At 38.0% G+C, this 72,089-nt stretch overlaps 1 protein-coding gene across 2 annotated transcripts; it reads right to left on the bottom strand.

Annotated features, from left to right (window-relative positions):
- Positions 1–32,723: 32,723 nt before the first annotated feature.
- NMUR2 (neuromedin U receptor 2) lies at positions 32,724–47,084 on the bottom strand. 2 transcript variants are annotated; one of them, XM_032259817.1, is made up of 4 exons: positions 46,012–47,084; positions 39,607–39,691; positions 36,999–37,124; positions 32,724–33,683 (listed from the first exon to the last, which is right to left on the bottom strand). In XM_032259817.1, exons 1-4 carry the CDS (start codon positions 46,735–46,737, stop codon positions 33,409–33,411), a joined length of 1,212 nt encoding a protein of 403 aa, XP_032115708.1. In that variant the 5' UTR covers positions 46,738–47,084; the 3' UTR covers positions 32,724–33,408. The 2 variants fall into 2 exon arrangements, with proteins under 2 accessions (XP_032115708.1, XP_032115709.1); XM_032259818.1 differs by having other exon boundaries at positions 33,464–33,615.
- Between the last annotated feature and the right edge of the window lie 25,005 nt (positions 47,085–72,089).

The following is a 72,089-nucleotide window of genomic DNA, read 5'->3' as shown; positions in this document are numbered from 1 at the left end:
GCAGGTTTTCCTATGGTTAACAATCTCAAGCCTACTATATTAACTCTTATGCACGTTATATAAATGAAATCATACAGTTCAGACTGGCAGCTTCCATTTAGCAATTTGCATTTAAGATTCATCTATGTCTTTAAGTGGTTCAATAGCTTATTCATTTTTATCATTGGATAGTATTTCATTGTTTGGGCATACTAGTTGGTTTATCCATGCAGCTAATAAATGTCTCGATTACTTCCAGTCTTTGAAGACTATTAATGAGGTTGCTCTAGACATTTGTGTTGCAGGCTTTTGTGTAGACATAAATTGTCAAATCAGTTGGTACCTAGAAGGGTGGTTGTTTGACACTGTGATCCGACTATATTTAGCTTTGTAAGAAACTGCCAAACTGTCTTCCAAAGTGCAGTCCCACCAGCAATGAATGAGAGTATCTGTTGCTTGTCATCCTTGCTAGCAATTTATTGTCAAGATTTTTTATTTTTTTCTTTTAAAAAGATTTCAGCTATTCTAATAGGTATGTAGTAATATCTTATTGTTGTTTTAATTTTATTTCCTTAATGATATATAATGTTAACATCTTTTCTTGCCATCTTATACCACTTGGTAAAGTGTCTATTCACATCCTTTGTGCATTTTTTAATTAGTCTTTTTCTTATTGTTGAGTTTGGAAAGTTCCTCATATATTAGATACCAGTCTCTTATCAGATATATGTTTGTGAATATATTCTCCTAGTCTATTCCTTGTCTGTGTGTTACTATAAGAGTGTATTTCATGAAGCAGAAGTTTTTAGTTTAAGTAAAGGCCAACTTACCAATGTTTATCTTTCAGGGATTTTGTGTTTTGTGTTGTAATTAAAAACTCATTACCAAATTCAAGTTTTCCTATATTTTCTCCTTTGCTTCCCTCTGGAAGTTTTATGGTTTTACTTTTATATTTTTATGATCCATTTTGAGTTAATTGTTGTGTAAGATATACGATTTGTGGGTAGGTTTTTTTTTTTTTTTTTTTTTTTGTGTTTTTTTTTTTTGCATATGGATGTGCGATGGTTCCAACACTATTTATTGAATATACTATCCTTTCTCCATTGAATTGACTTTGTGCCTTTGTCAAAAATTAGCTCACAAGGGCTGGGTGTGGTGGCTCTCGCCTCATCCTTGCACTTTGTGAGGCTGAGGCAGGCAGATAGTTGGATGTCAGGAGTTTGAGACCAGCCTGGCCAACATGGTGAAACCCTATCTCTACTACAAATACAAAAAATAGCTGGGAGTGGTGGCACATGCCTGTAATCCAGCTATGTGGGAGGCTGACACAGGAGAATTGTTGAAACCAGGGAGGCAGAGGTTGCAGTGAGACAAGATTGTGCCACTGTACTCCAGCCTGGGTGATAGGGCAAGACTATCTCAAAAAAAAAAAAAGAAAAAACAAAATTAGTTCACAATGTCTGTTTCTGGGATCTTTCATTCTGTTATATTGATATATGTTTCTTTTCTTTCACCAGTATCACACTATCTTGATTACTGTAGCTTTATAGTAAGTCTTAAAATTGGGTAATGTAAGTCTTCAAACTTTTTTCTTCTTCCATTTTATTTCAGTTATTTAAAGTCAGTTGGCTTTTCATGTAAACTTTAGAGTTTATTGATACCCGCAAAATGGCTTACATAAATATGTTTCTTTTAGGGCTTCTCAGAGCCATTAGTGTTCAAATGTGAATTATGAATATTTAAGAAAGATAAATACTTTGTAGCACTTTCCAAACTTACATGAATTTGAAATTCTATTTTTTTCTGGGCCTATATTGCATAACTCCAGAGGTGATACCCTTAATTTGACAAAATAAAACAATGAAGCTCATGGAGAAAAAGTTATCTTGCTAGGTTAATAATTTGATTAAGATCAAGGACTTAGCTAAATACTTACTTATTTTGTGGCTATGAATATATTTCAGTCACATCTGTCTGTGGCACATATCTTCACATATATCTCAGATAATCTTATAGTTACAATTTCAGAGAAGCATAACATAGACATTATCTGGCTTGAAAGATTTCAGTGATTCATGATAGATGAATAGAATAGCTTTTCATCTAACTTGTGCTTTCAGAAATAGACAGTGATTAAAAGTGATTATATATTGAATATAATTTTCTTCATATTTTGATGATGCAGCATTATACAATTTAATATTAAGGATGATAGTAACATGATTCTTATTATCTCTTACCTCCAGTGTCCATTGGCACTCATCCAATAAACATAATGGAGTTGGGGCATACTCATTGAAAACTATAAAGCAGTGAATTGAACATATTGAAGTAGGTATGAAGCCCATCAATCTCACTGGGCTTCATTGCCTTTAAAATGCATTCCCCTGACTCTTCTCACTCTCCTAAGGGTAATGACTCTGTCCTGTTACTCTATTTACCTAAATAGAGCTGTGCTAATGAGTGATTCTAAAAGGCTTTCTTTAAGAGGGTTATTATAATTGGCCCCTCAATTAAATGCTTTTTTTCTTCTGAACATCCGTCAACTTATTCAAGGACTTCTGAAAGGCCATTGAAGTCATCCTTGACATTCTCAGACTAAATGGTTATATGAAATGACAAGGTGTGCTCCTTTCTAGTACCTCATCCCTCTGCTTGGTTTATGTCTTTATTGAAGAAGTGGGCAAATTGAAAACATCACCAATGGATGGTTCTGTTGGTGGACTGGTAAAACATCCAGGTTATCAGTTCCTAACCATTTTGTGATCATGTGTTCTGTGGTGGGTTGAATAGTGTCTCCTAAAAAGCAATATCGAAATTTGGCTGAGTGCAGTGGCTCACACCTGTAATCCCAGCACTTTGGGAGGCTGAGACTGGTGTATCCCTTGAGGCCAGGAGCTTGAGACTAACCTGGCTAACGTGGTGAAACCCTGTCTCTACTAAAAATATAAAAGTTAGCTGGGCATGGTGGTGCATGCCTGCAGACCCAGCTACTCAGGAGGCTGAGGCATGAGAATTGTTTGAACCCAGGAGGTGGAGGTTGCAGTGAGCCAAGACTGGGCCATTGAACTCCAGCCTGGGCAACAGAGCAAGACTCTGTCTCAAAGAAGAAAAACAAAACAAAACAAAACAAAAAAAAGGAATATCCAAATTTTAACACTTAGCAACTTTGAACATGCCCTTACTTGGGGTCTTGGCAGATGCAATTAAGTTAATGATCTCAAGATGAGATCATGTTGAATCATCTGGGTGGTCCCTAAATCCAATGGCAAGTGTCCTTATAAGAGAAAAAGAGGAGAAGATACAGGAAAAAGAGAAGGCCATGTGAAAATGGAGGCAGAGGGTAGAGTTCTGTTAGTGAAAGTCAAATGCTTGGAGCAACAGGAGCTGGAAGATGTTAAGTAAGAAAGGATTCTCCCCTAGAGGCTTTGGAGGGAGCAAGGCCTAGCCAATACCTTGATCTTGAGCTTTTCAAGTCATCTTACTTTAGGACAGTAAGAGAATAAATTTTTGTTGTTTTAAGCCACCAAATTTGTGGTAATTTGTTATGACAGTCACCGAATACCAAAATACCTTTCCTTGCAAGTTTCTCAACTTAGGTTTTAAAAACTTTGGGACATTTATTTGGTAATTTCAGCTTTGTCTATCTAGAAAGATCATATAATGATTCTGAGAACTCTGTGAGGGAAACACCATGTCTGCTTTAGCTCATTATTATGTCCACATGCCTGGATAGCTGCTGGTGTAATCCTAATGTTCAGTAAGTACTTTTTAAATGAACAATGTCATTGCATGGTTAAATTCAGAATGTCAGAATGTAAGGGCCCTTGAGAGATTTTCTAACCATCAAAATAGGCTGATGAGTCCCAGAGAGGAAAAATGATCTTTCTGTGTTTCTAATTTATTCATTCATCTTACCCTATACATCATTGGGTGTTTTTTTAACTTAATTATTTTGTCAGTAAAAAGCAACTATGGATGATAAAATCCATGTCTGTAAGTGGTTGATGACAGATTTTACTTGGATCTGTGAAATATATGTGAAAAATTTTTAAATTTTTCTATTATATTTATAATTTATATATAATTTTACATATTGCCATCATTTAAAAATTTTATCCATAGTACTTTGGAAAGAGACTTAATCTCTCTGCTGATTAGAAGTCTCTCAGAGGCTGAAAAACAAATACTAATATTATAATAAAATCTTGTGCTTTTTTTTAAGCATGCTATTGAAATACAAAAACAGCGTTAGGTTTAATTCGTTATTTTCTCTATCTTCATGATACAATTATCCCATGCTGTTGCAATGGCCTAGTAACTGTCTCCCTTTTCCTAGTTTACTTTCTACAATCTGTCTACACATGGACAATTTAATCTTCATAAATCCCAGCATTGATTATGTATTTTCCCCATCTAAAGGCTTTACACTGTCTTCAAATGTCTACCAAAAGATGCCCAAACTGTTGACTTGGCCCTAGACAATGTTATCAGCTTTTATTCCCACCTTCAGCTTATTAAAAGTGCATAGAGACTGCCCCAACCTTAGACCAGTGCTTCTTCAGGTTTAAATCACCTACAGGTCACTTAGGTGATCTTGCTACAATGTGCATTCTGATTTAGTGAGTCTGGGATGGGAACCCAGTTTCCTGCCTTTATGACAAGTTCTCAGGTGACACTGATAAAGCTGCTCCAAGAACCACACTTAAAGTAGCAAGGCCCTGACAATATTTTGCCCTTCTGTATGCACTTGTCACCTTTTATTGTGATACGGTTAGTATCTGTCATTCCCTCACTGGAGAGGAAGTCTTAGAGGACCATATCAGATCTGTTTTACTGTTAAATCCCTGGGTAGTTATCAAGATAAATCCCTGGGTACTTATCAAGATAAATTCTTAATGTTCTGGCTTTGGACATCACCTAATTGGTCTTTCTTCCTCATGCTATAGGCAATAAATTGAATCCAAAGAGATCAAGTGACATTTAGGATGATACCATGAGCTAGTGGCAGAGCTGGAACTAGGAACTGGTCTTTGAAATAAGTATCTATTGTGGCACAAAACTTCAAGGAAAGGTCTTAGGACAAGCGGCACATTCAAGTTGTCCCTGTCTGTTAGCGGGGTATTGGTTCCAGGAACGTGCATGTTCATATCTCTTATATACATTGCTGTAAAATTTGCATATAAGCTATGCACATCCTCCCGTGTACTTTAAATTATCTCTAGAATACTTCTAATACCTAATACAATGTAAATTTTATGTAAATAGTTGTTATACTGTAGTGTTTTATTTGTATTTTTTATTGCCTTATTGTTATTTTTAATTTTTAAAAAAGTTTGAATATTTTCAATCCATGATTGGTACAGAACCTGTGGATTAGTTATTTTTAATTTTTAAAAAAGTTTGAACATTTTCAATCCATGATTGGTACAGAATCTGTGGATTAGGAGGGCCAGGATGGTGTTTAGAACTGGCCCTCTAGGTATTAGATATTTAACATAGAACTCTCATTGCAAGTCCTTTGGCAAACTGCAAATGTCAGAGAAGACAAGAAATACCACTGGGACATTTTCCAGAACCCAAGGAGGCGTCACAATTAGACTAACAGCTTACAAGATAAGTAGAGTACAGCCAATTGAGAAGGATTGACCTAATTCTTCCTTTTTAATTACCTTAATTTTATGCATCAGGTAATTAATTGAATGACTTAGTGATTACAGCTGCTTTCTTTATCACCAGCCAGGAATGAAAACAAATTGCCATCAGAAACATAGGTGGCTGGAGGAGGAGGAGATATTAGGGAATGGGCCGAAGATAGGAGTCTGTACAAACTCCATGCTCCATAGTGATATAAAAATCACCGTGGTCTTTTGCTTCTGAAGAATGTACATGTCTTCCTGGTAAGAGGAAAGGGAAGGGAATACTCACAGATGCTAGGACTAGAGTTTAACTTTGATATTTTGGGCCGAAGATTATTGCAGGGGGCAGCGGGGCAGTCATGCCCATCATAGGATGTTTTGCAGCATGTTTGCCTCTGTTCACTAGATACTAGCTCTCCCTTCCCCCCAAGTTATGACAACTAAAAATGTTTCCAGACATTGCCAGATATCCCCTGGGGTCTCTCCTGAGGGAGAAGATCATCCCCAGATGAGAACAACTGGGCTAGAATGTTGATGAGGTTAACCGTTGGTTGCAAGGCTGCTGTATGCAGCTACACAAGCTGTGCATCGACAATTTCATGGAACACGATGCTCACAGACTTCAACATTGTTGTGACAACTGTTGTGACAACTTATTTCAGATTTTTTTAAATATCTGCACCCCAAGTGTTTGGCCTTTAATGTTGGGCATTTGTAGGCTAACGGCATGTACTTCTCCATTTAAATACAACGTAAAAGATTTGCAAAAGCTGTGTGCCCATCAGAATATCTGATAATTTCAACTTCTTAGAAGATGAGCCATTGGGATCACATTGATCTCTGCCAGTGTTCTTGCCTTCCTCCCCACTATTGCCTAGACCTTGTTGCAAGTTGAGCATCTGAAATTCATAAAATAAATCTAAAATGCTCCAAAATTCCAAAATGTGAAAAAAATCTGAAATCCGAAACACTTCTGGCCCCAACCATTTCAATAAAGGAATACTTAACCTGTATCATCAGTAAGTGTGTCACCTCAAATCTTTATTTCAAGTGTCTTACTCCCTGATCACCAACTTCTGTACTCTGTCTCGATTCATCTAGTCCTCTCTCTACAACAATATTTTCACCCAAACTGGGTCTCCAATGCATTGACTTTACCATTTTGCCACTAGCTATTCTTTTACCTGCATTTGCCTTTTTACCCAGTTTAGATGCTCTTGTCCATCATAGTAATCATCTCCTTGTAAACATCATCAATGACCTTGCCTTTCTAGCCCTCTGATATGCTAGTATGGCTAAACCCAATTCAGACTGAATTTAGTTATTTACCTTGTCTGAACCTGAATTTAAACAGATGATCATGTGTACCCAAATGAAAAACACATATACAATATGGTGACTGATTCATTGCAGTTTAATTTCAATATGACAGACTTCAAATGGGCTTCACATTGCCTAGAATTTTCATCCTTGTAAATTTGGTTTCTCCTTGTCAGGACAATTCTTTCATACTTCACTCCCTCGGATGTCTTATCCCTGCCCCCTTATCTGATAACCTTGCCTGAATAAATAGAAGCAGAGGGGGCTTTCTCATAAATACATTTTCAAATTCAGAACATAACTTTCTTTGGATCCATATTTTTGATTTCCATCTCTTCATTGTTTCTACCAAGGGTCAGTCTCCTGTGCTCTCTGTGCTTCCTCAAGTATTCACTCTGTGGTTTCCCCTGTCTCCTACAGCACAGTTTCTTCCTTTTAACCAAATTACTCCAAGTGCATGTGAATACACTCTGGGTTCTCACATTTTACATTGCCCTCCCATGGTCCACCTTCTACTTCTTCATCATCATATTTCTCTCTTCTTCTTCACAGTAAATCACTTTGAAGGAGTGGTCTGTATTCATTGCATTAGGTTCCCTGTCTTCCACTGTTTCTTTAATCTACTCCAATCTAGCTTTTACCATCGTTACTTCTCTAAAACTATCCCTGTGCATGATAAACCTATTGCCAAAATGGACAGACACTTCTTTGAACTCTCTTTTTCACCATTTACTATTGGCCTCTTCATGAAGCTGTTCTTTTAGTTTCTCTAGTCCCACTCTTTTTTAATAGTCCTCGTGCCTCTTTAATCCTCCTTTTTTATCTTTTCATTTGCTGTTTTTTTCTTCTCAATCCTACCTTTAGTTATTAGATTTCTCCACCTGTTGGTTCTGGATGACCTTCTCTGTCTACACATTCTCTCACAGTCATCTCATTCACTCCATGGCTTTAAATGCTAAATGGACAAAGATGGTTCTGAAATTTGTAGCTACAATACTATACTCCTATCTCTAATTGGATATATTATAGGTATGTCAAATTCACATTTTTAAAACAGTGTTTTAAAATTTCTTTTTTCTTCTTCCAGGTTCCTCTTCAGCACTTATCCAAGTTAGCAATCGACACCCTCACCCACTCAGCTACTCAAGCTAAGAACCCAGAAGTCAACCTTGATTTGTTGCTTACTTTCATTCTCTGCATATAATTCATCAGCATGAGTTTTCATTCTGTTTCTAAAATATATCTTCTTTCCCTTGACAAAAGGGAATAATACTCGACATTTATTAAAGTTGGCAAGACAGATTTTATTCAGACTACTTCAATAGGGGAGAGGGACACAGTGTACACTGAGCTGAACTCCAACTAAGACAAAGGTGACAGGTTTTTAAAGGGAAAACAGCAAGAAAACGCAAAGGAGCTCTGGGGAAGTAAAAAGTGGGTAAGAAGAAAAAAAGATTAGGAGATCTGTGGAACAACAGAAAATTACAAAGGGCAGTAAGTGAATTACTGAAAATGGTTTGGGATTGTGGGTTGGAACAACATATATTTTATGGTTTGGTGGCATTGTGTGTCACCTTAAGGGACACAGTGTAGTGCAGGTGGCATCCAGGCTAAAGTTTGGCCCAGTCTCTTAGCACAATGTTGGGCAGATCCTTTGTGCTGTGTGGAAGTTCATACCCTCTTCACTGTTACCACCTTGCCTGTCATCTATCATATGGTCTTGTGAAAGAGTTTCTTCAGTGGTCTCCTTGCATCTATTTTTGCCCAGTGCAAACAAAATTATGTGTTTATTAGAGAAATGCAAGTCAAAACCACAATAATGTACCACTTCACATCCACTAGAATGGCTATAATAAAAAATAAAAATAAAGACATAACAAATGTTGGTGAGAATGTAGAGCAATTTGAAACTGCACATTGCTGATGGGAGTTGAAATGATATAACTACTTGGAAAACAGTTTGGCAGTTTCTTAAACACAGAGTTACCATATGACCCAGCAGTTTCATTCTTCGATAACTACCCAAGAGAAAGAAAACATACTTTCGCACGCATACACACAGACGTACCCAAATGTTATTGTCTGTTCATTATGGATTATAGAGGGGCTCTCTTTATTGCAGTCCCTCAGGGACTGTTAGTTGTTATTCTGCAGGGAAGACATCCTCTGGCAGATCTTGTATCAGCAGTTGATACACATTACTTCTACTCATAATTTAGAGGCTAGAACTAATCTAATTCAAGAACAAGGAAGTGCAATCCGACATGTGCCTGCAAGGTAGGAAACTGGAAATGGTCAGCGAGCAGGTCAATGACTATTCGCTTCCTCACTCCAGGGCCTGTGCCCTTGCTGTTCTCTCGGCATGGTATGATGTTCCTTTACCTCTGTGCAGAGCTGGCTCCTTTTCATTCTTTGGCTCTAGAATTTCCCTTAGAGAACTTCTGTGGTAACTCAGTTCCAAGCAATGCCTTAATTTTGTCCCCAATTCTTTTGAGCTCTTTATCCCATCCTCCAATGTGTTGCTATAACTCTGCTTATGTCATAATCAAAAATTGTTCTGTATATTTCTTTATTTTCTTATTGACTATTCCCCCTAGATTGTAAACTTTTTGAGGTTGTAATTTGTATTCTTCTCTTATTTATTCCTGAATCTCCAACATTTACAATAGAGCCTAGTGTGCTCATAATAGAAGATCAATAAATATTCATTAAATAAATGAATGAATGTGCTTTCTTACCTTTCTAGCATTTTTCATGCTGTTCCTTCTTCCTTTCTCAAACAAAATATTATGCATTATCCAATGTTCTAAGCTTAATATCATCCCCGTCATAAACTCTTTCCCTAGTTGTGGGGGTAATTTAGAAGTGAACTATGCTCTCATAAAATTTCACTTATTCCTTTTTGGATACCAGGTACTCTGCCTTGTATCTTTGTAGTTGCATGCATGACTCCCCACCATTTCCTATTCCGTATCTTGGATTTGATTTTTAAAGTCTTAATACAGAGTAGTATACCTTATGAATGTTTTATGTCCCATTACCATGCCTATTCAACAAATATCTACCAACCAACTGTGTTCTAGGAAGTATTCTAAATGCTGGGGATACAGAAGTGAACAGCCCTGATAGGGCTTATTTTCTACTGGGTCACACAGAACAGCAAATAAATAAATATATACATAGAAGTGATAAGCACTTTGAATAAAATTAAAGTAGGATAACAGACAGTGAAGAAGGAGTGGTTAATTTTAAAATGTTGGCCAGAGGAAGATTTTCTGAGAAGTGATATTTGAATAGAGCACTGCATGAAATGAAGATGCAAGCCATCCATGCACCTGAGGGAAATACATGGCTAGTGCTCGACTTACAACCATGATTGGTTCCGACAGACTGGTCGTAACACGATTTGGTCGTAAGTTGAGTAGGCTATATGTACAGTACTGTGAAATGATGTTATAAAAATCCTTAAGTCATATTTTATCATAATTTTCTTTCATTATTGTTATATGTCATAATTTTCTTTGTTCATTTTATGCCATTTATATCAGCTCTACACCATTTTGTTTCTTATTTTTACATTCGTCAGGTTTAAGTAAAACACCGTGTTACCACTACAACTGGTTTAATATTTGCAAAACATACAAAATTACAAAATACAGGTGTAAAAAATACCATAGGAAACATTTTCCCAATTGCAAAACATATCAAAATACATAAACATGTACGAAACATTTTATTGGCCGCTGGTGCTTGGCTGCGGATCGTTGATGTTGTCATCTGAGGCAGCAGTTGGGGTTACTGGAGTTGGTTTTTTCATGAACATGGTGAGCTTTGTTTGAATTGTATGTTTCTTTTTTTCTTCATAAATTTCACCATACGGACGAAACACATCGTGCGCCATCCGTTCAGTCCTTGCAAATCGTTCAATGTTCGGGTCCATTGCTTCGAAATGTAGGTATTGATAGACTTACCACCCATGCAACTTACAACCAGTCGACTTTAAGACCACAATCGCTAGCCACGACTGCTCCACATCTGGCATCGCAAACGTTGCCCAGATGGGCGTACGACAGTGTGGACCAGCTTCTGGCAGCACTACCATCTCTGCGTGCACCATTTCAACTGTACATATAGCCTACTCAACTTATGACCAAATCGTGTTACGACCGGTCCGCGGTCCCGACTGTGGTCGTAAGTCAAACACTAGCTGTATAAGAAGTTTATTGGGAGGGGTTTGATGAAAAATATCCAAGACACAAAACACAAATTGCTGTACCGAGTCCGGGATAACAGTTGAAATGGTGCACGCAGAAATGGTAGTGCTGCCGGAAGCTGGTCCGCACTGTCGTACGCCCAGCTGGGCAATGTTTGCGCTGCCAGACACGGAGCAGTCATGGCTGACGATTGTGGTCGTAAAGTCGAATGGTCGTAAATTGCATAGGTCGTAAGTCGATCAATACCTGTATAGGTAGGCACAGCAGCAAGTGCAAAGGCCATGAGAAATGAGCTAGAAGAAGCCTAGTGTAACTCATATGCAGTGAGAGGGTGGTGGGTAAGAAGGCAGAGAGTTGGTGGCACCACATTTTACATTGTAGGCCACTGAGTTTTGTTTCAAATATGTTGGCAGGCCATTAGTAAATTTTGAACAGATTAAGGTGGTTTAAAGCATCAACTCAACCATCACTGTCTCTTGTGTGGAGAACAGTTGGGAGTGGGGGAAGCAAGAGTGGAATCAAAAAAATGCAGTGAAGAAGCTATTTGATAGATCAAGTGAGAGAGGAAGGTAGCTTGGATGACAGTGGTAGTGCAGAAATGTTTGAGAAGTGGTCAGAAGGTGAGAGTGGGATTCAAGGTGCCAAGAAAGAAAGTGTTTCAATAAATAGAAGAATTAAATCAATGCTGCCGAGGAGTTGAACAAGAAGAGGATGGATACCCGGAGGTCATTGGTGAGCTTGATGAATGTGGCTTCCCTGGAGAAATGGAAAGAAAAGCCTCAGTGAATTGATTCCAAGAAAAGGTGGAATATGAGGATGTGGAAACAGAATATAGATTGATGGAATTTTGCTATTAAAAAAGAAGCATATAAATGAGAGGAGATTGTAAGGAAGGATTATAATGTGAAACAATAATTACTGAAAGGATTAACATATTTTTTCAAAAACAACACACAGTAGAAAAGATAGACAGAAATTGACTTATTTTATCTTCTCTCTCAATTCCATTAACTTCTCTTTATCCCCAGAGAGGAGAGAGACCTTCCGTATGGATGAGGGACAAAACGGACTCCAGGGAGACCAGCCAGGCCACTTTGCTTAGAGTAAAGGCTCTAGAGGGAAGCACAGGGGAAAATCGGTAGAAACGCATTGGGGCAAAGGCTGTCGTATTCATTTTAGGATCTTTCTCTCTCTCTCTCTCGCCTATCCTTTCTTGGCCAGGACACTCTTTCCTCCCATTTTGGGTTTCTGCCCAGTGCTTCTGAATTTTACTTTCCCGAAAGCCAGTTGTCCTGGCAAGAATGCTGTGTGGCAGATGAAAGGGTCGGGGGTGGTGGGAGGGCAGGGGTAATCAAAATAATGAAAGTGAAAACTAAAACGAAGTCTGATCCGTTTATGTTAAAAAGATGAATTGATTCTGTTTTTTACCTCCAATATTTTTCCTCATCAAATAAATAAGACCTTAAAAAATGGAATCAGATTGTGGACCTAGAAGAAAAAATAATAGAAAAACAGAAAGCAAACAAAAAAATGACTTGACTGTTTTTAGTCTATACCAGAGGTCAGCAAACTACAACATGGGCCAATATGGTCTACCATCTGTTTTTATAAACAAAGCATTATTGGAACATAGCCATGCTGATTTATTTTCATGTTGTTGATGCCTTTTGTGCTACAATGTTCAGCATTGAGTAGTTGTGACAGAAAGTATATGGTTGTAAAAGCCTAAAATATTTACTATTTGGTCCTTTAGAGAAAATGTTTGCGGACTTTCTCATTAACGCTAACATTTCCCAAAATGTGCCCTCAGTAACATTACCTCAGTGGGGTACCAGGAGCACACAGGATTGGAAAACTTCAAATTAAATGAGAGTAAGCAAATTCATTCACGGTAAGACTCATGAGGCTCACATGTGCCACTATTAATTATGGGTCTCTGAAAGGAAGATAAAGTGTTCTTTGTAGGTTTAAGGGTAAGATCTTAGCAGAATTAGGAGGGAAATTTTGGTCTGAATTATAAAAATGCCTAGATCCTGGCCTGAGAAGACACCTCTTCTTTTTACAGAATTCTGGCTAAGTAAAATCTATAAGGAAAAATGGAATGAGAACAAATATACCATTTTATTAATAATTCTTCAAGTAGCCAATAACAAATGTAGGGCTCCCCTGTAAATTATCATGTTGAAACACACAATATGTACCTTAAGGCACACAAAGGGCTTCCTGTCTTCCCCTGGTTTAAATCTTCAAATATCACTATCTTGTGCCAGGCTTAAGGATAAAGGAAGTTGAGTGGATGGATGGAGAGCAATATGGCAGATCTTAGGTCTTCCCTGGCCTTGGTCTAACTTATGTGTCTGGAGGAGGGAGAAAGAAGAGACAACAATCAGCCACACCTGCACAGAAACAGCAGTGTAAATGGAAGTGTGGGACAGCACTGCAGCCTTGTTTATGCTTTTAAGACACAGTGATTACATCCAATCATAATAACAGTCCAGTCACTATCCCAAAACTCTGAATAATCTGATATGTAATTCTTCCTTCTTTACTGCTGATGAGGACAATTAAAAAGTATGAGCAAAAGTGCCCAGGCATGTTAACAAGATGCAGTAGTATATTCTTTCCCTATAGTTTGCTGACATTCCCTAACTTATCTGACTTCAATATCCTTTGTTTTTCACAGAACTCATAGTGAGACCAATCTTCTGGAAACAGCTCTTGCAGCATATTTGCCTAAGGAGCCTGCATTAAAAAACAACAACAACAACAACAAAAAACAAAAAAACAAAAAAAACTCCCAAATGGTTCAAAAACAAGTAGTCCACTGGTTGTAATTTAAGGAACAATGGTCTCAGTGTTAGCTGGAGAAGGAAAGGGAGTCCTTAAGCTGATGTGTAGTTCTGTCCTATTCAGCAGAGACGGCTGGAATAAATTCTAGGCTGGTAACTATGCTTGAGGTTTACCCTGAAGTCATGCTACCTATCGTCTTCGGAAACCTCTGACACAGATAAGGAGTTGGTCTACACTTATAGTTTGAAATGTTGGCAAACTGGACTTTGAGACATAACTCATAAACCAGATCTAGGAAGCTTGGAAAGTCTAAAAGAATGTAGGGGCCCTTTGTGTGTCAGAATTGGTTGAGTCATTTACATAAAGAAACAATAGTCGGAAGACTTTTTAGGGTTACACTAAAAAATGTTAAAATCCAGTTTTCTGTGTTATTTAAATATGCTGTCTGGAAATTTATAGCATCTCCATTTTTGTAAGTCAAGAATAACAATAAGAATGGTATAGATGACATGAAAGATCTTGTGTGGTTTGTAGATAGTTTTCAAGAGAAACAAAGACTTATGAGAACAACTCAAATTAAGCTGTCTGAAAAGAGAATGAACTGCCTTGGTAGCCAGCAAACTTACACAACAAAAAATGTACAAGCATAAGATAGATTGTAGAAGGAATTCAAATATCTCACCAGTTCTAAGGTTCTATATTTTAAAATTTTTAAATTCTTACCAGCTCTGAGATTCTGAGTCTGTTGTATAATCATTTCATACCTATTTTTTTTTTTTTGGATGACAATGCCAATTTTACATTTTATTTCAGTAAATATAACTTACATGTCCACTTGGGGGTAGTAAAGTATTTTTTCAGTATCTCTAGGGAGTCTTCAGCATTTCCTCTGCATATCCATTAGATGCAAGTAAAAATAGTACCAACTAGATGTTGTACTATTTCTTTCAGTTTGTAAATGACTGTTTCTTCCAGTGCACACGTAAACACAGTAGAAATTATGGGGAACCAGATTTCATTTTATTTTTCAATTTTTTTCTTTTTCTGTAATGCCCAGAGATTTAAAAACACACAAATTAAAGTGGTTTTATCAGCAGCAAATATGCCCAGAGTAGGTCTAGGCTGAATGACATTATAGTTAATTCTACAATGATCTCATTACATTTAATTTAATTTAATTCCAAATAAAATGGTCCCAAGGTGGCTTGAAAGTTTCTGTGTTGTAAAGACTTGCCAATACTTGAGCTCATCTCTTCCTCTTAAATAATTTTAAGATTATTACATTTTTACTGTAACAATAGCAACTTAACACCAACACTCAGGGGCTTAGGATAACACTTTTTAAAAATTATTATTTCACAGTTTCTGTGGGTCAGAAATCCAAGTATAGCTTAGCTGGGTGCCCCTGGCTCTGCGTCTTTCACCAGACTACAGTGAAGGTGTGCACTGGGCTGCATATACCGCATGGCTTAACCAGGGAGGGGTCTGCCTGCGAACTCTCTGGCAGCTGGTTTCTCCAGAGAGAACTACCTAAGAGAGGGAGAGAAAGAGCGGGGGAGCACACCCAGGAGAGATACCAGTGTTTTTGTAACCTACTCTTGAAAGTGACATCCTGGTCGGGCAATGGTGACTCATGCCTGTAATCCTAGTAGTTTGGGAGGCCGAAGTGGGCGGAACACTTGAGGTCAAAAGCTCAAGACCAGCCTGGCCAACATGATGAAACTCTGTCTCTACTAAAAATATAAAAATTAGCTGTGTGCGATGGTGCACACCTGTAATCCCAGCTACTTGGGAGGCTGAGGCAGGAGAATCACGTCAACCCAGGAGGTAGACATTGCAGTGAGCTGAGATGGTGCCATAGCACTGCAGCCTGGGTGATAGAGTGAGACTGTCTCAAAAATAAAATAAAATAAAAAGAACATCCTGTCCTTTCTGCTACATTCTATTTGTTAGTAAAAAGTCAGTGAGTCCAACCCATGTTCAAGGAGAGAGATTACAGAAGGACATGAATAACAAAAAGTGGGGATTATCACAGGGGTCAATGTTGTAGGCTGCCTAACACAGATATATAGATTTCGCAACAAAATAGTTTAAAATTATTTCTCATTTGAAAAATTACTAAGGCAATATTCCTTGGTTAATCAGATTTCTATTTCATGGGCAAGGAAACAAGAATATGTCTTGCACTGGTAGTCAGCAGACATGGGTATCAGTTCTTCCTCTGTGTTGAGCGGCTGCAACGCCTCAGGCTCATTATACAAGTACTGAATCTTGATTTGTCTTTCAACAAAGAAAGGCAGTTTGAGTATACTCTTTAAGATCCCTTCCAGTTTGGAAATTCTTTTTTAACGAAAAATAAAATTCTCTTGTAAGAACTTCCATCTGTCTTTCCTCTAGACCAGAGTTTCTCAACCTTGGTACTATTGAAATTTTGGGTCAGATAATTTTGGGGGCCATCCTGGACATTGTAGGATGTTGCAGTGAACCCCAGGCCTCTACCTACCTGACATCAAAAGACAATCAAAAATGTCTTCAGACACTGGGGACCAAATCTAACATGCAAGTATAATTTCCTTTTCTATAATATCTTGATTTTTTTTCCATCAAGGAAAAAATCTATAAATCAATACACAGGTGTTAATAACTTACACATGTATTTTAAATTAAAAGATAAGTGGTCTTTAGAAGGTCATGGCCTAGAGGTGAGAGAGTGTTTCTAGTGACTATGTCAGGAATTAGGCGTGGGGAAGGCACACTATTCATACTAATCATACCTAGCAGACTTACAGAAAATGAAACAACTAGAGAGCCACAGAAGCAATTATGTGAAAGTATGTATGACTTACTGTGATGGCTATTTTTTTTAATTTTATTTTAAGTTCTGGGATATATGTGGAGGACATGAAGTTTTGTTACATAGGTAAATGTGTGCCATGGTGATTTGCTGCACCTATCAACTAATCACCTAGGTATTAAGCCCCACATGCATTATCTATTTGTCCTGATGCTCTCCCTTTCCCTGTTCCCTCAACAGGTCTCAGTGTGTGTTGTTCCCCTCCCAGTGTCCATGTGATCTCATTATTCAGCTCCCACTTATGAGTGAGAACATGCAGCGTTTGGTTTTCTGTCCCTGTATTAGTTTGCTGAGGATGATGGCTTCCACTTCCAGCTTCATCTATGTCCCTACAAGGGACATGATCTTATTTCCTTTTCTGGCTGCATAGTATTCCATGGTGTATATGTACCACATTTTCTTTATCCAATCTATTGTTGATGGGCATTTGGGTTGATTCCATGTCTTTGATATTGTTAATAGTGCTGCAATAAACATATGTGTGCATGTGTCTTTATAATAGAATGAGTTATATTCCTTTGGGAATATACCCAGGATTATGATTGCTGGGTCAAATGGTATTTCTGGTTCTAGATCTTTCAGGAGTTGCCACACTGCCTTCCATCACAGTTGAACTAACTTATGTTCCACCAACACTGTAAAAGTGTTCCTATTTCTCCACAGCCTTTCCAGCATCTGTTGTTTCTTGAGTTTCTAATAATCGCCATTCTGACTGGCATGAGACAGTATCTCATTCTGGTTTTGATTTGCAATGATCAGTGATGTTGAGCTTTTTTCATATGTTTGTTGCCCACATAAATGTCTTCTTTTGAGAAGTGTCTGTTCATGTCCTTTGCCTACTTTTAGATGGAATTGTTTTTCTTCTTGTAAATTTGTTTAAGTTCCTTGTAAATTCTGGATATTAGACCTTTGTCAGATGGGTAGATTACAAAAAATTTCCCCCATTCTGTAGGTTGCCTGTTCACTCTGTGAAGAATGTCAATAGTAGTTTAATGGGAATAGCATTGAAGCTATAAATTACTTTGGGCATTATAGCCATTTTCATGATATTGACTCTTCCTATCCACAAGGATAGAATGTTTTTCAATTTATTTGTGTCCTCTCTTATTTCCTTAAGCAATGGTTTGTAGTTCTCCTTGAAGAAGTCCTTGACATCCCTTCTTAGCTGTATTCCTAGGTATTTTATTCTCTTTGTAGCAATTATGAATGGGAGTTTATTCATAATGTGGCTCTCTGCTTCTCCATTGTTGGCGTATAGGAATGCTTGTGATTTTTGCACATTGATTTTGTATCCTAAGACTTTGCTTAAGTTGCTTCTCAGATTCAGGAGATTTGAAGCTGAGACGATGAGATATTCTAAATATACAATCATGTCATCTGCATCTCCCTCCCTCCCTCCCTACCTCCTTCCCTCCCTTACTCCTCCGTGCCTCCCTCCTCTCTCTTTCTTTCTTTCTTTCTTTCTTTTTCTTTCTTTCTCTCTCTTTTTCTCCCTCTCTCCCTCCCTCTCTCTCTCTTTCTTTTATTCTTCTTCCTTTATTTTTATCTTTCCTTTTTATCTATCTATCCATCATCTATCTATCATCTATCTATCTATCTATCTATCTATCTATCTATCTATCATCTATCACCATCATCCATCTACCTATCCATTGATTCATCCATCCTACTGGTTCTGATTCCCTGGACAATCTTTTTTTTTTCTTCTTTTTTTTTAAATTGCATTTTAGGTTTTAGGGTACATGTGAAGAACATGCAAGATCATTGCATAGGTACACACATGGCAGTGTGATTTGCTGCCTTCCTCCCCATCACCTATATCTGGCATTTCTCCCCATGCTATCTCCTCTGAACTCCCCACCCCCAGCTGTCCCTCCCCTATTTCCCCCCAAGAGACCCCAGTGTGTAGTGCTTCCCTCCCTGTGTCCATGTGTTCTCATTGTTCAACACACACATATGAGTGAGAACATACAGTGTTTGATTTTCTGCTCTTGTGTCAGTTTGCTGAGAATGATGGTTTCCAGGTTCATCCATGTCCCTACAAAGGACACAAACTCATCATTTTTGATGGCTGCATAATATTCCATGGTGTATACATGCCACATTTTCCCTGTCCAGTCTATCATCGATGGGCATTTGGGCTGGTTCCAGGTCTTTGCTATTGTAAACAGTGCTGCAATGAACATTCGTGTGCATGTGTCCTTATAGTAGAATGATTTATAATCCTTTGGATATATACCCAGTAATGGGATTGCTGGGTCAAATGGAATTTCTATTTCTAGGTCCTTGAGGAATTGCCACACTGTCTTCCACAATGGTTGAACTAATTTACACTCCCACCAACAGTGTAAAAGTGTTCTTATTTCTCCACATCCTCTCCAGCATCTGTTGTCTCCAGATTTTTTAATGATCACCATTCGAACTGGCATGAGATGGTATCTCAATGTAGTTTTGATTTGCATTTCTCTGATGACCAGCGATGATGAGCATTTTTTCATGTTTGTTGGCCTCATGTATGTCTTCTTTTGTAAAGTATCTGTTCATATCCTTTGCCCACTTTTGAATGGGCTTGTTTGTTTTTTTCTTGTAAATCTGTTTTAGTTCTTTGTAAGTTCTGGATATGGCCCTTTGTCAGGTGGGTAAACTGCAAACATTTTTTCCCATTCTGTTGGTTGCCGATTCACTCTAATGACTGTTTATTTTGCTGTGCAGAAGCTGTGGAGTTTGATTAGGTCCCATCTGTCTATTTTGGCTTTTGTTGCCAATGTTTTTGGTGTTTTGGTAATGAAGTCCTTGCCTATGCCTATGTCCTGAATGGTTTTGCCTAGATTTTCTTCTAGGGTTTTTATGGTGTTAGGTCTTATGTTTAAGTCTTTAATCCATCTGTAGTTAATTTTAGTGTAAGGCATCAGGAAGGGGTCCAGTTTCTGCTTTCTGCACAAGGCTAGCCAGTTTTCCCAACACCATTTATTAAACAGGGAATCCTTTCCCCATTGCTTGTTTTTGTCAGGCTTGTCAAAATCAGATGGTTGTAGATATGCTGTGTTGCCTCCGAGGTCTCTGTTCTGTTCCATTGGTCTATATCTCTGTTTTGGTACCAGTACCATGCTGTTTTGATTACTGTAGACTTGTAGTATAGTTTGAAGTCCAGTAGTGTGATGCCTCCTGGTTTGTTCTTTTTGCTTAGAATTGACTTGGCTATGCGGGCTCTCTTTTGTTTCCATATGAAGTTTAAGGTGTTTTTTCCCAGTTCTGTGAAGAAGGTCATTGGTAGCTTGATGGGGATAGCATTGAATCTGTAAATTACTTTGGGCAGTATGGCCATTTTCACGATATTGATTCTTCCTAACCATGAGCACATAATGTTTCTCCATCTGTTTGTGTCCTCTCTTATTTCGTCGAGCAGTGGTTTGCAGTTCTCCTTAAAGAGGTCCTTTACATTCCTTGTTAGTTGTATTCCTAGGTATTTTATTCTCTTTATAGCAATTGTGAATGGCAGTTCGTTCTTGATTTGGCTCTCTTTCAGTCTGTTATTGGAGTATAGGAATGCTAGTGATTTTTGCACATTGATTTCGTATCCTGAGACTTTGCTGAAGTTGCTTATCATTTCAGGAGATTTTGGGCTGAGACGATGGGGTCTTCTAGATATACAATCATGTCATCTGCAAATAGAGACAATTTGACTTCCTCCTTTCCTATTTGAATACCCTTTATTTCTTTTTCTTGTCTGATTGCTCTGGCTAGAACTCCCAGTACTATATTCAAAAGAAGTGGTGAGAGAGGGCATCCTTGTCTAGTGCCAGATTTCAGAGGGAATGCTTCCAGTTTTTGCCCATTCAGTATGATATTGGCTGTGGGTTTGTCGTAAATAGCTTTTATTGTTTTGAGATATGTTCCGTCAATACCTAGTTTATTGAGGTTTTTTAGCATAAAGCGCTGTTGAATTTTGTCAAAAGCCTTCTCCGCATCAATTGAGATAATCAGGTGTTTTTTATCTTTGGTTTTGTTTATGTGGTGAATTATGTTTATAGACTTGTGTATATAAAACCAGCCTTGCATCCCCAGGATGAAGCCTACTTGATCATGGTGGATAAGCTTTTTGATGTGCTGTTGCAATCGCCTTGCCAGTATTTTATTGAAGATTTTTGCATCTATGTTCATCATGGATATTGGCCTGAAGTTTTCTTTTCTTGTTGAGTCTCTGCCAGGTTTTGGTATCAGGATGATGTTGGTCTCATAAAATGTTGGGAAGGATTCCTTCTTTTTGTATTGTTTGGAATAGTTTCAGAAGGAATGGTACCAGCTCCTCTTTGTATGTCTGGTAGAATTCTGCTGTGAACCCATCTCGACCTGGGCTTTTTTTGGGTTGTAGGCTCTTAATTGCTGCCTCAACTTCAGTCCTTGTTATTGGTCTATTCAGGGTTTCAGCTTCTTCCTGGTTAGGGCTCAGGAGGAGGCAAGTATCAAGGAATGTATCCATTTCTGCCAGGTTTACTAGTTTATGTGCATAGAGTTGTTTGTAATCATCTCTGATGATGGTTTGAATTTCTGTGGAATCTGTGGTGATATCCCCTTTATCATTTTTTATTGCATCAATTTGGTTATTCTCTCTTTTCTTTTTATTAATCTGGCTAGTGGTCTGTCTATTTCATTGATCTTTTCAAAAAACCAGCTCCTGAATTTATTGATATTTTGAAGGATTTTTTGTGTCTCTATCTCTTTCATTTCTGCTCTGATCTTAGTTATTTCTTGTCTTCTGCTAGGCTTTGAGTTTTTTGGATCTTGCTCCTGTAGCTCTTTCAATTTTGACAATAGGGTGTCAGTTTTAGATCTCTCCTTGCTTCTCACGTGGACATTTATTGCTGTATAGTTTTCTCTAGAGACTGCTTTAAATGTGTCCCTGAGATTCTGGTATGTTGTGTCTTCATTCTCATAGGTTTCGAAGAACATCTTTATTTCTGCCTTCATTTCATTGTTTATCCGGTCAACATTCAAGAGCCAGTGGTTAAGTTTCCATCAAGCTGTTCAGTTCTGAGTTAGTTTCTGCATTCTGAGTTCTAACATGATTACACTGTGGTCTGAGAGACTGTTTGTTATGATATCCGTTCTTTTGCATTTCTTGAGGAGTGATTTATTTCCAATTATGTGGTCAATTTTAGAGTAGGTGTGATGTGGTGCTGAGAAGAATGTATATTCCGTGGATTTGGAGTGGAGAGTTCTGTAAATGTCTATTAGGTTTGCCTGGTCCAGGTCTGAGTTCAAGTCCTGGATATCCTTGTTAATTTTCTGTCTGGTTGATCTGTTTAATATTGACGATAGGGTGTTAAAGTCTCCCACTATTTTTTGTGTGGGAGTCTGTCTCTTTGTAAATCATTAAGAACTTGCGTTATGTATCTGGGTGCTCCTGTATTGGTTGCATATATATTTAGGATTGTTAGCTCTTCTTGTTGCATTGATCCTTTTACCATTATGTAATGTCCTTCTTTGTCTCTTTTGATCTTTGTTGCTTTAAAGTCTATTTTATCAGAGATGAGAATTGCAACTCCTGCTTTTTTTTGCTCTCCGTTTGCTTGGTAAATCTTCCTTCATCTTTTTATTTTGAGCCTTTGTGTATCCTTGCATGTGAGATGGTTTTCCCGGATACAGCACACAGATAGGTTTTGGCTTTTTATCCAATTTGTCAATCTGTGTCTTTTGATTGGGGCATTTAATCCATTTACATTTAGGGTTAATATTGTTATGTGTGAATTTGACACTACCATTTTGATGCTAGCTGGCTGTTTTGCCCATTAGTGGATGCAGATTCTTCATTGTGTTGATGCTGTTTACCATTTGGTATGTTTTTGGAGTGGCTGGTACTGGCTGTTCCTTTCTGTGTGTAGAGCCTCTTTCAGGAGCTCTTGTAAAGCAGGCCCGGTGGTGACGAAATCTCTGAGTACTTGCTTGTTTGCAAAGGATTTTATTTTTCCTTCACTTATGAAGCTTAGTTTGGCTGGATATAAAATTCTGGGTTGAAAGTTATTTTCTTTAAGGATGTTGAATATTGGCCCCCACTCTCTTCTGGCTTGTAGGGTTTCTGCTGAAAGATCTATTGTGAGTCTGATGGGCTTCCCTTTGTGGGTAACCCAACCTTTCTCTCTGGCTGCCCTTAGCATTTTCTCCTTCATTTCAACCCTGGTGAATCTGACGATTATTTGTCTTGGGATTGCTCTTCGTGAGGAATACCTTTGTGGTGTTCTCTGTATTTCCTGGACTTGAATACTGGCCTGCCTTGCTAGGTTGGGGAAGTTTTCCTGGATAATATCCTGAAGAGTATTTTCCAGCTTGGATTCATACTCTTTGTCACATTCAGGTACACCTATCAAATGCAGATTAGGTCTTTTCACATAGTCCCACATTTCTTGGAGACTTTGTTCATTCCTTCTTACCCTTTTTTCTCCATGCTTGCCTTCCCATTTTATTTCATTGAGGTGATCTTCGACCTCTGATATCCTTTCTTCTGCTTGGTCAGTTCAGCTGTTGAAACTTGTGCATGCTTTGCAAAGTTCTTGTGTTGTGTTTTTCAGCTCGATCAATTCACTTATATTCCTTTCTAAGTTGTCCATTCTCTTTAGCATTTCGTCAAATCTGTTTTCAAGGTTATTAGTTTCTTTGTATTGAGTTAGAGCATTTTCTTTTAGCTCACAGAAGTTTCTTACTACCCACCTTCTGAAGCCTGATTCTGTCATTTCATCACACTCATTCTCCATCCAGCCTTGTTCCCTTGCTATGAGGAGTTGTGATTCCTTGTAGGAGGAGAGGTGTTCTGGTTTCGGGTGTTTTCATCCTTTTTGCACTGGTTTCTTCCCATCATTGTGGATTTATACACCTGTCGTCTTTGTAGTTGCTGACTTTCAGATTGGGTCTCAGAGTGGATGTTCTGTTTGTTGATGATGAAGTTATTTCTGTTTCTTAGTTTTCCTTCTAACAGTCTGGCCCCTCTGCTGTAGGACTGCTGAGGTCCACTCCAGGCCCTGCTTGCCTGGGGATCACCTGCAGCAGCTGCAGAACAGTAAGAGTTGCTACCAGTTTCTTCTTCTGCTATCTTTGTCCCAGAATGATACCCGCCAAATGTCAGTCTGATCTCTCCTTTATGAGATTACTCTTTCGATATACAGGGGTCAGGGAGCTGCTTGAGGAGACAGCCTGTCCTTTATAGGAGCTCAAGTGCTGAGCTGTGAGCTTCGTTGTTCATTCAGAGCTGCTGGGCAGGTATGTTTACGTCTGCTGCAGCAGAACTCATAAACCGCTTTTTGTTCCCAGGTGCTCTGTCCCAGGGAGTTAGGACTTTATTTATGAGTTTCCGTTGTGCTGCTGCCTTTTTATTCAGGCCTGTCCTGCCCACTGTCTACCTGCAGAGGCTTTGCTGAGCTGTTGTGGGCCCTGCCCAGCTGCCATGTGAACTTCCTGCAGTCCTGTTTATATAGGTGTAGTTAGAACTGCCTTGGCAATGGTGGCCCACGTCTGTATTGACGAACTCTCTCTGTAATGGTAGGTTGCCTTGGCAATGGCAGGTTGCCTTGGCAACAGCAGACAACTTCAGCAATGGCAGGCTGCCTTGGCAATGGCAGGCTGCCTCATCGATGGCAGACTACCTCCGTAGTGGTGAAGTGCCTCGGTAATGGCGGATGCCGCTCCCCCACTGAGCTGGACCATCCTGGGTTCAGCTTTGCTTGCTGTGAAACTCTCAATCCAGAGAGTTTCTGATTGCTATTCTTTTGTGGGGCTGGGACCAGTCAAGCCTGATCACCTGACTCCCTGCCTCAGAGCCTTTTTTTTTTCTTTTTCTTTTTTTAGTTGAACAGTCCACTCCCAGGTGTTCCAGTCGCTTGTTGAAAAGGTGCCAGGATCTGTGTGATTTCCCATGTGGTGACTCACTGTACCAGCTTACACAGCCGCGCTGAGATCCGTGGAGCTTTCTTTGTCCAGGAATCTCCTGGCCTGGCTCCCTGTTCAGTCCCCTTTTTAATCAGATGAACGGGTGACTTCCTGGTGCTCCAATCACCAGCTAAAAGGGCACCTGGACCAGTGTATTTTGTACGGAGAACCGCCACGCCGAGGCACTGACAAAGCAGGTGCGGGGGACAAAGCAGCCACATGGGGCAAAACAGCCACGCTGGCCAAAACAGCCATGCTGGTGACCCGTGGGGCTCCTCCGCCTGGGAATCTCCTGGCCTGTGGGCAATAAAAATGCGGTGTCCACTCACCCTCTGCGCTTTCACTGGGAGCTGCAATCCTGAGCTGTTCCTAAATGGCCATCTTGGATCTATCTCCGATTCCCTGGAGAATCTTAAGGAGAGTTATAATAAGAGAAAATATGGTCATGGTAAACTTTTAGAAGAGGTGAGATGAGAAGAAGGGTGGAGAGGAGAATTTTAGGTGAGTCACAACTTTTCTAAGCATCATATTCCAGAACCTGGCATGTTATAACACTTGAAAAGTTTTTCCATCTACCCTGAGTTTCTCCTGTTGTCATCCTCAGCTCCTAGGCTCACCATTGACGAGAAGTCCTTCCTTGACCAAACTTTAGTCAGGCTCCTTTAATTCCTTTTTGACTAGGTTTCTCTGTGGTCCCCATCTTTGGCCTGCTGAGGCCAGTTTTAGCTAGAATCCTACTAAGCTATTTTATAGACCTTGATACCCAGTCAAGCTTCTTTTCATGTGTTCTTTATCTGATCAACTCTCTGAGCCTCCTAATACCTAATAAAGTTCCTCTTTGTAATTTTTTATTGCCTCCTTTACCCTGACTATTGGCTATCAATCACTACTTGTCTCAGTCATATTTGGAGTTGAGTTCAGTTTCTCTTACCTATGCCACTAGTCTCTCCCACTAATGTAATTATATTGAATAAAGCCTTGCTTGCCATTACTAACAAGTGTCCACTACAATTGTTTTTTCTTTTACACTACAAGGAAATGACAGCTCCAATAAGTAAAAATTACAGGGTGAAGGTTGGGAGTGAATTCTAAGACCTTCTTTCAATTTCAGTCAAAGCATTATTTTAGATTTTTAAAAATCCCCATGTAAACCACTCAACAGTTACCTAGCATATTTTAAAGCCATGTCCTTCTGCTGTCAAGAATTTGGTATGTGGATAAGGAATACAAGCTGTTTTTTAAAGCTAATCAAATTAGATAGATCAACCTATTGATGAAATTATCTTAAATGAGACCCAAAGACACGGTTATTACACATTGAAGAAGTATGCTCTTTTTATAATTTATTTTTTGAATTATTCAGGCTATAGATACTCCTCATTCATTAAAGATAGTGAGGTATGGAAGGAGCCATGGGCCCCAATCAGAAGAAATTCATCCTGATATCAACCTATTGACTCACTGTTTCATCTCAGACAAGCCATATTTCCTTTCTGTGCTTTACAAAGTTGGCAGAGATTGGTAGCTAAGAGCTGGAAGTCTAGACTTAGAACAATTGGCTGAATTAAATCTCATTTTCAACATTTATTAGCTGTGTAACTGTGGACAAATCACTTAACTTATCCGTTTCAATGTATTTTTGTTCTATGGGTTGGGGATTATAATAGTGTCCATCTCTTGGTAAGGTTAAAATGGATGATAAATGTAAAGCTCTTAGAAGAGTAGCTTGAAAAGCCTCAATTAACATTACAGATACATAAAAGAACTGTAATCTCGAAGGCTCCTTCATTTTCTAAATGTCTATAAAATTCAGAGTGTACATAGGAGTTCAAAATAGGCTACATGTCTCTATTGAATCAGGGCCACAGTTAAGAAGAGATAATGAAAGAATGATTATAAATTTTCTTTCAGTCAGTAATCTGAAAACCTTATAATGCATTTAGAATGCATTTTCACATATTTTAAAAAAAAGTCTCCAGCTAAGTAGGGGAGAGTGTGGAAAATTTGCATCTTTTTACAGTGAATCCTGTGGGATATTTAAAAACAGATGTATAGAAAAGATACATAGATCTGTTGCTATTTTCTGTACTAATATTAATGGACAGCATTCCAAGTAATACTTCCACTGTAGGTTAATTACAAAATGCTGATGAGGCTTTCATGTCATAATTAGCATGCTTCAGCCTATTTTATCAGGTACCTCTGTGTCAAAAATCTGGTCCATTGACTGTTTATTTCAATGAGGTAACCATAACTTTAAGTGGCCTGTAATTAATGGCAGAATGCCAGCATATTAATAGCCGGTGGTGTGCTGATAAACCTGCTAGCTGGGAGAAGAAAAAAGCCCCGGTTTGTGGTGTTTGCCAGTTTTGACAGTATAAATATTTTCGCTGTGACTGATTTGAAGCTATCAATAGTTTGACGGCAGGCCCGCAAAAGTCCTAAATATTTAATATTGAGCTTTTATAAGCCAGTCCAAGCCAGTACTGGCACACTACTGAACTGCTGATATTTTTACATACTGAATTTTTATGTTGGAATAATGTACTTTTTAAGCTATCCCACAAATCTCTTTTTCAATTAAAATTCATCCATTAAGAGAGTAACTTTATGTAAGACTTAAGTGCACTTTACAATAGAGGGTTATAATAATTTGAATCACAGTCTACTTTGAGGACCTAAGAAAAGCCATATACATTTTCTGTCCAAGAGAGAAGGAAGTACTAAGAATTTCGAATATAATTTCAGGAGATTCTTGGATCTCCTGACATTTGTTCATGGGTGTCAGATAAAAAAGATCTGCTATTTCTTTGAGCTAGATAAACTAATATGACAGGCAACATTCTGAATGTCATTGCTTCAGTTCACTAAGCTTATAGATTACTGGAATGCTAAGAAGTCACTGTCTCATTGCAAAAGAGTTAATTTACCAATACAGTCATATGTCATTTAGTGATGGGGCTGTGTTCTGAGAAATGCATCCTTAGGCGATTTTGTTATTGTGCAAACATCATACACAAAACTAGCTGGTATAGCCTACTATACACCTAGGCTATGTGGTATAGCCTATTGCTCATAGGCTACAAATCTGTACAATTGTTATTGTACTGAATACTGTAATCAACTGTAACACAATAGTAGGTATTTTTGTGTCTCAACATATCTCACCATAGAAAAGTTACAGTAAAAATATGATATTATAGTCTTATGGGACCACCTTCACATATTGGTCTGTGGTCTGTTGATGACTGAAACATCGTTATGCAGCACATGACTGTATTGTATTAATCATGTTTACTGCGTGGACTCTTCTATCATTATTCTAAAACTCAGAGATCACAAGGAGTTCATAAAAAGATCACGAGGTCAACCATTAGTAGCATTAAACAATTTAGTTTTGTTTTCTCCCTTTGTTCTACGAATTTTGTGTGAACTATTATATAAGCTAACTCTAGAACTTGTGATATTTCAATTTTCATTTTGAAATACACACTTCCTATATGCGTGTGTGTGTGTGTGTGTGTGTGTGTGTGTGTGTGTGTGTGTATTCACTATCATTGACTCCTGAGACTGGGAACGGCCTTCTTGTGCCATATATATATTTAACAAAATTTATTAAGTATATCTATATATACTCAACCAACATTCTTTTATTCTTTTTATCCTTTTTGAATCTATTTCCTCCTGAGTAGGTCATATCCCTTTTTCATATTGTCCCAAAGTGCTTGTATTTGTATTTGTAGCACACTTCACAATCAGATTTAAGCAAATAATGTTGTCATGGTTTTCAGAAATAATCATCTCTTCTACTGGATGTCAACTTTCAAGGCCAGGAAGTTTATAACCTGGCATGATGCATATCTCAAATGGTCACCAAGTAAAGATTTGTTTAAAGGAAGAATTTATGCGTAAATAATTATCTGACATAACTTTTTAAAAGAAAAAGGTAAATGAAGAGGAAACAAAAAAAGATCAAAATTTTAGTCAAGCAGCCAAATTGCTAGTTTTAGTTTTAGGGTGTTTCTTTTCCATCTATTCACTGACAGCAGCAGCATTTTTAGTCTTGGTAATCGGAAGTTGATGTTAAGTTGATGTTTAAGGGCTAATAGATTATCATTCAAGAATATCCCTACCTTAAAAGACAAGTAGAAAACTAATTTCTTCTCCATTTCTGAAGCTTTGCTTTGGAGAGCCTTTTCAACGTAATCCTCAAATGACTACAGAATTCTTCCCACTAATGTAAACCATCATGAGAGAATTCTGATTCATTAAAATTGGATTGTAATTATCAGAGGTTTTTTATTTGTTTTAATGTTGAGTATCTTTGAATATGTTTATTAAATTTAAAAATGATGATGTCAGAGACCAATACTCCCATTATCAATGGAATCATTCATTCAACTTAGAGACAATTCAGAGGCTAAATGCTGGAACTTTTGCATTTCACTGTCATTGACTCCTGAGATTGGGAAGGGCCTTCTTGTGCCATAGGCACAGCAGGCATGTCATTATAATCACAACTGATTGAGTGGCCAACTGAAGATCAGGTGTCCCTGTCAGAAACCTAATCTTAGTCTTTTCTCTATTAACATGGTTCCATTTGGAACTGTTGCTTAACTCAATACATTGAAATATGAAGCCAACTCACTTTATCACATATTTATTGAGCATCTACCATTGTGATACATATATTGCCAGGGTTCTAACAACAGAAAAAATGAACACCAGATACATTGTTTCTTTGACAAATTTACATTCTGGCAAAGCAAGAGCATAAATCACTGAAATAAAAAGCAGAGTGAAGAAAAAGCTTAAGAGACATAAACTGACAGAGAGGTCAGATACCATATCTATTTGAATAAATCAAGTAAGGCTTCATGGAGGAAGTACCACACTGAGATGAACACTGAAGGATGGGTAGGACAGAAACAGATGGGGATTGGAGATAACGAGGGCCTTCTATGAAGATACGCAGCTAGAAGAAACTGTGGGGTGCATTTTTGTAAGAACAGCAAGTAATTCCATTTGAATAGAGTATACATTACTTGTGATGGTATAATGGAAAATGAGTCTGGGAAGTATTTATGTCCATATTACATGTGTGGATTGTATTATGTAGGTAATACAAGACTGACTAAATAAAAGTCATGGGTTTGATACTAGTTGTTGCCCCTTGACTTGTCTTGGTTCCGAGATGGTAGACCATACTTCCATCTATACTATATGAAATTAGACATTAGAAATTCAAGTCTAGACCAATTTATGACAATAGCTAAGTTCCTGTTTGGTATAGTTTTTGCTTCTTTTGACCTTCTACACAGCCCCTCCCTCTTATGCTTCTCTGATCCCATTCCTAATGAGAAGTGACTGATAATGACTTGACGATTGGGTAGGTGGAGATAATCATTCTAAGGAGAATTCTCATGTTATCAGGGGGAACTCTTAAAGTAAAAGGCTGTAGGACTGTAAAGAATCACATTAGAATGGCAGTATATGAGGTAGTAGGATAAATACAGGCATATCTCAGAGATATTATGGGTTCAGTTCCAGACCATTGCAATAAAGTGGGTCACACTTTTTTGGGGGGTTTCTCAGTGCATATAAAAGTTACATTTACACAATATAGTGTAGTCTATAATGGCATTAAGTTATTAAAATGTATATGACTTAAAAATATCATGTGGTCAAAAAATAAACATGATAATCTAAACTGTCAGTGAGTCATAATCTTTTTGCTAGTGAAGGGTCTTGTCTCAATGTTAAGAGCTGCTGGCTGATGAGGGTGGTGGTTGCTGAAGGGTGGGGCTGCTGTGGAAACTTCTTAAAATAAGACAATAAAGTTTGGTACATCCGATGACTTTTTCTTTCATGAAAGATTTCTCTGTAGCATGCAATGCTGTTTGATAGCATTTCACCCACCAGAGAACTTCTTTCAGAATTGAAATCAGTTCTCTCAAACCCTGCAGCTCTTTTATCAGCTGTGTATAGAATATTCTAAATCCTTTGTTGTCATTTCAACAATGTTCACAGACAATGTTGTCATTTCAACAATGTTCACTAGTGGTAGATTCCATCTCAAGGAACCGTTTTCTTTGCTCATCCATAACAAGCAACTTGTCACCTGTTTGAATTTTATACTGAGGTTGCAGCAATTCAGTAACATCTTTGGGTTCAACTTCCAATCTAGCTTTCTAGCTATTTCTACCATATCTGTGGTTACTTTCTCTACTGAAGTCTTGCAACTCTCAAAATTATTCATGAATGTTGGAAGGAACTTCCTTCAAACTCCTGTTAATGTTGGTATTTTGATTTCTTCCCATGAATCATTGATGTTCTTAATTGCATCTTGAATGGGGAATTCTCTCTAGAAGGCTCAATTTACATTGCCCAGATCCATCACATAAATCACTGTCTATGGCAGCTACCACCTCATGGAAATGTATTTATCAAATAGTGGGACTCAAAGTAGAAATTATTCCTTGATCCATGGGCTGCAGAATGAATGTTGTGTTCATAGGCAAGAAAACGTTAATATCCTTGAACAACTCCATCACAACTCCTGGGTGAATAGGTGCCTTGTCAATAAGCAGTGATATTTAGAAAGGAATCTTTTTTTTTTTTTCTTTTAGCAGTAGGTCTCAATAACAGGCTTAAAATATTCAGTAAACAGATGTGCTCTTATCCAGGTTTTATTTTCCCATTTATAGAACACAGAGTAGATTTAGCATAACTCTTAAGGGCCCTAGGATTTTCAGAATGGTGAATGTGTACTGGTTTCAACTTCAAGTCACCAGCTGCATTATCCCCAAACAAGAGAGTCAGCCTTTGAAGATTTGAACTCAGACATTGACTTCTCTTCTCTAGGTATAAAAGCCTTAAACGGCATTTTCTTTCAAAATAAAACTGCTTCATCTGCATTAAAAATCTTTTTTTGGCCGGGCGTGGTGACTCAAGCCTGTAATCCCAGCACTTTGGGAGGCCGAGGCGGGTGGATCACGAGGTCAAGAGATTGAGACCATCCTGGTCAACATGGTGAAACTCCGTCTCTACTAAAACTACAAAAAATTAGCTGGGCATGGTGGTGCGTGCCTGTAATCCCAGCTACTCAGGAGGCTGAGGCAGGAGAATTGCCTGAACCCAGGAGGCGGAGGTTGCAGTGAGCCGAGATCGCACCATTGCACTCCAGCCTAGGTAATATGAGTAAAATTCTTTCAAAAAAAAAAAAAAAAAAAAATCTTTTTTTTTTTTTTTTTTTTTTTTTTTCTGTAGCCAACTTCATCAATTATCCTAGCTGTAACTTCTGGTTAACTTGCTGCAGCTTCTACATCAGCACTTGATGTTTCAATTTTCACTCTTATGTTATGGAGATGGCTTCCTTCTTTAAACCTCATGAACCAGCCTCTGCTAGCTTCCAACTTTACTTCTACATCTTTCTCAGCTGTCTCTGCCTTCACAGAATTGAAGAGTGTTAGGGCCTTGCTCTGAATTATGCTTTGGCTTAAGGGAATGTTGTGGCTGGTTTGAACTTCTACCCAGACCACTCACTTTCTTCCTATCAGCAATAAGGGTGTTTTGTTTTTCTACAATAATTTGTGTGTACACTAGAGTAACACTTTTAATTTTCTTTAAGAGCTTTTCCTTTGTATTCAAAACTTGGTTAACTGCTACAACAGGCCTAGATTTAAGCCTATCTCAGTTTTTTTACATCCTCATTAAGCTGAATACTTTCTAGCTTTTGGTTTGAAATGAGAGACTTGCCACTCTTCCTTTTACTTAGAGGCCATTGCAGGGTTCTTAACTGGCCTAATTTTAATATAGTTTTGTCTCAGGGAATAGGGAGGCCCATGGAGAGGGAGCAAGATGGGGAATAGCTGGTGGGTGGAACAGTCAGAACAACACAATATTTATTAAACTCTCCATCTTCTATGGAAGCAGTTCATTGTTTTCCCAAACAATACAATAGTATTCCCAACAATTACAATTGTAATGTCAAAGATCACTGACTACAGGTCACCATAAGCACATATAATAATTATCAATTTTATTGTGAGAATCATGAAAATTTATGCAGAGACATGAAGTGACCACATGCTTTTGGGAAAAAAGATGCCAGCAGATTTGCTCTACACAGCATTGCCACAAACTTTCAATTTTTTAAAAGTGCAATATTTGGGAATCACAATAAAATTAAGGACAATAAAACAAGGTACACCTGTAGACTGCTGTGGAAGGACACTGATGTGGGCTTCTCGCATCATATAAAGTAGAACAGCATGTACATATCTTCCTTCTGTGGCTCACAGTGGTCATTGGTAGTAGGAGTGACAGCCTGACTTGGAATGTAGATGGCTCAGGACAAACCATTCCCAATAGTGGAAATTAATCAAGGTATAGGTGCTATGCTTTGTCAGTCATGTTCTTGGTATGAACTAGTGAAGGGGCATGAGGCAGAATAGTGAAAAGATAACTAAAAACCAGGCAGTTCTGGGTTTTGAACCTAGATCTAACTCTCAGTTTTCACATTTATTAAAAATATAGCAATGGGTACTTGAGTTGTAAGAGCCATTCTATCTCCCTAATATCATCTAAGAAGGCATGCATTATGGGATGTTCCTCTCTGAAGTTCTGAGACATAGAAGAGAGTCAGCTGTGAAAGAATTCAGGTTTTGTGAAAGTGACACCTTTGATAGTTTCTTCATGACACATGTTCACTAGAGAGGGCTGTCGCAAGGTGAGAGTCATGTACAGATGACTGACGTGGGAACTGGGGACCCATATCTTCAGGCAGCTCCATAAGGTGGCATTCTGTCAGGAAGATGTTCTGCTGGGCAGGTGGCACCTGTGGGTCATGCTGGGGGTGCCAATGTTTGTGGAAAGAAGAGATCACATTCTGGAATGCTGCCTGGAAGCGGCGAGACAGTAGGTTATAGATAATGGGGTTGACAGCTGAGCTCAGGTAGAAGAAGACACCTGGAATGGAGGGGATTTAAAAAGATGTGCTGAGAAGAGCTTGAGTGATGGGCATGAAGGGAGAAGCATAAATATTTACAAAGGCTTAGAATCTTTGTGATTGCCTCTTTTGGAAGTGATAATACATACAAGCCTCTAATTGAGAATACAAAATGCTCTGAATAGATCTTCCACCTGTGCACTTAGCAATCAAACACAAAGATTAAAGCATCTTGGAGTAATTTAGGCTGACATGGGATCTCCCTGAGATGTTCAGCAACTTCCTTTGATCCCTACTTGTTTAATTAAAGAACATGTTTCCATAACATGAATGAAAGATGCTTAAATATCAGAGGGAAGAGAAATATTTGTATCTCACTGGAATTTTACTTAAATATGTAATTTGGAATTGCAAGTAATGGAAGAAGGTAAATCAGCCAAGGCTTATTCCCTTCTGAGATTCCTTATAATGCTAAGATATGGCTTCAAAGAAATGTTCCCTAGTGTGCTGTTCCTACCTACTCTTTTCCCTTCATGGCTCCTCCACCTTTTGAATAATTGTATTTTAGCATTTATTTCCTCTACCAATTACCCTTCACATTGTCATTTACCTGTTTGGAATACACTCTTTTTTATTGCCTTTTAAATTTTATTTCTCTAACCCAAAATAAGCCCAAGTTTGGGAATCAGAGGACCTAGTTTCTGATCTGGGCCCTGACATATCCTGTGGGCTTAGATGAACCCTGGCACTTCAGTTTCTTTCTCTGTAAAATGGGAATGCAACTTCCAGCCTAACCTACCTCCCTGGGTTGTTGTGAGGGTAAAGTTAAGTTACCAACCACAGAGAGGCTGAGAATGGCTAAGAATGTAAAACAAGTGATAGGTACTATTGCCAACAGGTTCCTTGTTGTCCTCATTGATGTAGTTCAGGACATTCAGAGTGCCATATGCCTTGTTTACAGAATGGACATGGAAGAATATTAAAGAAGAACATTTTTATGTATTGATGCTATTTGCTCATTCAAGAAATAAATACTGACTTAACTCTTATTATGTGCCATGAACTTCAAGGCACATTGAGAGACAGTGAATTTAGACTTTGTTCTCCAAGGTCTTGGAATAGTACTGCAGAAACAAGATTTATGTTTAAATTAAATAATTAACAATACAACAATACCAAGCAGTATCTGTTAAGAACAAATATGAGCTACCAATCATGCTATATAGCAATATATATGATAGCAGAAACATAAGGACTGTGATGGCCATAAAAGATTTAGTTGGGGGTGATTGAACCCTAGCTAGGCCTTGAAATGGGAAAGAGATAGTTGAGGAAGACAGGAGAGGGTTTAGCAAGTAGAGGGCACAGCACACACAAATATTCAGAGGCAGGAATCGCCATATTGTGCAGAAATAATGTCCAGAACTCTGTAATTAACCAGTTTGATATGTATATTGTCTATGAATAAAAATAATATAAGTTGAAGGATTAAAAGGCAAGTTGGGGGTGTTTTCTTTTTTCCTTTTTTTTTTTTTTTTTTTTTTGACAGAGTCTCACTCTGTCACCAGGCTGGAATGCCATAGTACAATCTCAGCTCATTGCAACCTCCAGCTCCCGGGTTCAAGTGATTCTCCTGCCTCAACCTCCCAAGTAGCTGGGACTACAGGCACGTGCTACCATGGCCAGATAATTTTTTTTTTTTGTATGTTTAGTAGAGATGGGGTTTCACCATTTTGGCCAGGATGGTCTTGATCTCTTGACCTCGTAATCCACCTGCCTTGGCCTCCCAAAGTGCTGGGATTACAGGCATGAGCCACCATGCCTGGCCCATTGGGGTTTTTTTTCTGTAGGGTTTAAGAGATTTAGATTTAATCTAATATGCAATATAAAAAAGGGGGAGATGGTATCTAAACAGGAAAATGTCGTTATTAAAGCTATAACTCAAAAATCGTAAGGTAATTGCCTTGATGCTTCCAGAGGTATGTACTCAACTAGTCAAGTCACATTTGACCTTGTAGTGCTTTCTCATGTATTTAAACATTTCTGTTTTCGGCAGATTAACCAAAATGATTAACTAAGAGGTATACGTATTTTTGAGCTTTGGTTGCAAATGGACGAACAGGAAAGCACTAATGTCCAGGAATCAGCTATACATCAGGCTGCTGAGCACAAGAAAAGACAGTGACAGAAAATAGACAACACACACAGTATTCAGCATAGATGTCATTGTTTTTGCTTTGTGCACATCTGAAGCTTAACTTGTAAAAGCTGATCTTATCTTTTCTTTCTGTTGATGTCTTCAATAATCTAATGAGACCATAGAATCAGCCAGTGACCAGCAGAGGTGGGGGGGCGGCGGGCAGAAGAGGTCTGAGCCTAAGGCTAACACTGAATTAGCTGTCAGTGACTGAAAAAGAAGGACCTGGGTGGGGGGCATTCTCTGCTCCATTTTAGAAAGAACACTGAATTTGAAGTTAGAAGACTTAGACGTATTATTTGTTAGCTAAGTGCCTCATGGCAAATCATTTCTTCTTGTGGACGTGTTTTATTTTTGACTATACAAGGTTAATCATAATATCTACCTAATGACCTTGTTGTGATGGTTACAAAAAGATATACAGCAGTTACAGCTTAAAAAGCTCTTTAATATCTATTGCTGCATTTGATTCTTACCATCTGTCCAATAATGCCAGCAGGCATCATTGCCATTTTACAATTGAGGAAACTTTGGTGTGAAGGCAGGCACATTCTCCAGATTACTCAGAATAGCAATGGTGAAATTGGGGAGCAAATTCATATCCTCTGACTTACTGATCTTTCCACCATGGTTTCCACAATATTCTATGGTATTCTCAACAAGCAGAGTTATAGAAGCCTAAAAGGAGAACTTGATGACCTACAAATACCTTCTCATTTTCCTTCATGAGGATCTAATACTTCCCGAAGGCAATATGAGATTTTAGGGACTTGGGCGTTTATTAAGTACGAACCAACTCAATTGTATGGCCATTTGAAGGATAACCAAAGGAATCACTCCTTGATTGTTTTCCTTCTCTAATTATCACACTTAGAGTTGAGGTTTTCCATAAAGTAGCCTTGCAAATAGTGATCTGGTATATATATATATATATATATATATATATATATATATATATATATATTTGGACTAGTACCAAACATAATCAATCTTTGAATAAAAGAAAAAATCAAATGTCTTCATTATAGCACGGCAGATCCCCACAATAAATTGGTGTACTTAGGCACCTAAGCAAGATGAAGAAGGAGGTGCTGTTACCCGAATACTAATCATGCAACCAGTCCAGCTAAGGTTTTACCTGACACCACGTGGATGAGGTTGAACACAGCAGCCAGGGATTCAGTCCACTCCTCCACAAAGCTGAAGAAGAGTCGATCAATGTGGAACGGGGCCCAGCAGATAGCAAACACTAAGACCAAGACAACTGAAAAAAAAAAAAAAGATAAATGGGAGAGCAGAAGGCAGTCTGTGCAAGCGTAGGTATACAATGCTCACTCTGAGTCAGTCATTTCTTCCAGCAGTTTTTCCCTTCACCTTTGTTAAGCTACAATGGTTATATAGGCAAACTAGATCCCAAAGAGCCTCAGTACAGAATATTTAAAATATAAGAATGAATTGTATAAGATCAGGATCAGTTTTCCATAGGATTATATCAGATTTCTTGTATAATGTAAAACATTTTAGAACATTTAAAATACTACTTAGTTTATTTTAAAGTCCTGAAAACATTTTATTGTGAAAGATAGATAAATAATAAACTGCTAAATGTATATATGATTTTATTTTGTTATTATGGGAATAATTAGAAGTTACTTTGAATTCAGTAATTTACAATTCTGTAATGGGTAAGGCAAAAGGCAAAGGAGAAAGAAGAGATCGAACAGCCACAAGCATAATAGTACTTTACAAGTATTGTTTGATTGGAAGGGATGTGTCTATAATATTTTAAATTGCTACAGTGTAGAATTCCTTCCAATTCTTATTTTCATCCTGAAAACGGAGACTCGTATTACTGTAGTTTCTCTTTGGGGCATTTGAGCTCCACAAATTTTTAAAAAATCACTTTATTTCCCTTTTGAAGCTGTAAATACTTTCCTTTGCTATGACATGATGCTTGGGATTTGCCTAAAGATTGTCTTTTGGGGCTAGGGGGGAGATAAGGGTACATATGAAACAAGATTAGCTATGTGGTGATACTTTTTGAGGCTGAGTGTTGGGTACATGGGCATTCATTTTACAGTTTTCTGTACTTGTGTACACATATGAAGTTTTCTTAGTAAATAGTATTATACATACATTTCCTGTTGGCATTAAAATCATTCAGAGTGAGTTGTTTGCCTGTGTGATATGGTTTCAAAGATATCTGTAGGTTTCTACCGAATTTGTCAACCCAAGAAAAGTCCCTAATCTGTTCACTACTGCCTACACTCCTCTTTAATTAAGACTTTAATTCCTATTGGGCACGGTGGCTCAGGCCTCTAATCCCAGCACTTTGGGAGGCCGAGGCAGGTGGATCACCTGAGGTCAGGAGTTCGAGAGCTGCCTGGCCAACGTGGTAAAACTAAAAACACAAAAATGTCCCTACTAAAAATGTCTCTACTAACAATACAAAAATCAGCCAGGTGTGGTGGCACAAGCCCGTAATCCCAGCTACTCGGGAGGCTGAGGCAGGAGAATTGCTTGAACCTGGGAGGTAGAATTTATAGTGAGCTGAGATTGTGCCACTGCACACCAGCCTGGGCAACAGAGCAAGACTCTGTCTCATAAACAAACAAACAAACAAACCCAACTTTAATTCCTGTTAAAATTGAACCCCCTCCCAAGGCAAACACTTTATATATATTCTGTTATTGTTACTGTGACTTTAATACGAGTGAGCTTCATGTCTTTTTGTGAGAATAGATTATGACCAATGAGAAAAGGACAGAGATAATGAAAAAACTGTGTTTCTTAATAGGGAAAGTCAAATGCCAATAGGAGCTGAAATATTTCCCAGAAGATAACTCTTAGAATCAAAAAGAGCCCTTTTGGGGACCTCAGAGTTTATTTTTTGTTCACAAATGCTGTATAGCTACAGTGAATGTTTCATATGCATATTAGCCCAGAGGATTCATTTCTTCTAAACTTTAGATTTTGATTTGCAAAATATAAATCTCCTTTCCCTCATCAGTAATTCTCGTACAGTAGTGCTGCATCATATATTTTTATAACATTCTTTTGGGATAGTGTGGCTCAGTACAGTGAATTTCTTAAAAGATCTTATTTATTCAAAAATATACTGTTTGAAACAAAGTTATACAATGTCATGTGAAATGACTACTTAGAGATGCTTGCTAGATGTTCTTAATCTGTAACTGAAAGATCCCATGGAGTCTTTGAGTATCGGGGTTGGTTCATTACCTCCTGAAATGAATTGTAAAATCTTTTGTGTATGCGTGTTTGTTCATATTTTTTTTTGAATGAACACTCCACAGCTTTCATCACATTTTAAAAGAAATCCATAATACAAATAGGTTAAAAACCTGCTCATTTCACAGAGGGGGAAAGTGAGGCCCAAAGGCTCGGAAAGTGAATGTAATTTACCAAACACCACACAGAGTGTATTTCAGTGGATGAAACTGAGCATGTTGTTTTGAGGGTTCAAAACCAAAAATGAAGCAAAACAGACAGGTCCTAGAAGCTTGACGAAGCAAAGGAAGACAGGTCACCTAGCATCGATACAGACCATTAACGAGGGGTCTTCATTATATATCTCTCCTCTTTGCTCCTTCATCTTAATCTACTCTCATAAATACTCTGTTTCAGGATAAATTTGAACCTACCCTCAGCAGCACGTAGTCGTTACCAAATGCAACTCCTTCGCTCTTACAAACAAAACAAAACAAAAAACGAAATGGAGCACTTACACAGCATCTTGGTGACTGGTTTTCTGCAGGGTCTTTGAATATTTATGGTACCTTCATCTGCCTCAAGAGATTTGTCTTTCTTTAGCTGAAAGGAAAGTAAGTTGGGAGAGATGGTAAGAAAGAGAAATATTTTTCCTCCTGTTAAAAGCTGACAAACCTAACTCTATCCCTTTTTTGAAGAAAGAAAAACTAGGACCTAGAGAAATGTGAGAATATGTCAAATGTTTAACAGTATGTTGAAGGTGGAATTGGATTCAGGTCATCTACTCAACTGGATAAATGAGTGTGACCAAGTAATAGTGCAACCATTTTTCATATACAGTTACGTGGAACCCTGGCTATGTATCATGTTAATAGGTGTTCCATGTAAATTTAAAATTCTGAAGTTCAGGAAAAACTAGAAAGGCTTTTCAATTCATTCATTCACTCATTCCTAATTATTAGACATCTGTTAAAGAGAAATCCCTCTGCTATGTGGTAGATTAGTAGTAGAAAACAAAAACAGGAATGTTTCTTGTCACATCAGTATTTACTGTGGATCTTCTCAGAGACTTAAATCTGGTGATGAGCATTATGAATTTTCAAGAGGGATAGTGTATCGACTTTCCATTTACCTTCCTGCTACTTTCCACACACATCGCCTACCCACATCCCAGCCAAAAGGGGGCTAGTGCTTCTTTGACTAAGCAATATCTTACCTTACCCATTTTCAGTGGATTACCTTGTACCATGTGACAAACACAAATTGAGAAATGTTGTTTTAATATTACAGTAATATTAATTACTGAAAAGAGTATATGTGTTTCTGAGTTAAGATGTTTAAAATGTATTTATCCTTTTTGGAAGATAATAGAGATCCTTAATGTAGCATTTGAAAATTTCAGCTATCAACACTACTTGTATGCACAATCTTTCTTGCCCAGTTCAAGTCCTGCATGTTCCTGAAAGACTTTGATGGCCAGTTTAGCCCATTGTCCTCTCCTTCCTTTGAATTCCCACGACACTGAAGATCTGCATCATCCATTCAGTTGTGGAAGTTTTTCTCTTTATTCTACAATTTTTTTAATTTGTGAGGATGCTTGTACAAATAAAGGAAGCTTTAAAAACTCATGATAAAACACCATCAAATATCCAAAAGTTAGTATAGTATAGTACATAGTTAATATACATATTTGCTTGCTGGTTCTCTAGAATTTATCTCTTTCTTCTCTTACTGATAGTACCCTAATTTTCCCTTAGGGAATGTACTTCTTCCCCATTCTTAGTCTTTAATTTGAATAGAAATATTATTCAACTTCAACTCCAGATATATATGTCCCTAAATAATTTAGCCAATCAGCTTGTCCTCTCCTCCAGTCACAATGATTGAATAATGGGGGCCAATGAGATTTCAGATATTTTCTTCTACTTCTGGGGATATAAGTTTTTATTTCTTTTTTATTGGGACTGCCAGAGGGAGTCCTTCTCTGCCAATGAGGTGTGGAATTACAAAAGTTACTTTTCTTTCTATCGCAAAGAAAAAGTGCTTGGGGCCACCAAAGGATGACTGTATGCAGTTTGAGGTTGAAACCAACATTATAGAAAAAAGAGCAAAGAAACAGAAATAAAGCTAGTTTTATAATGAGATTGTGTGTTTTATTTAATTAATCTTCACCAAGAGGTAGCTCTGCTTCTGAACTGTTCATGTCTGCGCTCCCCCTTGAGATTTACCCAGAGTTGGAGTCTCTCATCAGCAATGTAAAAAGTCCAGGCTAATTGATTGAGGCCATCAGGTTGGAGGATAATTTAACTTAATTTATATAGTCATGGCGGTAGATTAGAACCAGTCTATTTAGTTACAGGAGATAGATTCTAATTCAAGGTAAGGAAGAAATTGTTATTATGTGCAATAATGGAACAAACTACTGTAAGAAGCAATAATCTTCCTGGGCTAGACAGCATTTTGAAGGAATATGTCAGAAAAGATATTTAAAATTAAATAGACTTGGAAGAGTAGGTCATTAAAAGTTGCCTCTAAACTTCAGCAAATCCACATCAGGTCTTCCTAACAAACATATATGCCCTTTGCAGTTCGGTAGCACTCAGGACCACATGGGCCCCAAAGTACCCTCTTGGATAATGAATAAACCTGCCCATTTGTCTCTTGAATACATTGGAGTGCTCTACATGTATCTGTGTCTTCATAAAGTAAAGAATTAAAGACTCTGTGAGGTAAGGACCAGACAGGAAAATTCTGAAGGCAAAAAGTGTTATTAATACAATAGTAGAACAAAATACTGCAGGTAGACTGCTTATCTCAGTGCCTGGCACATGATACTCAGCAAATTGTTTATTATTGCTATTATTGTGATTCTGATTATTATCTTGAGCATACTAAAGAGACATCAGAAAAACTGAAGTTTAAAAACAGAGTTGTTTGTGGATATATGAGTTACTTTTGTGAAGTACTGAGACCCTTCTAGAAATTCTTCTCTCATGTTGCCAGTCACTCACAGGGAGTGCTTGTACTGATACAAAGAAAGAGGCAGATACACTGAGAAGAAAAACACATTTAAGGTTAGACCAATGCACCAAACTTCAAACTTCACTAACTCATTTATATTAAATCTATTAAAAGTTCTAATTATTTCATGCATTTAAAAAAGATTGTGGTTTTTACAAGATGCAGTTATTCTTTTATTTCAGTCAATAATTAAGAACAATAAAAAATACTTAGATCTGTTAGTCACTTCCTGAGTTGTGTTTAACAATTCTCAATGGTAATTTCTCCACCCGAAGGAACAATTTTTTAAAATCAAACATCAAACAAATAGTCCACACAATTCTTCTATAAACAGGCTTCCTGTAGAAGCGTAGTTTACACTAAAAAGAAAATCATGTGCTGATGAATTATTGCTTATTTTGTAGCTTCATTGGTTTATAATGACACAGCTAGCTAACTAGAGGAAGAACGAAAAATTGATTACTTATGTATGGTGTACACTGTTCCAACAGAATGTGGAGTGGTTGCTAGAATAGAACAGAATCAAAACGGTTTGCCTAGCCACCATTAAGTGCTGCTTTATCATTGAATAATTTAACTTTGCTACAGATGTTTAGTAAAGTAGATATTCAACCATTCATTATTCTTCCCCACCCCAAAACTTTTATTTTACAACTCAGGTTAAAAAACGAGGAGTGAAAAATTGTGATTGCTATTAATAAATATTGTGATTACTAAAAGTTATTACTATTACTAAATAGTGTGATTACTAAAAATTGTGATTACCTTCTTTAGCTACATAAGAGCAAAGTGAAAGGGAGGTTTGTGAGGTTATTATTCAGGTGGATTCATTATGCTGATCAGTTTTTTTATACTGCTTGAAATCACCCCACCAGATGTTCATTTACATAGTTTGTGGGACTTAGTTTCAGAATACAAGATTATAATATAGATTTTGTGTAAATATCCCTATAATCTTAACACAATATATTTACTAAACAAAAAAAATTTAAAAATCAGTGCAACCCTGTGTTGGCATGATTGAATTTTGCTGCAATTCATACATCCATCCTTAACAGCTCAGTCATGAATGCAGCATGCAGGAGATGTAAGAACTAAACCAGACTGTCACCAGAACTTCCTCCCAGATGAAGAGGAACTTGCCCTAGAATTGTCTGTTTTCTATCTCAACAATGTTCAAACCCTGGAGAGCAGCTCAGTGGTGGCTGTGTTCCGGAATGATGCCGCATGACTGAATGTTGAGCTGTGAGGACAGATATGGCTTTCCTCTTCTTCTCTTGTTGGGTGATTTCATCAGCCTTGACTTTGCTGCCTTCTGAAGCAATGGGTCCCAGAGTCAATCACACCTTCAAACTTTTCAACAGAGTCAATCTTAACAATCATTAGGATTGCTTGGTATCTTTGAGATGATATTGTCAAGCCTTCTTTTTTTTTTTTTTAAGGTAGAGAAGCTAAAGCCCAGAAATAAAGGAAGTAATTTAACCTGATTCATTCACTGAGCTTATAGGAGAAAAAAATTAAGGAATCCACAAATATGGAATTATAAATTGTAATGAAGGAAAATCACTGAGAGCTATAAGCACCTACAACAGCAAACAGGAATGTTCAGGGAATTTGGGAGAGCTTCTCTGAGGAAATGTGATTGAAGTATGACATAAAAAATAAATGAGAGTTAGAAAGGCAAAAGTTGTAGTGGTGGCAGACAGTAGGAACATTTCAGGCTATAGGTATAGTGTACATAAAGGCCCTGAGGTCAGCGACACAGAGTAGGTCCTACTTTTCCTGACTCTCAATATAGAGATTTTTTAATTCTTCTAGGAGTAACTTTCTAAGCAGTTAGTTTCTTTCCTGGTGTCCTCTGGTACACTGGATAACAGCTCATCCTTCCCGAAAACAGGCTGTCAAAGGTTGCATTGAATATGCAAAGCAAACCAGGGTGGTTTTTAAACTTTTTGTCTGAACTGTCACTTAGCTCCTGATATAAAGTAGCCATGGATTTTTTAAATAATAAAACACAATGAAACTGATTGTAACAGATTGGAAGAGAAAATGTGCATTTCCTACTCAAAGTTAAATATTTTTCCCAAATTTACTCCATATAGGTGATTGATTGACATTGGAAGAGATAATACTAAGTTCTGGATGGGTATTTCTCATAAGACTTTCTCTGGAATTGTATAGAAGTCTTTTCCCCTCAGTGAGATGTGTAGGACATTCTTAAGACATGTCTGTGAGCTAGTGCAGGGTGGCACATGTCTCTGGGAATACAGGTGCCAGACCTCCAGGAGGGGACTGGCACAGCTCTCTGCCTAATTAGATTTACTCTTGTGCCCAGATGTCTATGACACTTAGAATTTGTACTTCCTACTTAGGCCTTGCTATTCACTTTAGGGACAATAGGTATTCAAAAGGACTACCAGTGGGACACTCAATTCTGACAATCACCTTCTCAGAGATGGACTGAAATAGGACTATATTAGCTGTCACATAATAATGTATGATGTCAGAGCCATCTCAAAGCAATTGATGTGAATGTCATGTCTGCTTGTCCACTCATTTAAAATTTACATTGCTTCAGCTCACAGGGTTTTTTTTTTTTTCTTTTTTTAAAGGAATTATAGACTGTTAGAGCTAGAGGGGACATAGATATGATCTGATGTGACCTTTACATTTTATAAATGGGAAAACCAATTCCAGGAGAATTATGTGGCTTGCCTAAAGGCATATTATGTGTCAGCTGTAGATCTGGGAGTCTAAATGGTTTCATAACTGTTTACTACGCAAGCTATAATACCTCCCTTAAGTGGTGGTAAAATTGTCATTGTCAAGAACTTTTCTCTTGAATGAATTTAGGTGCAGAATATACCAGGAGAGGAACTATATAGACTCATTATCAAAAATAGTTTCTCTCAGCTAATTTAGACAACGCCCTCTCTGAAAATGAAATCAGTTTACCACCACACACATAGGAAAATAATCTCTAATTATATAAGATATGTTGCAAAATAAGCGATACCTTTTTCTTAATTTCAGATAGCTCTTATTCACATTTTTTTTACTCTATCTCATGTGCTTTTTACTTCCTTATCTCTCAATCTGCACCTGCTCAAAAGAAGCTCAAGTTATCTTAGTCAGATCATTTATATATATATGTATGACTGAGGTAACTTGAGCTTACACACACACACACACACACCCATATACACACACATATATGCTGAGAGAAACTATTTTTGATAAGAGTAGGAATGAGTCTATATAATTCCTCTCCTGGTATACGTGTGTGTGTGTGTATATATGGTTTTATTTTGTTTTGTTTTAATCTCATTTTAACCAACAGTTCAGAGCAACCACAAAAAGGTCTGACTTTAAAATTGAATACCTGTCTTGGACTATAAAATAGGCAGAGTTATTTTGTGTTATACTCAGATCAAGCTGATATAGAGGAAAATCTCAACGCAGGCAGTGGCCAGGGACTGGAAAGTTACAACAGGATGTGGAGGAGTCTCTCAAGGTGTGGCCACCTCACCCCAGATCGACTGATGTGCTTATTTAAAATGAGGCCCCACCTCAGACCTACTGAATCCCATTTTCCTGGGGCTCAAGTATGCATACTGCTACCCAAAGTAAGTTTTCTAGGTGATTCTTAGGAACATTTAGATATGAGAAACCCAAGAACAGAGGGAAGAAAAATAGAGGATGAGTGAAAGAAAATAATTAATATTTGTGTTTACTACTCCTCTAATTTGAGGCAAGTCCTTCAATGTCTCAATTTCCCATCTGAACTCATTCTATTTTTCTCTTTGTTCCCTTCCATTTCTGAATTTCCCCAATTCCAAGTTTTCCTCTGAACTTTGAGCCTGTGAAAAAAGAAGAGATGGCCAGCCAGGCTGGATACTCACTCTGAGCCCCATGAGGTAGTAGAGGACACTGATGACAGTCATGGGAAGGACGTAGAATAGGAAGGAGGTGACCTGGATGATGAAATTGTAGATCCACATGGGCTTGATGACCGTACAGGTGGCTGAGCCTGGGATCAGGGACCCATTGGGGAAGTAGTGGAACTTGATGCCGTGGATGCTGGTGTTGGGCAGGGAGGAGAGCACGGAGAAGCCCCAGACGACGCCGAGGATCCTGAGGGCCCGGCTCCGGGTGCTCTCCAGCTTGGCGCGGAATGGGTGTAGGACGGCCATGTAGCGCTCCACGCTGACCGTGGTGACGCTGAGGATGGAGGCAAAGCACACGATCTCAAAGAGGGCCGTCTTGAAGTAGCAGCCTACGGGCCCAAGCAAGAAGGGGTAGTTGCGCCACATCTCATAGACTTCCAGGGGCATTCCAAGAAGCAGGACCAGGAGATCAGAGACCGCCAGGCTGAAGAGGTAGTAGTTGGTGGGTGTCTTCATAGCCTGGTGCTGCAGAATCACCAGGCACACCAGGACATTGCCAATGACCCCCACCACAAAAATCGGCACGTACACCACAGATACGGGGAGGAAGAAGTGGCTGCGCCGAGGGCCGCAGAGGAAGGCCAGATACTCCTCAGTGCTGTTCAGGTGTTTCTGGAATGGATCTTCCAGTTTCTGCTGGTGGATCCAGGAAGCATTCTGAAGTTTTTCCTTTCCTGACATCAAAATCCAAGACCTGAGCTTCCCCGATACAAGGCTCTGTTTCAAGCTGAGCAAGAAACGAGAAAAAAAAGAAGAAAAGAGAGAGAGAGAAAGAGAGAGACAGACAGCAATCAGGAAAAGCACAGGCTCAGTGAGGGAGGCTGGGAGACACTGTTTCAGCCTCAAGGTTAGGCTGCCTGGACCGCGATCCTTTCTGAAGAGCCGCCGAGACACAAGCCCCTCCCTTCGGCAGGCTGAGTGCCAATGAGAGTGTCAGGCTGCACTAGAAGAGGGGATTGCTGGCTTCGTGTCAGGGAGCAGAGGAGGAGGCAGAGACCTCTCTCAGAACGGGAAGGAGCTGAGAAAGCAGAGCTGACACAGAGGGGGCCGCTCTAACTTCCTGGATGGGCACTTTGAGCAACGCATGTTGCAAAGTTGTGGGAATCTGGGTAGACGTAGGAATTAAAGTTGCAGTGTCATGGGCAAAAGAGTATCAATCTCCATTGATCCTTGTCAGTTGCACAGCATGGTGAAAATGGGAGATCAATAGATTTCTCAAGTTATCTTGTTCCACTGGAAATTCGGGGCTCCCTGGGGAAAACATGATCATTGCGACTTTGGTTTTGACTTCATCAACAATAGAATCCAAAGCCTGAAAGGGCACGTGCGCAGTGCCTAGCCCTGACTGCTAACTGACTCTTCAGACTCTTTTAGCAGAGTTTTGCTGTAAGCAGAAGGCAAATGGACTTCAGAATCAGGAGCATCCATAGAATTTCAGGAAAGTTGCAGTTATCCAAACTCTTAGAGGCTCATTTCCTTATCTGCATCATTAATTTGATCGTGTTCCACAAATAACTCCTTGAGGATTTACTGTGTGCCAGGCAATGTTCTAAGCTTTGTAGAAACATCAACGTACAAGCAAGACAAGGTCTCTGCCCTTGTGGAGCTTTTCTTACAGTAGGGAATTCTGAAAACACGCAAGTAAATGAATACATTAATCATATAATTTCAGACAGTAATTGATAAATAATTATCAAGGATGGTGAAAGGAAACATATCTCAGGAGGTATCACTTTAGCTGAGCTCTTTCATGAAGTCAGTCATGAAAGAGCTAAGGAAACTGTATTACTCAGCAAAAGCAATAGGTAGCACAAAGGTCCTGGGGCAGAAACAAGCTTGATATGTTTTAAAAATATCAGACCACAATAACTGGAATTTAATAAGTGGTCAGCAAAGTAGATTCAAGTGACTGGCAGGTACAGGTTCACGTAAACTCTTAAAGGCTGTGGAAGAGAGTTTGGCTTTGATTCAAACTGCAGGGAGAAGTCTTTAAAGGATTTTGCACTGGAGAATTAACAAGGGAGAAATTTTAACAGAAGGTAGGTAAGAGGCTAGTAAGACATAGTAGTGGCTTGGATTCTACAAGCAGTGGAGTTGAGAGATTTCTTTGGATTTAGGAGTATTTTTGCAGGGGATAATACCTTTTATGGTCATTGAGAAGACTAAATTATATATAACAAAGCAACTTATACTTAAGAGATGCTCACTAAATGTTAATTTTTCTTTCCCTTTTATTTGTTAAATCAGATGATGATATTAAAAATTAGAGAGGGAAAGTGACTCGTCCAAGAATTAGCCATCCATCAAGTTATAATAGTGTATGCTGCTATAACAAATGATTGCCATATCTTGGTGGGTTTGTTTGTTTGTTTGTTTGTTTGTTTTTGAGACAGAGTCTCGCTCTGTCACCAGGTGCCAGGCTGGAGTGCAGTGGCACAATCTCAGCTCACTGCAAACTCCACCTCCCAGGGTCAAGCAATTCTCCTGCCTCAGCCTCCCAAGTAGATGGGACTACAGGCATGCACCACCACGCCCAACTAATTTTTGTAGTTTTAGTAGAGACAGGGTTTCACCATGTTGGCCAGGATGGTCTCGATCTCTTGACCTCATGATCCTCCCGCCTCGGTCTCCCAAAGTGCTGAGATTACAGGCGTGATGGTGGTTTTAAACAATAAAGATGTATTTCTCTCATACTTCAAATGTATTGAGAGTCTGTCTCATGCTATACTTACTCTAAAACCCAGGCTGATGCAGTGGGTTTTATCTGGAATTTTGATGATCATTGTGATCGAGGAAAAGAGAACTCTAGATGGTCTTAATTAGAGGCTCTAGCCCAAAAGCAAGTAACTCATTGCCACTTTTACTCACAGCTCATTGACCAAGGTTAATCATATGTACCCGTTCAACCACAGCAGGGTCAGGAAGTGCTGTCTTAGCATATGCACAGAATATTGAAAACTAGAAAAAATTGATGAATAACATTAATAATAGTTATAGATATGCAATAGTTATTGCAGAGCCAGAATTAGAGCCCTCTAGTTAACGGCAAGTTTTGTTGTTAAAATTACTGTTTACAAACTTTAATATATTTTTCTGATGAAATAGGAAAAGTTCAATAAAAATATCTCATTTAGATGTAAGGATCTTTAAAATTATAAGGGCGTACAGTGGCATAATATAAACAGCATTGTGGAAGATGGAAAATATTTCTTTCTTTTTAAAAAATTATTTTTCCATAAGTTATTGGGGTGCAGGTGGTATTTGGTTACATGAATAAGTTCTTTAGTGGAGATTTGTAAGAACCTGGTGCACCCATCACCCGAGCAATATACACTGCACCATATTTGTTGTCTTTTATCCCTCACCCCCTCCTACTCTCCCCACCAAGTCCCCAAGTTCCCAAAGTCTATTGTATCATTCTTATGCCTTTGCCTCCTCATAGCTTAGCTCCCACATATCAGTCAGAATGGACGATGTTTGGTTTTTCATTCCTGAGTTACTTCACTTAGAATAATAGTCTCTAATCTCATCCAGGTCGTTGCAAATGCTGTTAATTCATTCCTTTTTATGACTGTGTAGTATTCCATCATATATATATATATATATATATATATATATATACACACATGTATGTGTGTGTGTGTGTGTGTATATGTACGTACGTGTATATATATATATATATATATATATATATATATATATATATCAGAGTTTATTTTTATCCACTCGTTGTTTGATGGACATTTGGGTTGGTTACACAATTTTGCTGTTGTGAATTGTGCTACTATAATCATGCATGTGCAAGTATCTTTTTCAAATAATGACTTCTTTTCCTTTGAGTAGATACCCAGCAGTGGGGTTGCTGGATCAAATGGTAGTTCTACTTTTAGTTCTTTAAGGAATCTCCACTCTGTTTTACATTCCCACCGGCAGTGTAGAAGTAGTCCCTGATTGCCACATTCATGCCAACATCTACTAATTTTTGATGCTTTGATTGTGGCCATATTTACAGAAGTAAGGTGGTATCACATTGTGGTTTTGATTTGCCTTTCCCTGATCATTAGTGATGTTGAGCATTTTTTCTTATGTTTGTTGGCCATTTGTATATCTTCTTTTGAGAATTGTCTATTCATGTCCTTAGCCCACTTTTTGATGGGATTGACTGTTTTTTTCTGACTGATTTGTTTGAGTTTGTTGTAGATTCTGGATATTAGTCCTTTGTCAGATGTAAAGATTATGAAGATTTTCTCCCACTTTGTGAGTTGCCTGTTTACACTGCTGACTGTTCCTTTTGCCATGCAAAGGCTCTTTAGTTTAATTAGGTCTCAGCTATTTGTTTTTATTGCTATTGCTTTTGGGTTTTTGGTCAGGAATTTCTTGACTAAGCCAATGTCTAGAAGGGGTTTTCCAATGTTATCTTTTAGAATTTTTATAGTTTCAGATCTTAAGCTTAAGTTCTTAATTCATCTTCAGTTGATTTTTGTATAAGGTGAGTGATCAGGACCCAATTTCATTCTCCTACATGTGGCTTGCCAATTGTTAAGAAGGGAGTCCTTTCCCCAGTTTTTTTCCCCACTGTTTTCGTTTGCTTTGTCAAAGATCAGTTGGCCATAAATATTTGGGTTTATAGCCGTGTTCTCTATTCTGTTTCATTGGTCTATGTGCCTATTTTTATACCAGTACCATGCTGTTTTGGTTACTATGGCCTGATAGTGTAGTTTGAAATCAGGTCGTGTGATACCTCCAGATTTGTTCTTTTTGCTTAGTCTTGCTTTGGCTATGTGGGCTCTTTTTTGGTTCCATATGAAATTTAGAATGGTTTTTCTAACTCTGTCAAGAACCATGGTGGTATTTTAATTGAGAGTGCATTGAATCTATAGATTGCTTTTGGCAGTATGGTCATTTTCACAATATTGATTCTACTACCCATGAGCATGGGATGTATTTTTATTTGTTTGTGTCATTGATTATTTATTTAAGCAATGTTTTATAGTTTTGTAGTTTTTTTGAGACAGAGTCTCACTTTGCCACCCAGGCTGGAGTGCAGTGGTAGTCTCAGCTCACTGCAACCTCTGCCTCCTGGGTTCAAGTGATTCTCCTGCCTCAGTCTCCCAAGTAGCTGAAACTACAGGCATGCACCACCAAACCTGGCTAATTTGTGTATTTTTAGTAGAGACAGGGTTTCACCATGTTGGCCAGGCTTGTCTTGAACTCCTGACCTTAAATGATCCACCTGCCCCAGCCTCCCAAAGTGCTGAGATTACAGGTGTGAGCCACCGTGCCTGGCCAATATTTCTTAATATATGAGGCAACAAATTAAAAATTCAAAGCCATCTCTACATTGTGACAGGGTAGGTCTAATCAAACAGGATGATGTCTAGTACAGAATGTAGTAACAGGCTCAATGCAGGGAGATGCTATAGAAGTGATAAAGGCATGGACTGAAGTGTAGCTTTGGGATTCAAATGCTGGTTCTTCCTCCTACTAGCTATGTGACCATATGAACATAATTAAACTCTATAAGTCTCAGTTACTCCATCAGCAAAATGAGCAAAATAACAGTATTGCTTCACATGATTTCTAGGAGGGTTAAATAGTTCCTGATAAAATATTCAATGTAAATTATTTTAAATAATATAATATTTAAAATAAGTATTTAATAAGAGGATATGCAATCAAATAATAATGATAATTTTATAATGGGAATGTCTTACTTTTTGTTAGGGTCAGAAAGACTATTATAAGATTTAAAAATTGGGAGATGTGCTTGGAGCTGCTAACATGAGAAGTACTTCCAGCTTTTAATTAACTTTCAGTGCAATAGAGCAAGTCAGAATAGCTGCTGATAAAGTATATAGACATCTGTTCCCCAGGTCTCCAGAGTTTGCACCTGTACTTACTAGCTATGCGGAGATGGTGAGAATAGTGAGATGCTCAATATCTGGTAGGTAATGTTTGATGCAAGTGGAGATGTTTTGTATGAAGAAGGCTCAGAGGAGTAAAGTGGAGTATGAGGATCACTTTAAATATTTGACAAAACATTTGGGTGACACCCACGGACAGAGGAGAAACTAATGTTTAGAAAACCTCAGAGAACAATAATTCAGAGTGAATTCCACTGATATTTCCTGAAAAGTGAACATAGAACCTCTCAATTGTTCACCTGAGAGATAAGAAATGAGTATTTACCCACCAATTTCTGTTTTCTATTGTTTGAGGTTTGCTCCTGGGGCAGTAATTCCCCTCTATCTCTGGGCTATTCTTGCTCATGGGTTGCACAGTCTTCCATTTGTCAGAGAATGTTCTGGAGTGGAAAAATAGAAATGTGGCATAAACTTATGATGCAACCCTATCAGCCTGGGTAAGCCTGACCTTGCACAGGATCATCCTTCCTAGCTGTAGCTAAAACCAAGTGGGCCAAGGGGATAAGATCTGGGAGTAACAATAGCATTTACTAAAATCTATAAAATAAAAAAAACAATAACACTAGGTAATATCTGTTGAACACTTATTCTTTCCAGGCTCTGTTGTAAACTTTGACATATATCAGCACACACAATCTTTACAATGCTGCCTATGAAGTAGGCTCTTTGTTTATCCCTTCCATTAGAAGTACATGCAGATTTTGGGACTTCTTGAAACTCACATAGTGTATCAGTCATTTAGGTTAGGTTATGTTTCAGTAACAAAAATTTCCAGATTTTAGTGAATTAAAATAAAGGTTTATTTCTTGCTCATTCTACAGGGGTCATCAGGGGTTGTCCAGTAGCCTCTGTCCTACATTGATCTCACATTGGAATTTAGGATCTAATTGGTGTTTTCACAATTCCCAAAGGAGGATTCCCAAGGGGACCCTACTTACATTTTCTGCCTGGGAATGACAGAGATCACTTCCATTCATATTTGAGGGCTAAATCAAGTTACATGGGAACTCCTTGGGATTCCAAGGAGGGTACAAAGAACCATCTCACCATGTGCCTAGGAGGAAAAAGCCAAAACTACTTGGTAAATAGAAATAATGACTGTATATCATGCTCCTCTGAACACAAACATTCTTTCTTACAGGCAAAAGACTCTTTTCCCTTCTCCATTGCAGGTACCCCAATAGTCCTGGCCCTGTCACAGCTGTGAGTTAAAAATCCAGGATCTCTAGAGAACATCCAGGATGTTCTCTGTAACAGAAAATAGAACAGCATTCTCTCTGTCACATACTTATGGGGCTCCTCTCATTCCAGAGACCTATAAACTAAAAGGGCAAGTTATTGGTTCCCTACATGGATACTTCCAGCTTCTAATGCTACTCTTTTCATGCTCATTATCTCACTCCTAGACAAATGCCATACTCTTTAAAGTTTATAGCAGTGCTCCACTTAATAACCCAGTTTTGAGTCAGTAACTTGGACTAGATTTTTCTGCGGTAACAACCCCAAACTCTCAGTGACCTTAAACAGCAAAGAGTTTTTTTCCCCTGTGTCAATTGTGGTTGGGAAGGGAAAGTTTTGTATTACACTCTCTTCATCTGGGATAATATGGTTAATTCCACCACCTGAAGCAGAGTAAAAAAAACTAGGAATATGTGACCATGCGGGTGTTAGCTTCTCAATTCCATCTTTCTGAGGAACTTATCCTTGTGCTTTAGCATCTAGTATCATTCTTGGCAATGAGGATTTACTGAGTAAATGGAGTATAAATAAAGAGGCCTTGTAACAATTAGATAGGACATAAAGCAACTGCATTTGTTAAAGGAATAATTAGACAAATCATCATCATCTTATAAGAAAGTGTTTATTTTATAGATACTAACAATGTGAACACATTTTCCAGAAAATTCTGTTAGTAGGAACAGAACTTTGGTTCAGAGGTATAACATTCCAGCTCTCTTTAGCATTGGCACCCCAGGGATTACGCTCACGTGACCTTGGATAACAACAATGAGAACAGAGTGTCTAGAACAAGGGGAGTTATCTTCAGTTCTATTTTGCACCACAACAAGACTATTTGCTCAAGTTTGAACAAATACACACTGGCATTGAGGATCTTTTAATACATCTATTGGCCATTTGTATGTCTTCTTTGGAGAAATGTCTATTTGTGTTTTTTGCCCAGTTTTAAAACTGTTTTTCCTTATCACTAAATTGAGAGTATTTTTCATGAAAGCTAAGGTCCCTTTTATGTTCCATACTATCAGTGGCATTTGGCTAATAACAGTAATTCTTCCACCCTGATGATCAAGCTCGTGTTTTTTAAATGAAGCCAAATGGGTCTGCACTCTAGCAGATTTACAGAAGACAAAGGAAAGGTCCTTGGTTTAGATTAACTATTATAGCTATATCTGTGGGTTCACAGTATCCCAGAAAGTCAGAGGGAACTTCTGTGGCAAGAGATGTCACATGTCCAGAATGAGAATCATGGGGCTATTGATTTCTTTCTGAACTCTTTGATGGAAATAGAGTCAGTTTCAGCTCCGATTTCAATGTCTTTTATTGATTGAAAACAGAATGACTAAGGGTGCTTAAAACACTAGCAGATGGAGGCTTTGGTAATTATTTCTTTATGAAAGTGGGTACCTGAGTTATATCTAGAATATACAGTTTGCTCTGTAGATCAGAACGTGACTCAGTAAAGTCAGCTCCTCACTAGTGGCATGATTTAAAAGGAGAAAAAAGCTTCCATTGTCTAAAACTTCTTGCCCCAGAAGTGCTTAAAATCTTACCATTTCTTTAAGCATCTCTTCTCTGTGAGGGAAAATCATCATCAACAGTGCCAACTTCCATGATTGACTGGCACTGAGCTAAGTGCTTTGTTTGACTTCTCCAATTTAATCCTTGCAACAACCCCAAAAGTAGATATTTTTATGACCCACATTTTATAGATGAGAAAATCCAAGATTTAGAAAGGTTACATGCTTCACGAACTCACACAGTTAATTATCGTCAGTGCCACAGGACTTGTACAGGCCCTGACCTCCTGGTGTCTGAGTGCAGAGCCTTTGCAGTGAAATATGGCTCAGAATCACCATGTAACAAAAACTATGCTATTTTCACATAAATTACTGAGCCATGCAAGTATTCCTATAGATACAATATATTCACCCAAGGGTCAGTCTATAGCCGACATGTACTCAGTTCTGGGATTCACAATGTAAGGGACTTTTCCATTTAAATTACAAAATAAAATTTTATGCACTCAAGTTAATAGAACTTGTCGAAGTACTTTTATACCAAAGTATTTATTTTACCAGTACAGATTATAAATGTACACAGATTGTTCTGGTGTAAATTAGCTCACAGGATAAATTAAGTAACAATTTTCTATATTAGTATTATTTATCTAATAAGGTTACCTGTAGATAACACCAGTGTGCCAAGCATGGTGAAAGGTATTTTAAATGAAAATAGGGAATATTAATGACTTAGTTAGAGAGACAGACTAATCAACTAATCAAATAATAATGTAAAATTATAGCAGGGTCACACAAGAGAGGTACTTTATTAGGAATGCTATGAGATGTGATCTAAAGCAGAGATCAGAGAGTAGAAACTCACAACGTGAATTATTGGAGGTGAAGGCTGGAATAGCATTCTAGGCAAAGCAAAGAGTGTGTGCAAATGTCCAGGGAGGGAAGAAAGCTTGGTACCCATGAGGAGGAGATGTGGAGGCCACTGATTCAGCATGAATCAACCTTAGGTTCCCTGACTCCAAACCCAGGAGAATAGGGTTTGGAGTCAGGGTACCTAAGGCTGATTCATGCTGACTTCTTAGAGCTAAGTCAAAAGGAAAACCCAACTTTCAACGCACAAGTAACAAAAGGACCAGAGGATACTCCCTTTGCAACTCCCCATTTTCTGTGTGGCAGATGAAAAACGGAAAGTACTTCTGATTGGTCTCCTCCTGCAACCAGTCAGGCTGGTCTTGGACCAGGTCTTCATTTGCAGAGGAGTATAACTTTGTGACTTCACCCTCTGAATGGTCACTTTCCATAACCAATCAGACTTTTGCGTAAGGTGTAAATTTATTTCTCTTCAGCCTCTGATTGGTCACTTTCCACAACCAGTCAGACTGAGTGTGAGCCGCTACTTAATTTACATAGGGTATACACCAGGTAACTAACCGGAAACCTCTAGAGGGTATTTATGCCCCAGAAAATTCTGTAACTGGGATCTTAAACACCTATGCTTAGTTGGGCTCCCACCTTATAGCATATACTTTTGTTTCAATAAATCTCTGCTTTTGTTGCTTCATTCTTTCCTTGCTTTGTTTATGCATTTTGTTCAATTCTCTGTTCAGGATGCCAAGAACCTGGACACCCTGCATTGGTAACAACAGAGCCTGTGAGCATGCTGTGAGATAAGGACCATGCAGAGACTTGTAGGCCACACCAAAGGCTTTGCTTTTGTTTCAATTTGCTATTAAAGAATCCAATGAAACATTTTAAGCAGGGGAAAGACGTGACTTTCAAAAAGATTCCTCTTGGCTGCAGGGAGAAAATGAAGGGAGGTGGGAAAGAGGAAGAGATACAGGCTATTTCACTGCTCTAAATAAGGGATAACAGTCACTTGGGCTTAGATAGTGACAGTAGAGATGGTGGGAGGAGATAGAAATATAAAATAAAGGCAGCAGGACTGCAAAATGTCTAGGCCTTGTACTTACCAGCTGTGTGACCTTGAGCAGATACTTAACCTTTCTGAGTCACTACTTCTACCCCTGTAAAAATTGGAGAAACCTTCAGCTGATAAACAATTTCAGCAAAGTTTCAGGATACAAAATAAATGTACAAAAATCACTAGCATTTCTAAACACCAACAGCAGCCAACCCGAGAGCCAAATCATGAATGCAATCACGTTCACAATTGCCACAAAAAGAATAAAATACCTAGGAATTCAGCTATTTAGGGAGGTGAAAGATCTCTATAATGAAAATTACAAAGCACTGCTCAAAGAAATCAGAGATGACACAAATAAATGGGAAAAACTTCTGTGCTCATGTGTAGGAAGAATCAATATCATTAAAATGGCCATACTGTCCAAAGCAATTTACAGATTCAGTGCTATTCCTATAAAACTACCAATGATATTCTTCACAGAACTAAAAAAAGCTATTTTAAAATTCACATGGAATCAAAAAGAGCCCAAATAGCCAAGGCAATCTTGAGCAAAAAGAGCAAAAATGGAGACATCATGTTACCTGACTTCAAACTATACTACAAGGCCACAGTAACCAAAACAGTATGGTACTAGTACAAAAACAGTCAGATAAACCAATGAAACAGAACAGACAGCCCAGAAATAAGGCTGCACAACAACAACCATCTGATCTTTGACAAAGCTGACAAAAACAAACAATTGGAAAAAGTCTCCCTATTCAATCAATGGTGCTGGGTTAACTGTCTTAGCCATATGCAGAAAATTGAAACTTTCTAATATCATATAAAAAAATCAACTCATGATTGATTGAAGAATTAAAAGTAAAATGCAAAACTATAAAAACCCTGGAAGACAACCTAGGTAATACCATTCTGGACATAGACACATTTCATGACAAAGACACTGAAAGCAATCGCAAAGAAAGCAACAATTGGCAAGTGGAGTCTATTTAATTTAAAGAGCTTCTATACAGCAAAAGAAGCTATCAACAGCGTGAACAGATAAACTGCAGAATGGGAGAAAATATTTGTAAACTATGCATCTGACAAAAGTCTAATATCTAGCATCTATGAGAAAATTAAATTTACAAGAAAAAAAAACTTCATTAAAAAGTAGGCAAGAGACATGAAAAGACATTTTTCAAAAGCAGACATACACATAGCCAACAATCATAAAAAAAGCTCAACATCACTAATCATTAGAGAAATGCAAATCAAAATCACAATGAAATATTATCTCATACCAGTCAGAATAGCTATTAAAAAGTCAAAAAATAACAAATACTGGTGAGGTTGCAGAGACAAGGGAATACATATACACTGTTAGTGGAAGTGTAAATTATTTCAACCATTGTGGAAAACAGGGTGGCAGTTCCTCAAAGAGCTGAAAACAGAAACTACAATTTGACCCAGCAATTTTATTAGTGGGTATATGCCCAGTGAACTATAAATCATACATGCATTCAAATATTCATTGCAGCTATTCACAATAGCAAAGACATGGAATCAACCTAAATGCTATCAATGACAGATTGGATTTAAAAATGTGGTACAAATATACCATGGAATATTATGCAGACAGAAAACAGAATGAAATCATGTTCTATGCAGGAGCACGGATGGAGCTAGAGGATATTATCCTTAGCAAACTAACACAGAAAACCAAACACCACATGCTTTCACTTTTAAGTGGGAGCTGAACAATGGGAACTCATGGATACAGAGAAGGAAACAACAGACACTGGGCACTTCTTGAAGGTGGAAGGTGGGAGAAGAGAGAGAACAGAAAACATAAATATGCTTAGTACCTGGGTAATGAAATAATCTGTACAACAAACCCCTATGACACTAGTTTACCTAAATAACAAACCTGCACATGTACTCCCAAACTTAAGGATTTAAAAAAATGGGGCAATAACAATATCTACTTTGAGGTCATTACAAATTAATATATGTACCTGGCAGACAGTAAGTGCTTGATAAGTATTATAGTAGTAATAGATACCTTACCAAATTTGAGATAAAGGAGAAAAATTGACTGGGATGAAAATATTTTCAGTAACATATTCATTGAAATAGAATTCTTGAGTCAAAAAGGTAGGATTAAGAAAACTAATCATAATATATAGTTGTCCTTGTTATCTGTAGGGGATTGGTTCCAGGACCCTAGTGGATACCAAAATTTGTGCATGCTCAAGTCCCTTATATAAAATGGTATAATATTTGCATATAATATATGCACATTATCTTATATATTTTACATAATCTCTAGATCACATATAATACCTAACACAATGTAAATGCTATGTAAATTGTTGTTATAATGAGTTGTTTTTTTAATTTGTGTTATTTTCCATTGTGATTTTTTTCAGAATATTTAAAGTCTATAGTTGGTTGAAATCAATGATGTGGAATCTCTGGATATAGAGGGAGAGCTGTACTTCTTTTTAACACTTCTTTTAAAGCTACCAATGATTTATTTAAAAGCATGTGTTAGAGATATTACAAAAGTTAAATTCATCTTTCACATTTCAGTTCTCCTAAAAGGACTATTCAGATTTACAGTTTTACCAAAAGGACTGAGAGTACACAGACCCTTAAACCCTTAACAGTGCTGAGCCTCAACAATCTTTCCTTTTTGAGGCACAACATTGTCATCTTAATTTGGTTTAAAGTTGATGATTATTTAATGTTTCAGGGTCAATTTTTATTTTTGTTATTTCAAATACCTTTTCACATAAATTGTCCTGAGTAAATAATAAATAAATAGAAAACTAGATTTTTGACAACACCATAGGAAACAGAATTAAAAAGATACCATTCCAGTCCGGGCACAGTAGCTCACACCTGTAATCCCAGCACCTTAAGAAGCCAAGGTGAGCGGATCATTTGAGGTCAGGAGGTCGAGAACAGCCTGGCCAACATGGTGAAATCTTGTCTCTACTATTGTAAAAATACCCAAATTAGCTGGGCATGGTGGTGCAGCCTGTAGTCCCAGCTACTTGAGAGGCTGAGACAGGAGAATTGCTTGAACTCTTGAAGGGAAAATATTTCAGAGAGAGTGGAGACTGTTCAGGGATGCTGGAAAGGATTACCAACCAGACAAAGATGAATGCCTGTCTCACTACTCAAGTGTCCTCTGCAGACCAACAGCATCAGCATCATGTGGGAGCCTGTTAGACTTGCAGAATGTTATGCCCAGCTCAACCTCATGAATCAGAGTTCACATTTCTACAAGGCTCTCAGGACATTTGTTTGCACATGAAAGTGTGAGGACTGCTGGATTAGATGACCTCAATAGTTCTTTCTGAACTGGTAAGATCCTGTGAGTCTAGGCATGATCCCCAAAGCAGAGAACTTGGGGCATGATGTCAAGGGAGCAGATCCTTCTGAGCTGGCAAGGCTTTTAGGGTTTTTTAAACTACTCCAGTCATTTCTGTATCAAGTTCTCAAAAGTACATGAGGTGATACAGGAAGAAATAGGTGTTGTTTAATACAGGATCAACTTTGAGCTGCTGACTTTCAGAGCTGGAAGAAACTCAGGAATCATCTAATTTGCAACTTTATTTTATAAACTGAAGGGTCAGAGGACAGTGACTTGTCCCAGGTTAAAATAAAAACTGATGACTTTTTCTTATCATAATTTCTGCCTAGGTTGGTTCATTCTCTCCCTGGTTCACTGTTTCTGTCTCTATCTCTGTCTCTTGTCTTTCTCTCCTTTCTTTCTCTCCTTCCTCCCTCTCTCTTTCTCAATCTGTCTCACATACATACACACACACACACACACACACTCACACACACAGAGCTGAAGTTAAACAACCTGCTTTTTAAATTGATCTGGTGGCTGCCCTTAGGGCCAAACAGCAAAAGCAAGGTGAGGGAGAAATATAATATAATACTGCAGAAGGAGTCTTTCCAGAGGTAGCAGAACAGGCTGTGAAGAGTAACATGAATAGGAGCTAAAGTCAAAAGGAATATAAACTAAGAATCAGAAGGAATATAAACTAGTAAGTCAGAAGGAATGTAAACTAAGAATGCCAACAGGTATATGCTTTACATAAGTTCTCCTCAGACTTTTGAGATGACTCGTCATAGTTTATTTCTTGGTGGTGGTGGTGGTGGTTGTTGTTGTTCTGAGATGGAGTCTAGCTCTATCACCCAGGCTGGAGTGCAGTGGCTCCATCTCGGCTCACTGCAACCTCTGCCTCCCGGGCTCAAGCAATTCTCCTGCCTCAGCCTTCCAAGTAACTGTGATTACAGGCTTCTGCCACCACGCCCAGTTAATTTTTGTATTTGTGCTAGAGACAGTGTTTCACCATGTTGGCCAGGCTGGTCTCGAACTACTGACCTCAGGTGAATCCACCAGCCTTAGCCTCCCAAAGTGATGGGATTACAGGCGTGAGCCACCACGCCCGACCCATCGGTTATTTCAATAAAGAATCTAGGATTATGATTGAGACTACAGGAGAAAATGAGGAAGCGCAATGGATGAAAATCTTGATCTCAGCAGTAAGAGAGCCTGCCTATATCTAAATCCCAGTTCTACCACCAAAGGGGCCTATATGTGATATAATGTGTATTTGCTTCTATGTCATATAGATTTAAAAAACATCAATTATTTTTATTTTACCTACTCAAAGGGTTGTTTTGAATTGCAATAATACTTTGAAAAAATGCTTGTAGCTTCTGGATATTTTTGTATTTTCTTATTCAAATTGTCAGTCTTTCCAATGAGCATGGTACAATTTGTAAAGACACGGCACTACCTAACTTGTTCACTGCTCTACTCCCATGGCTAGCATAGAGCTACAACATAAAAAGCTCAAGGACTATGGAGTCAAGCTACAATGAGTGGATGGGTTTACACATGAAGGAAAGAGGAGGAAAAACAGACAGGAAGAGAGCAGTATGGCTTCCTGTGTGACATTAAGATCTAATTTGTGATAATTAGGTCTCATAGTTTTTTTCTATTCTTGTGGTTTGCTGTTTTTGTCATAGTTTTTGTTTTTTAGTAAGAACACTAAATTAGTCAACAAGGTAGTGAGAAAAACTTGAACTCTGTAGTCAGGCAGACCAAGGTTTAAGTTTGCTGTCTGAAACTATATGACCTTGGACAAGTTACATTCTGTATCTAAGCATTGATTGTCTCATCAGTAAAATGTTGTTAATAATTTATAACTCATTAGGATTGTTGTCAGGATTAAATGGCAAAATGAATATAAATAGTTTAATGCAGGGCGCAGTATATAATAAGCATTAAATAAGTGCTATTTTCCTGCACTAAGAGTTCAAGGAGGCTAATCTACTAATGAAAATGTTTGATCAATGGCTAATACACTGGTATCTAGAAGGCATTCAACAAGCAGATTAAAATATTTAAAAATAATGAGAGAGAGAGAGAGAGAGATACTTTTTTCTTTAATGAAATTTTCATTGAAGGCAAGTTATGTGTCTGTCATAAATTGTCATGATTAAGTTTAAGAGTTTTTAATGTCATTTATTTGAAAATGTTGATTGTATAATTTCTGCTTTTTAAAATTATTGAAATTCTTCTCTGCTCTGATATCAATTTTTATAAATGTTTTATGAAAACTTGGAAAGAAGATATATTTTTGGCATGAGATAAAATCTGTTCTATATGAATTTTATTTTACGGATTACATCAGTTAATTTTCTTCAATGGAAAGCTTTAATAATATTGTAGAAACAAATTAAAAACTACAACTGATTTAATTGTAGAATACTTGGGAATTCACAGAATTAAAGGATGAGATGACAGCCCAGCCTTCGGTGGGAAAGAAACCAGGGTAGCTCTGAGAGTGAAGCAGGGACACTTGTGAGCAGCAGCATCTTTGGGATACTACACTGTTGTCTGGGACTGAACTCTGTATTCTCTCCCTTTGGATTTCTGCTTAAGGGTTAAATTCCTCAAGGAAAGAACAGAGTTATCTTAGCTTAGATTTCTTGCCTAATATTGTGATTGGCAGACAAGGACTGGGTCTCTACTGGAAAAAGGGAGGACAGCAAGTAACTACAGAGATCCACTACCTGACCTGTGATGTTTACATCTTTATATCTTTGTCGCCATATTTCTCTTTGACCTGCCATACTGAGTCCTGAGGATGTTTAGGATGCAGAAAAATGGGAACATGGTTATGGTTTACTACATAAGAAAAGATAGCTGGGTGTGTGTTGAGAGTATTCTCTTTCCCTAGATTTGCTTGTTTATAAAGAAAGTATGTTATTAGTCTAGTATTACAATTACAATTACTATTAGTACTATCACTATCACCATATGTTGAGCACTTTTTCATTTATTAATAGTTAAGGTATTTGTTAGAAACTGTGCTTGGTACAATTCTGCCCCCATGGAGTTTAGAACCTACTGACAGGACACTAATTTAATCAAATAAACTCTTAAATTGATGTACAATTAAACTTAAAATATAATTATAATTTATGCTTGCATGATTATAATTGGAATAACTATGATGAAAGAGAAATGCGTGAAGTCACAGGGAACATGTAACGTGGAGACTTGGCCTTATCTGGCAGGGCAGAGAAGATGATTGAGTAAGTCATGACTGTGGTGATATTAGAAGATATACAGGAGCTAACCAGATGAAGAGAGCCTAGGGAGAAAATTTTAGGCAAAGACTTCAGTATGAAGAGGTGCAGTTCTAGCACAAGCATGATTCATTTGAGAAATCGAATGAAGGGTAAAGTTGGTTTAGTGTGGACAGCAAATGGGAGCTAGGTATGGAAAGTGCGTGGAGAGTGGGCTATAACCATGCGGGATGTTATGGGTCACTTTAAGATTTCTGGTGTTTAGCCTAAAAGCAATGTAAAGCTATTGGATCATAACATGGGAGGGATATGACCAGGTTTACATTTTGAAATGATACCTCCAGCTGCAGTATGAACACGCTAGAGGGGTTAGGAGTGGATCTGAGCTGTATCTGGAGCCAACTGTAGGAATATATGAGAAACAAGAGGGGCTTAAACTAGGGTTATAGAGTGGAGGAAAAAGAAGTGAGCAGATCTAGGAGAAATTCAGGAAGGTAAAACAGACAAATGTGGTGGTGGATTAGATATGGAGGGTATAGAAAAGAGTGTTAATTATGATTGCTAGGTTATGACTGGTATAATTAAATGGATGGTGGGCTCATTCTCATTGATAAAGAACATTAAAAGTGTCTGAGCTTAGAGCAAAAGACCATGAGTTTAATTTTGGACATGCTGGCTTGGATATACTTTTGTGATAGCCAGTGTGATAATCCAGGGGAGGTTAGATAAAAAGGCCTGGAATTCAGAGGGGAGGCCTAAACCAGAGATTGTAATGCTTGAGACCTTGCTTGTAAGAGATAAAACTGTCAGTGTGGGTGAGTTGCCTAGGGAAAGAGAACAGACAAGAAGGTGACCTAGGTTGCCTTGTGAAGTACAAGGCAAGGGCTTCTGCTGAGAGTTATCAAAGAGGTGACAGGGAGAGGGGCTTAGGGTGAAAGAAATGTAAGGGGCCAGGGAAGTGTGTGAGCAGTTTGTAATATCAGCAAGTGGGAAACTGTCAGTTAGTCATATCAGCAAATGGGAAACTGAGTTAATGGGTAAACCTTTAAGTTTATTGGTGACAATAAAGGTCCTCTTTGGGCTGGTCTTTCCCCTCTAGGGGCATAGGATAAGAGAAAGGTAAGTGGCCAGGAAGAAAGGACTTAATCATATCAGCAAATGGGAAACAGTCAGTTAGTCATATCAGTGAAGAAGTAACTGAGTTCATGGGGAAAAGCTTTAAGTTTGTTGGGGACAATGAAGGCCCACTTTAGGCTGGTCAAACATTCAGGCAACACACATTTGGTGAGTGTCCACTGTTCTGGCCCTTGGGATATATAGTGAATAACATGGACTCCCTACTCTTGAGGAGCCTACCTGTTAGTGAGGAGAGTGGTGAGTGATGATCTTGTGGATGCTTTGGCTCCACAAGATAACTGGTGTCTCTTAAAAGCATGAATTTGTTATTCAAGTACTCTTCCTAATACTGTGATTTCATCCAGTCATATTTGACTGCTTGATTATAGTCATAGGGACAGTAGACAAAGTTTTACAAATAGAGATACAGATTTGCTTGAAAAGCATAATAAAAAAAATTAAAGAACAGCAATAGAGAAACATGGAGTTTGAGTTCCATTGAGGGTGTTTTAAATAATTATGGAGATTAAGAAAATAGAAAAAAGGGGAGAAATGAAGGATTAATAAACTGGTAGTTACAATAAGAATAATTGAAGAAGCAAGCTGGAAGAATAGAAGATTATGATCTCAATGAGATGTACATATAGGTGATTTTGGAAGTAAAGTAGTTATGGCTAAAGGTCTAGGGTATGGTATAGCACAGGGTGACACAGATGAAGTGGAGATTGTCACTAGAGAGAAGATGGCCATGAAATAGAAAGGTCAGGGTGCTGAATAAATTATACATGTGGAAGTGAAGTACCCAGCCTGACAATGGACTTAGAAGAGATGAATGCTCTAAACCAGGTTCCAAAATCTTTGAAGAAGCAAAACGTATCTGGGATGTCACTTGTGACAGCAATGAGCAGGAGGAGTGGGTGGTATAGGTGATTGTTTAGTTGTTAGCCAAAGTTCTTTTTGTCTGAGAGTGACTGTCACTTCTAAGCACTTTATGTGTTATTCTTCAAGTTATTCCTATTACTGACATTCCTTTTTTTTTTTTTTTCACATAAAGAAAGTAATGCATGGAGTCTTTGTAACCCAACCTTACAGAGATAATAGTTGGCAGAACTGCAGTGGAAATCCAGGTATGTCTTATAGGATTTTTAAAAAATTCAGTTTATAGTGTTTCAGTTTAGCGAGTAGCAGTATTGATTTGTCTTAGATAGCACTGGCAATTCAGGGAGAGTACGCAAAATAAACATGCCAAGCTTCTTCATACAGAATGGATCCCAGATAGAGAACATCAGGAGATGTGGAAGCTCTTTCTTCTGCCAGAAGTCTGGGTAGCAGTTTTAGATGTGCAGCTTCTGAAGTGACTAGATGGGATTATGCCTATTAGATATAAACAGAAACTATGAAGGAGCTTTGAAAAATTCCAGTCCAGCAGGTAGAATATACTGCGGGAAGAAGATAGCAGCAAGTTGAAGTGCCATCAAGTAGTTGGTGTTAGGGTTCGGGGAAGGAGTAGCAAGCATAGAAATCCTGGAGCAGTGATTTGTGTAGTACAGGCAGGAACGCAGCAATAAGGAAATCAGTCAGCAGAGAGCTACAGTGGCAAGACTCTAGTTATGTTAGTATAATGGCTGCATCTCAGTCCTAGAATCCTGCTGCACCAGGCAAATTGCCCAGCCAGAGGAGTCAGGCACAGAGCAATCAGATACTATGTATTTGCTGGAACTGGGACATAAGGACACAATAGGAGAGGCAGCAAGAGGAAACTTTACTTATTGTCTACTCATTTGTCCATTCATTCATCCATCCATCCAATACATTTTGGCCAGTGGGAGTACAAGTATTATCAAGTACAAGGCTTTACGCTGCATGGTGGGAATAAAGAGATGAAGTAATGTCATTGAGTTTCCCCAGCTGATAGCATCTCTCTACTCCCAAAAGAGTTTCAGCTCTTTCATTCCTTCTTATTTATTTTCTTCAAGTTGAGAAGGGACAAACTTGAACTCTAAAGAAAAATAAAGCTCCCAGTCAGAGATCCACACAACACCAAATGAGTTCCCATATACTGGCACACTTAAAATCATAGAAAATGCATATGTGGATGATCAAGATGCAATTTATAGTAGACCACAGGGGCCAAGCCTCATGAGACTGTCACAAATCAGCAATTAACATGTCTTTAACATTCAACTTTTGAAGTCTTGACCTAAGAATATATGTCAACATATTAATACTGCATTGATAAGCGCATATAATACATTTCTGTCTCTTAAGGAAATCCTTCTGATAAGGCCACGATGCAAGCATTTATTCCTTCCCCTTTACCCTTTGGAAGCTCTCCCTTGGCTTATGCCCAACTCATTATACAGCAGTTGTTTTGATTACCATCTCATACTTTACTAATGCAAAAATGTTGCTATGGTGATGCTGGAATATAGGCCTGAACACAGACCAATATTCTGAACTTACTCTTAGGGGCAGTAGAGTGGTCAGGAGTTCGCAACAGGAGTTATAAACCTTTTTCCAGTATTCCTAATGTATATGCTTCAATGAAGCATATTAGAGTTAATGGAGATGAATCTTTAGCAGCAAATGGAATGGATTTAGGTTCTCACATGGCTATTTCATTTTACTATAATTAGCCTGTTTTTCATGAACATATTGATGAAGATCCCTAGGTTAGCAAATACGTACCCCAGTTCCTGGAAGAGTTGACAATCTTGTTTGTTATTTTCTATTGCACAGCTATGGGCTGTACTCCAAGTATCACAAATGAGAACCACTGGTAACACATAGAACTGGGAAATGTATAGATGGCTTCTTGTAAACACTTTACTACCTTTAGGGAAGCTCAGATTCATGGCCTATAGTATATAAGTATACAAGTATACTATTTAAGTATATAAGACCTTGAGTGTTTGCATATAAAATCACAAACTACAGCTGTTTCTCAACTTACAATAGGGTTATGGTTTCTACTAAATTTACATCATTTTTGCCCCATCATAAAGTCAAAATATTTTATGTTGAGTCATCATTAATTGGGAACTACTTGTATTAGAACAGAATACCCTTAGACACAATCTAAGCTGAATTTTTCTCTTAGAGATGAGGAAACAAGGCCTAGAGATAGAATAGTGCCTTTAAGGGACCCAGCAACCAAGAGGCAAGTTGGTTTAGCTGAAATGAGGAGGCTTTTTTTTTTCTATCTCTTTGTCTGACAAGCTCTTCTACTAATTTCTCCTTTTCTAATCAAAGGCTTTCAGAGAACCCATCTTTTCTTCTCCAATGGGAAGAAAATTAATGGAGGTGTCTAAATCTACAGACCCCCTTTCCTACCCCAAATGTTAGTCTTGACTTAGTCATTTAAAGCCACTGACCCCAGCCTCCTAATGAAGCATGGCTCACTCTAGAAGGTGTTGCTGATGGACCTAAAGTTTTGAGGAGATGAACAGTATTAGTGTTCAGAGCTGGCTTGTCAGCAGATATCCCAGTGAAGCTGACAGCAGGACCTGTTACTCTCTTACCTTTGTTTCTTAGTCTTTAAAATCCATTAGCATGGGGCATCATTTGATACATTTCTGTCTTTTCCTTCTAGAACTCAAGTGCTATTTACAATGAGTCTTTGATAACTTCACATCCTAAGGATATCAGAATGTTTTGGAGTACTGCATTACTTACAATTAAACTAAGCCATATGGGTCCCCAGGAACAGTGGTGAATGTGGTTGAAATGTTTATCTTTTTCTTAATAGAAAGGTTAGTTTGGGTCTTTGTGCTACTTATTTTAAACAGCTGTCAAGGCTGAAGATCTTAAGAGCTTCCTGCTTGAGAAGAGGCTTAATAAGAGTTATCATGAGAGTTGGGATAGATCAAGAGTCTTAGAAACAAATGCTGACTACCTATTGATGGAGAAATCATTTTAAACTCTCTCAATGTCAGCTTTCTGTTGTGTGGGTCAGAATTGCATGTCTTGTCAGAATTGTTGTACAGAAGATATTGAGTACTGCCAGAGAACTGGGTAAAAAGCTGTCATCTTTCCAGTCTTCAATGAGCATCCATTTATGTAGGGAAAGATATAGGATGTGTCCTCCCTACCCTCAGTTTAGCTTTGATTGTTCCTTCAAAGGATTTTATATTCACCAACTCACTTGACATTCCCATTATCAGGTAAACATGGAAGAGAAAACAGACTTGTTCAAGATCACTATGCACATAATTGGGATACCTATGTTTTGGTCCTAGCTGAGTTTCAAGTTCAATCTAGTCCAACTGAACTTGAAAAAGTGATCTTCAAAAAATACAAAAGAATGAGGTTGATCCCCCACTTAAAATCCCCCATTTGAGAGGGGTGTGGGACCACCTGCCCATTTCTCCAACCTCATTTTTTGCCGTCATCTCCCTTAACCAGTGCATGTCAGCAACAGAGGAGCTGTTCCATTGCTCTGACCTGCTTTTTTTTTCCCCCTGCCTCCTGGTCATTGCAGATGCAGCTCCTTCAGCCTGTAATGTTCTTTGACCTGTGGTTTTGTGAAACTGTCTATTTTTTGTATTTCAGTTCTTAGCTTAAGTGCCTCTTGCTTACAGACGTTCCCCTGAACTCTTTACCTAAAGCAATGCACTGTATTATTTCCTGTTTCCTCTGATGAGTGCTGTTAAGCTGATTGTGCTTTTTGATGAATTTTTTTTCTTTTGTGTTTACATGACTTATTTTATTTGGCCTGTCTATCCTTTTGGGATATAAAACATTATAAAAATAAGGACTAGATCTATTTTATTTATGGCTGTATCTCTAGCACTCAGCACAATTATTGACACCTAGTAAGCACTCAGTAAAATTTGCTAAATGAACAAATGAATAAATAAGTCACTCATTCTTAACATTTTAGCTCATCATAGGTGAAAATGTTCAATAACTGTAGCTATGTTACTTACCCTCTTAACTTCAAATAGAGAAGACTCTTTCCTTCTGTGATTATCACTTCCTGGTCTTCATCAGACATGCTTCTTCTTCATTGTCTTTCCTTTTACATTTTCCCTCTGCCTGCTTGAGCTATATGTTCAACTTGGTACGTACAACTTACTAAACTAACATTTATAGTGATAAGAGCAATAGATTAAAGTCAGGAAATCTGAGTTCTAGACTTAGATATGCCTCTAGCTTAAAATGTGATCCTGGATAAAGTTAGATGCTATTTTTGAACCTCAGTTTCTCCCATCTTTGTAATGGAGAGTTTGAAACTGATGAGCCATAAAGATGTTTTCCACCTAGAATATTATCTAACTTATACTGCTTGTTTATCTTATGTCAATTAACCTGGGCAGCATCATAAAAGAGCCAATTCTAAAATAGTAAGGTTCATCTGGATTAATGTGTAGGTACAATCATTAAAAAACAAGTCCCATTAGTTATATATTCATGCTATAAAACTTACAATCCCTACGGGGAAACCAAGCTTCAAAATGTCTTGCCACATTCAATGGCCTTGCTGTGCTGGGTGCTTTCCGGAGTAGCTGGGGAGCCAGTAGTGCTGGTGAAAACAGAAGCGAGCTGTGTTATATCCTCGTGCTGTTCTCCATATGCTATGTTTTGTAGGTCTGCCAGAATTTTCCCACCATGGCGCCTTTAAATTTCCTACTTTATCCCAGATTACACACATTTCAGCCTTGGCAGGAAGGTCTGCATTTAAAGCCAGTTTTTGAAGATAGCAAAAATGTTTCACATATATTTAGTGTTTAGTGTTCATTACCCTGCATCCAGTGGCAAGACAGAAGAAGTATGGTCTTGTGGCTAAGAGGCTAGCCTGCAAAATTAGAAGCCTGGATTTGAATCTGATGTGACTTGGGATCTTAACCATTTAAATATGTGTTTCTTTATTTGTGAGAGATGTGTAATAAGAGTAAAAAGCTTTCAAGTGGATAGGGTGAAATGAAATAATCATGTAAATACTTAGCATACCTCTGGCACGTGGTAACCAATCAATATGTATTATTTACTGTTTGTGTCTCTTTCATTACTTGAGTAAAAACTGGAGAATTCCAATGCAGATGAAGATGCTCCAGTTTATATTACCTCTGTTCAGTAGATTCACCTTCTGTGTCATCATCTGTGAAGTTGATATTTTGTCTGTATTCTTTTAGATCCTTTTCTTCTCTGAAATGATAAAGCAAATAGACTAATGAATATTTGGCATTATAAGAGGATAAATAATAGATATTTTAATTTTTCTGAATTATCTGAAAACTCTTGAGTGCTGATTACAAAGTACTATATAAAGGTGGTTATGATTTTCTCAGTTACATCTCAGAAACTAGAAAGTGATTGTGTAGCAAAACTATGAAGTAGGTGACATTTTTAGGAAATTTTGGCCCTTGCAGTCTTCACCTCTGCTGAGATGTCTTTCCCGTACATCCTAGCTTTTTTCCTGTGCCCTCTATTTCCCTCCCCCTACTTATCTGACTCTGAGTTATATGCCTTATCTTTAACTGTAAAATGAAAGCTCTTGTTTCCTATTAAATAAATTTCATGCTCTGAGAAGCAGGAAGGAAGCATATTTCAACCAAGTACTGTGATTGGACCATGCTTTCTAGGGCCCTGATATAAGGCCAGATTGGTGGCTACTAGTTTCTCTCATATTTGACAGATCATTGAATTATGGTATCTCCCTCACACCAGTAATATGGCCAGTTTTTTAATCTTCACACACTTCTGGTTCTGGTTTCAGCTACTGACTAATCATACATCTTATTCGCAAAGAATTCTTAGAGTTTCTGTCTCAGACTCTAAACTAACTCATCTTAGAAGTTTTCTTAACTTGAACCTTCTCATTTTACTGACGGAGTAATGGAGGCTCTGAGAAATGACATGACTTACTTTATGTCCCTACAGCTAATAAATAAAGTTTCTGCAATAATACCTGAAATAATATTACAAATACATTCCTTGTAGTCTGTTTTTTATTATTTTTGTTGTTTTTATAAGAGCCTATCATTCACTTTGCATTTCTTTACCATAAGATCATGCTAACCTGGTGGTAATTCATGCTTTATTTAGGTTAGTTGAGAATTTAGGTTAGTTGTTAGTGAACTGAGAATAGGATCCAGCAAAATTCCTGGGGCAGAAGAGGAACCGGAAAGAGAGGACGTGGGGAGTGCAGATTGGAGTGGAGAACTAACAGTGGACTTAGCAAGATGGGATTTGTTGGTGACCCTGATAACAGTGATTTTCAGATAGTGGTGGGGAGAAAAGCCTGCCCAAAGTGGGATAAAAAGTGAATAGAATATGAAGAAGTGAAAACATACTAATATTACATGGATTTCTTTTTCTGCAAATGAGTAGAGACATAAAGTAGCTGGAGAGAGACATGAGGCCAATGGAAATATTTTAAATATTTTACATATATATGTAAAATTATAACATTTGCATGCTGTTGGTAATGATTTCATATTTAGGGGAAAATTGAAGATGAGGAGAAAGAAATGTTGATTATAGGAGTAAAGTCTTGGGTTGGTGAGAAGCAATGAGACCCAGTAATAAATAAAAGGCTTGGCTTTTTCTAGGTGAAAAACCCAAGTTTATGGGTAAAGAAGCAGACAGCTTGAGATATTTGGTATTGTTAAGATGCACAGGTTGTCTTTTGGTTGCTTTGATTTTCTTGATGAAATAAGAAGTGAGTCAAGAGCTAAGAATGTGGAGAAGGAGAGCTTGTCAGTG

The sequence above is a fragment of the Sapajus apella genome, unplaced genomic scaffold (assembly GCF_009761245.1).
Source record: "Sapajus apella isolate SASKATOON/1434 unplaced genomic scaffold, GSC_monkey_1.0 scaffold112, whole genome shotgun sequence".
Lineage (NCBI taxonomy): Eukaryota > Metazoa > Chordata > Mammalia > Primates > Cebidae > Sapajus > Sapajus apella.
This window is presented reverse-complemented; position numbering and strand designations above follow the sequence as displayed.

Coding starts and splice junctions, on each gene's coding strand:
- NMUR2 (XM_032259817.1), bottom strand. CDS start 46,737: ATGTCAGGAAAGGAAAAACTTCAGAATGCTTCCTGGATCCACCAGCAG. Junction 39,692..46,011: donor ACTACCTCATGGGGCTCAGA/GTGAGTATCCAG, acceptor CTTTCCTTTCAG/CTAAAGAAAGACAAATCTCT. Junction 37,125..39,606: donor ACCAGTCACCAAGATGCTGT/GTAAGTGCTCCA, acceptor TTTTTTTTTCAG/TTGTCTTGGTCTTAGTGTTT.